At 36.6% G+C, this 72,089-nt stretch overlaps 2 protein-coding genes and 1 pseudogene across 2 annotated transcripts in view; 1 reads left to right on the top strand and 2 right to left on the bottom strand.

Annotated features, from left to right (window-relative positions):
* Positions 1-31,876: 31,876 nt before the first annotated feature.
* On the bottom strand, positions 31,877-32,884 carry LOC113347920 (fasciclin-like arabinogalactan protein 13). Its single transcript, XM_026591612.1, has one exon. It carries the CDS (start codon positions 32,790-32,792, stop codon positions 32,055-32,057), a length of 738 nt encoding a protein of 245 aa, XP_026447397.1. The 5' UTR covers positions 32,793-32,884; the 3' UTR covers positions 31,877-32,054.
* A 32,204-nt stretch (positions 32,885-65,088) lies between these two features.
* Positions 65,089-66,464, top strand: LOC113351270 (annotated as a pseudogene).
* A 5,503-nt stretch (positions 66,465-71,967) lies between these two features.
* LOC113353451 (probable protein phosphatase 2C 12) overlaps positions 71,968-72,089 on the bottom strand; it is a 1,619-nt gene continuing 1,497 nt past the window's right edge. Inside the window, exon 4 of the mRNA XM_026597049.1 lies at positions 71,968-72,089. This exon is cut by the window's right edge and continues 325 nt beyond it. The gene's annotated coding sequence lies outside the window, so the exon portion shown is untranslated.

Raw genomic sequence — 72,089 nt, forward strand, 5'->3', positions numbered from 1 at the left:
TATTTTATTAGTAATTTTTCTTCTGATAGTTTTCGATTTACATAGCCCGTGCTTAATTTCTTTTATCTTATTGCTATGTATGTTTATGAGATGTTTGATTTCGGTTTTACTACCTTAATATTTGATCTCATGTATTATGAACCCTTATGGTTTGGGTGACTTTTTGATTTAGCGGTATTAAGTTCTAGCCCTAGTAGGCAGGCTTTATCAAAGGATCATGAGGGGTTCTGATAGAAACAATATGTGAAAAAATCACAATATGTTGAATCGGTTTTGGTTTAGCATAAAAGCATATGTGTTTCAACGGTTTTCAACTTTTGCTTGCAATTGTTAAAATCGGTTTTCAGCCTTTCTTTGGTAATGGTTGAGGTGTGTTTTTTTTCTTTTGTTTATGCATAAGGATGACAACGTGGTGATATTTCGATATCAATTCTCCCTGGACGAAGATGTTATCATATTGGAGAAGTGGATGCGAAATTTGAGGTAACAATCTTGTGAGTTAATTTTTTTCCTGTTTAAGAAAAGCCTGAGTTTGTAGTATATATATTTGTTTCTTTTGCTTAAAAAAATTTCGGTTCAATTGATATTTATTCCATGATGTGTGTGTGGAGGTGTGTTTCAATTGGTTCCTGTTAAGAAAAACTATTGTTATCTTGCTTTATTGTGTGGTATCAATTGTTTAGGCTTACAAATTTTGGATACAATTGATGTGTGTGTGATTCAATTGGTTTCGATTAAGAAAAACTATTGTTATCTTGGTTTTCTATGGTATCAATTGTTTAGGCTTACAAAATTACGCTGCAATTATGGTGCTTTTAATGTCTATTTTGTTTCAATTGCTTCCGGTTAAGGTGAATTATTATGCAAGTTGATTTATTTTCGTTTGTATGAATTATTTATGGCTTAACGAAATAATTTGTGTACGGGATGAGTTGTTTAATCCAATTCGATTCCGGATAAGAAACTAAGTTAATTCTGATCTTAGTTTGTCTTATCAAAGTGAGGTTTCGGTTATTCAAGTCTAATTGAATGCCTAAACAAGGAATGCTAATTAACTAACCTAGTACTTTTCTTGTTTAAAATTGAAAGGTATAAGTTTATGGATAATTAGAGTCTGATGAGAAAAATGGAGTTTATCTTTATTTCGGTCTTATCAAATTAAGCGGTTGTTTTTGAACAATCGGTTTAGCAAAGAGACTAATGTGCTTAGTTGTTTTTGGTTTTCTAAAATAAATTGGAAAAATTGTTTCGGGCGATTGTTTCCTTGGTAACATTTCAAAATAAGACTACTTGTAGTTTCGGTTTTGATATTGGTTATCAGAACGTGATGTGTGGAACCCCCGTGCCTAACTCTACAGTTTGGAAGTCTATTCTGAGATTTGTAAGATTCTTTTCGTGTTGTCCTTTATTTTTTCGTTTCTTTGTCATTTTTGTGACAAAAAGGGGGAGAAATATACGGAGTAAACAGGTGATGCTGGCATTGATTTTATATTGATTGGCATCGCTAGGGAAAAGAACATTGGTACTTGAAGGTTTTATCTAACGAAAGAGTAAAAGCACGTACTAAGAGGGAGTAACATGTCATATAAATTGGTATAAAAAAGACGTGAGGATTGAATATATACCTATCTTCCTTAGGGGGAGTATTATCTTTGTATTATTATAATGTCAACAACGGCATTTTCAAGGATCGAATGTAAGCAGTTCTATTGTGTTGTTGAATCGGGAATCAAGCGGATTGTAATGAATTCTTGTAATTTGTTTATCCATATGATGTAAGATTTTTGTCACTAAAATTGGCAAAGAGGGAGATTGTTAGAGCATTGCTCGGTTGAACTCACCAAGTGTTGGCATGTCAAGTTTGGTTGTCATATTTTAGTGAATCAAAACTCATGTTAACAGTCGCTTGATTATGTACTAGAGTCAACTTCGTATAGGTTAGCTTGAAAGTATTAGGATATGAGACATTACAAGTATTAAGAAGTCTTGAAGATGTGAAGAAGCAAGGAGTTACAAAGACAAAAATCATCCTTCCACTTGAGGTTAGTGATATTTGACTTGAACTGTTTCATTCCCTAGCTAACATATCTTTCAAGTCGTGCATATTGAAAACATAACTGCGAAGCATTTTTGAACTCTAGATAGACATAGTATTAAGGAATACAATACGAGGTTTATTTCTTAACTATTAAACTTTGTAGATAAGACATAGCGATAATCATTTGAATTTTATTGTGATTATGTATGGGTATGAGTTGAGGATTTCATCATAGGGAAAAATGTTTACATGTGTTCTAAGGACGTAAGTTCATAAACTTGTTTGTGGACCGAAAAGGAAATTTCCAGGTGTTATTGGTTTTGTTATTCATTGCATATCTTATGAACAACCAATATGTGTGATAGAGTATAACCACTCAAAACTTGTTGTGTTCTTGGTAGAACTATTCACAAAGGCCTGACTTATGTATTGGTATAACTTTTATTAGTAAAACCGATCTTAAATAATCAACTGTGGTATGATCGGATTTTGTATGTCTGACCAATTAAAAGGAAAGGGGAACCGATCCTTGTAAGGGGTGCAGTACATCAAAGGTAACTGATCCTTGTATGCGGTGCAGCAAGGTTTATAGCAGAAAGGGGAACCGATCCTATGAACATGTGCAACACGTTTTTAGGCGAAGGGTAACTGATCCTATGGACATGTGCAACACATATAAGTTAGATACCATATATATGTGGGGAACCGATCCTAGTACCTAGTCAACCGAATGTTTGGAAATCTAGTGTGACTATGCACAGTACTCACATGGAGGTAGCACCGAAACTTGTTTTGGTAGAACCGTAAACCCATGATTGTGATTGAGTGTTGGTTTGATCAATCACATAGTTCTTGAAAATCAGATGAACCAATTCTAAACTTGTTGGGAAGTGTGGCAAATCGGCTTTAAGGTTGTAAGTGTGAAAGAGAACTTACAAAGTTAAGATGTCGACAAACTTTGAACACGTGTTGTGAATGTTTATTTATTTAATTGTTCAAAGGTATTCCTTAACGGTGAAGGGAAGAGAATCCCAGGATCGAAACATAAGTAAGTTAAGAATCTTTTAATTAAGGTTATTAATTTCATTTTGTAGGGAAATTACATAATTAATAATGTGGATTTACTAATTAGATTTTCCGAGAGATTTGGATCGTTATTTTTGGACAGAGCATTTCCAGGAATTATGAAAACCGAATCTGTGCTTTAATGAGTATCTTGAGAATATTTTCGGTTTTGGAAATTCTTTGGTGTCCAAACTTCCTTGTCTATAAATACTCGAAGTTTGCCTTTCTAGCAAACTAATCCTTCGTAACAACATATTTACTCTTTTGTTGTTTTTACTGGTGTAGCCGCCTATTCGGAGAGGAGAATAACCTAATTAGGTGAAATCTCTTATTGCCGCTCAGTTTAAAGTCTTCTTTGGAATTAAGAATCTCTAGCGCGACCCGTTGGTGAGAAACTATATACTTGCGGTTTATCTTTTGTTTTCGATTGATTTGATTGATTAACGGTGGTTGAAATCTAATTGCACCTAGTTTGTTTATTCTTGAGAATCTTCTTTTATGATATAATATTCACTCAAACTAGTTCAGAGTTTCGACAGGGATCTTTAGACTGTTGTTAGTTCTAAAGACGATCTTGTGATAATCCATTGTTAACAGACTCCGTTCTGTGCGTGATTGATCACAAGATATTCAAGTGATTGTGTTGCAGGTTTTTATTGAAGATTTAAGAAGATTTGAAGACAAAGAAGATATTGAAGATCTGACTTGGGTTTTATAATCTTTGGTGTGCACAATACTTGTTTCGGTAAAAGAGGATCCAATTAATAATCGGTTTGTCCCTGTGGTAGATTGGATTGATTTATTGAGTAGATCGGCATCAACATGATTCTTCGGATTAAAGTTGTTGTTGGCTTGATATTAATCGATTACCTTTGGGTGATTGACCATAAGATAGATCTAAGTACCCGACGAAGGAGTTTATGTCCGACTCATGTCACTTGGTTGAATAGAGTTGATACCAAACAGATCTGTTGTTTCTTGAATGTTTGGAATACGAACCAAAGGAATTGTTCCAAGTACGTGACTTATTTATAAGTTGGATGCGTGGGAATACAAAAGGAACTAGGTGAACTATAGGGTTAGTTACTTGGTCTCAACTATACGAAGTTAGTGTAATTTTGTGTAGCGGCTTAATCCTGAGAGTATTCAATTATGGACTAGGTCCCGGGGTTTTTCTGCATTTTCGGTTTCCTCGTTAACAAAATATTGGTGTGTCATTTACTTTTATATTCCGCATTATAATTGTTTTATTATAATTAAAGTAAATTATACAAACGTTAAATTCATATTTACTTGATAAGTAATCCTATTGTGTTTGGTTAAGTCTGAACCTTTGTATCAAATAAACATACTTCGTTGTTGGATTGTCTCGATCTCGTATCTATAGACGATCACACGAAGTGTGAACCGATTAGTTGTATTGTCTCGATTCAGTCCATAGACAATTTGAGGATGTAAATATAATGACTGATTAGTTGTATTGTCTCGATTCAGTCCATTCTCTAAGACTTCAAGGAAAAGGTTCGAACGAACGTTTCTTCTCTAAATACAATTTATAGAGCACAAGCAACCATTAGAAAGAAGGAATGGGAAGGTATGACCGTTATGAAAGAATTTGAGAAGATAGCTTGGGATCACAACTACACCCATATCATTAAAAGAGGGCCGGAAAACAAACCCCTTCAAATATTCATTTTGCATCGTTTGCTATCCCAATTGGCTCATACATGTTTTGGTGTACTTATGATGGATTGCACCTATAAGAAAAACAAATACAATATAACGTTGTTCAACATAGTGGGGAAAACATCGGACAAGTTATCATTCACAATGGCTTGGTGTACAATGGAGAACGAAAGGGATCACAATTATAATTGGGCATTACGACAATTGAAATTACTCTTCCGGGAAAACCATCTTCCAAGGGTCATCATTACCGATAATGATAACGCATTAATGAATGAAATATCCGACGTCTTCCAGGATGCTCAAAATTTCCTATGTACGTATCATATAGGTCAAAATGTGATAAAATATTGTCATGCTTTGTTTGAACCCTCTAAGGTGGATATTAAGAAGAGAATGATTGCTCAGGAAGATGTTCTCAAGAAGAAACTATCACCCGAAGAAGAAGAAGATTAAAGAGGAAAGATTAAAGAGCGAGTGGACATAGAACACGATGAAAATCATAAAAAATGGTTGAAATTTCAAAATGATTGGGAGAAGGTTTATTGGTCTCTTACCGAGGATATGTATGAAAAGAGATTGAACATATTTATTTCCAAATGGAACGAAGTGTATCCAAGTTCCATCTCGTATTGTCGGAGGAAATGGTTGGACAAGTTCAAGGAAAAATTTGTGCGTGCATGGAAAAACCGGTATAGACACTTCGGGAATGAAGCAACTAGCATAGCGGAGTCTTCTCATGGGAGATTTAAAAATCTCATTGAGTCTAACCAAGGAAACGTGGTTACGATCACCGAGGAGCAATACTTCAAGAGTGATATCGATAGGATCAAGAAGGATTTTTAGAAAATCTCAATGGAAAGGAAGACTCCATATCTTCAATATGGTAAGTTTCTCCGAGGAATAGAATACAACGTCTCTCATTGGGCAATAAAACATATGTTGAAATAAATGGAAAGGGAGATAAACTACGGCAAACCAGGTGATGTGTGTATTTGTCCCTACATGTCTTCATTGGGGATTCCGTGTCGTCATATGCATATGAAGTATGAAGAAGTGATACCTATTGAGGTTATCGATCCGTTTTGAAAGCAACTATCTTTCGACCCTCCCCCTACGGAAGCTCCCAGACAATCCCCATGGGATACGGCCGAAGCAAAGGAATTCTACGAAGCTTACTCACGTGGAAACTCGGCTAGCCGACAAGTCTTGTTGAGCCAACAAAAGATAATTACTCACCCATGGACATCACACAGTGAACAGCCAGCAAAGGGAAATCCTAACAGAAGGCCACAAACCAAAACAACAAGGAGAAAACAAAGAAAATAATTAAAAGGAATGAGTCAACGTGAATGTGAACTCCAAGCAAGTAAGAAACGAGATCCAACTGGAAATGAGATTTCTAAAGCGAGGTTCGCAAAAGCGCCGGTTCCAAAGAAAAAGGGTAGGCCGAGGAAGGAACCGCCATCCAGTCAACAACAAACGGCTGATAGCCACATTTTTGTGTCTAATTTGTCCTCAATGTCCGTATTGTTGGAACTCTATTTTTGTACTAATATTGTGTTTTTATGTATTTTTAGGAAATAAACATTTTTGGAAAATTCTGCTCGAAAAGTTGATTTTGGCACCCGGAGGACAAGTGTTATTCGGACTCTCGCTTTTGGATAAGGGGTAACCTAATTACTAAGGGGCACCCCCAAGTCACCCCCAAGGTAGCTTCTATTCGCACCCCTACTCTGGATAGGGGGATACCAGTTTCTTCCCCATTTGAAACGATTTTGGCGGGAAATTTCTAAACAGTTCTTGCAGAATTTCGATCGTCAAAATGAAGGGGTTATGGGTCGATTCAATGGCTGAAATTTGGTATAGAGATGTGATATAGGTTAAGGAACATAGTATGGGTGACATGATCGATCAAATTTGGCTGGAATTTCGGTATGATTCACACACCCAAAACAGAGCACGTGGACTGTAACACGAGCAAAATTGAAGTTCTTGTGTGCATGGGGGAGTTCTGCTGGCGTTGAAAGAGTGTTGAGGCGTGAATAAGTCGAATTGGAGCGTGCTGGACAAGAGAAAACGCGTGAAAAGCTAAAACAGGAAAGAAAATATCCGAAAATATTTTCTTTCACTACCGAGGATTTGTGGAGTTATGGAGGAGATTCGATGCATGCTTCGGGTTTAAATAGAGTCCTTGGAGGTCATAGAAAGTTGGTCGAGAGTCAAGGGGGATGAGGAGAGCCAGAGAATAAGAAATTCGGGTTTTCCCAAACTCGGTTTCTGCTGCTGCTATTGATGAATATGAAGAACACGAAGAACGGACCTGCATCAGCAGTCGTTTTTCAACAGTGAAATAGACTCACAGACGTGGGTCGTAGGTGTGGGTCTTAGAGATATAGTAACAATAGCACTTCTTCTGTGTCGTTCATTTTGGACGCTTTCTGTGGGTCGCACATTCACTGTTTTATTATTTCATCTCCATTTTCATCCTTGTAAACACCCTTTGAGCAATAAATAAATACTTTGAGCGTGTTTTTATCATGATGAGCTAAACCCAACACTGGGACGACGGAGGAGGTCGAATTTCATCCATGTGGTAATTTCATTAATTCTTTTATTTACTTTTCGCACTAATTTTAATTGAATTAAGATGTTAAATTAATTAATTGTGATTTCATTTGATGGAGTATGCTTAGTCCTAGGGATTTTTGATATGCCATGCTTAAGAAATACAAGTAATATTTTATAAAATCTATCTTGGAAATAAACTAGAGTTAATATTTGTTTTGTTTTTGAAATATAATTGCTAGAATTAATTTATGAACCATTTGAAGAAAAAAAAACGGCCGAATCTTTAGTCCCAGTACTCTTTCCCATATTGTTAATATTTTTTGTATATATTTATTAAATCTAAAAATTTCATTTCCTTCATAAGTCTGAAACGAATCCTAATTACTACATCCCACGAAAAATCATTAATCAACGGCAGATTTCGTATCCACACCACAATTCGATGAAGTGCTGGTTCCAAAGAAAAGGGGTAGGCCGAAGAAGTTACCGCTATCAAGTCAAAAACAAATGACGGATTCCGTATCCACACCACAAGCTGATGAAGTGCTGGTTCCAAAGAAAAGGGGTAGGCCGACGAAGGTATCCGCATCGATTGAACAAGAACAACAAGCCGAGGAAGCGGATGCCACACCTAGAGTCGATGTAGCGAAGGTTACAAAGAAAAGAGGTAGGCCTAGGAAGGTACCAACAATGATTGAACAAGGTGAGAATTCCGAAGTCACACCCATAGTTGATGGGCCGGCTTTGCATATCAAAAATGAAAGTCCTAGTAAGGAACCTACATCAAGTCAAGTACATCAAGCTGAAAATTCCGAAGTCACGCCAAAGATAAGTGATAGCAAAGGTAAGCGACCAATGCCTAGTCATCAACAACACGATGGTGATGTAGTCTCTTTTAAAAACCAAAGGGGTAGGCCAAGGAAGTACGGACTCCCAACACATACCGAAGACATTGGAAGTGTAGAGATTGTAGGGGATGGATTGGATATAATAAAGCTAAAAATTGGTAATATGAAGATGTATAAGGATTCCCGGACAGGTAAGACTTATAGACATTACGATACCAAAATATAGTGTTATGTAGATCAACTTTTCGAGTTTATTCGCGAGTATATTGTATATACGGATGATGTCGACGGAGATGGAAATTGTGGCTATCATGCTGTGACCGAACAATTAGGAATCTTTGAGACGGCGGTTAGTAAAGGGATGACACAATGCCAATACGCTAGAAAGAGGATGGCCAAACAAATTATGAAAAAGAATAGCTTTATGAACAACTGGTAGATAATGAAGAAGATTTTAATGGTTTGTATGCTCGGGTGTTAGGTCCAGAGCACGAGATGAAGTTCCTTCCTACCGAATATTGGATGAGAATGCCGGTTTGTGGGCATCTAGTGGTGGATACATTTAACTGTGTTGTTCATTATTTTGGCACCACCGAACAAGTAACTTATACACCAAAGTGGCAAAAGTGCGAAGGATCTCTTAAAAAGAGAAGAGTCGTTTTGGCGTTTATGGATTCGGGTATGTTAATCGACGAAGAAATTTTTGAATTAACGATAATCGTCGATGAAGAAGATGAATAAATTTTTTTTTAAAACCTAACCCCTAACCTACGAGTATGCCGGCAAACAAATGGGGGATAACTGATTTTGTGTTTGGTTTTGATTTTAAGTTTTTTATTTTTTGGGGAGGGTATAACAGTCTTTTAATAATATTTTTTAATTAATCAAAGGGTGTTTTAGTATTTTCTCCCCAAAAAACACCCCTTAGCAGACACCTTTGGTTGGGGGAAGTAATTCATGTCCCCCAATTAGTTTTTATATCCCCCAATTACGCGTTCTAATTATTTACCATCAACGGTGTCGCATGCCCATACAGCTACGTATAATATCCTCTAATCAAGATAATTACACATCAACCGTTGCTTATATATACGGTTAAAAAAAAAAAAAACTGGTTACATACGGTTTTTGTTTTGGCATCTAACAATGATCCAACAAAACTTTAGATAAAATTGTGTCAAGCCTGAATATGACCAATTTTTTAAATGGTATTGGAGTTTTTTTTACATGAATATTCATTTTGCAAAAAAAATATGCAATCAAGGAGACTGGATTCACTAATGATCAACAATGTGCACTATAACTTTATAATGTCAATAAATTGTTGGAATTTTGAGTGAAAATTTATTATGTGAGTGAAAATTGTTTTCAAGATTTGAACTCCAAAGATGTGTTTGGGTTATGGATTTTCACCGTAAGACACCTAGTCATGAATATGTGCAATGGAGAGTCACCGTTGGCTATGTTGAGTCACTTATTAGTGAAAAGACACCTTGTAGAGTCAGCATTGACTCCATATAGACTCATCTCTTAGTTTTGTTTTTCATGAGTTTTTACAAGTTTTTGAGAAGTCAAAAAACAAATTTTGAAGTCAAGAGTCAGAGTCTTTTAAGAACACAGTAATTGTCAACATTCGCCGGCCGAGTGGTATTGCAGTGCTAGTTATTACAAGACGTGATCTTTGTATCTTGGGAGACGACATCCATAGAAATGAGCACCGTATGCAGGGATGAATTGTCTTTAAGGAAAGAGGAGTACCTCTCCTCAATCAACCAATATAATAAATCTTTGTAACTCTTTGCTTTCTTAGTATTTTATTTGTCGTATGAACATGATTTTCGAGAAACCGAAACCGCATAATTTTTCAAACATAAACTATTTTTTCTCACACTTATTTATCTTTTGAGGATACATTCACATGGTTATTATCTCCCGATTTTGGCGTCAGTTTTTCTAAAAACTTTAACGACGGTGACTTGAAGATAATTTTTTGATGACATATTTTATTTACGAAAGTCTATTACTATACTCCCTCCGTTCCATTTTAGATGATGTTTTAGGGTTATTTTTTTGTTCCACAATACTTGAAGGTTTTCATATTTTTTCATAAAACTTCCAATAACACCCTAACATTGTGTCTTGGCACTATAAATTTATTTTTAAATGCACTAATAGTAATTAATTTTTGATCTTTTCTCAAGAGTATAGACGGAAAATATTCATATCTCTCCATTTCTTAATCTGCGTGAAAACTCCAAAAACATCATCTAAAGTGGAACGGAGGGAGTACTAAAAATTAGTGTATTGTGAGATACCGAACCTAACCGTATACCAATTTGCATTTCGATCGTTAAATTTAAATGATTGATTTCAAAGTGGTAGATGATGGCCTTATGCGTTTAGGGTTGAGATCATTTCTTGTATGAATGTTTAGCTCTGTAAGGAAAAACATGCCATCAAAAATTAGAAAAAAAATTGGTTGTCGTTTGAGGTCCAAAAAAATTGACACCAAGTATTTAACAATGTTTGTGATAAGATAGATCGAAGGTTTCGAGAATTTAAATCAGTGTGCCCACTTTTGGTCATAGACTTCCTATAGTTTAGTTTGTTGATTGCTTACTGAAATCAACATTCATTATGGTGTCCAAAAGGTTTATATGCAGTATAAATGCTCGATACTACCTTTTAAGAAGGATTAAGGTTTTTAGAAGTTAATTTTACAGTCCAGTTGAATTTTCATGTTTGGAAATTTTACCAGACACAGAATCACACGTTATAATTATTGGGTCTCTCTACTGGGTGATAAAATTCATCCTAAGTATTACAATGAGGTATATGTGGTACTTCACATTATTATATCCGAAGTTTTAAACAGTTGAGATCTTACGGTCTTATACAACAAGGTCTTAACACTATTTTCTGTTACGTATTATTTGCATTAAAAAAATTATGGATATGGACGAGAAGACTGTCTTTGAACTTTGAATCTCTTGGAAACAAAAATAATCAGTGGTATGCAATTATCTGAAAGATTCCATTTTTTGAGATACTGAAAACAATAGATTTGTTTTCATTTGGCTCATATATCTATGGGTGACAAATGAAAAGATTCAAAGATGTAAGGCTTTTTATTAGTTTTACAGTGAATGTTTTTTTTATCTGAATGCTGATTAATCCATATACAATTGAATCTTATCTTATATTAGCTCCCATGGAAGACACAATGTCCCGTACAAGGTATATTCTTTTTCTTTCATTCTTCGACTTACTTGTTATGTTAAAGGTCACAATAAGTTAATCTAAGTTTGTTGTTTGAATTATAAATGGCTTTTGTTCAAAGAAAGGATCACATTTACATGTTCAATGTTTTTTTTAACACAATTGAGTTTTTAGTTCACAAAAACATTATCATACTTATGTTTATTAAAGCAATAGTAAATGCATTTGAATAGTATGTATTTCTTGTCAAGTTAGTATTATTTATTGTTAACCAAAAAATCAAGGAAGAACTCGCTAAATACTAATCCTACGAAAATTATTTATAACATGTTTGGATATCATAAGAAAAAATCAGAACCAAAGAAAAATATTTTTGCTTCAGAGCCTGTATGGATGCACTTGTAAAAGTAACTTTTCAACTTGTAAAAGTTGAAAAGATATAAGTTAGGATGGGAGGAAAATTTTGAAACCACTTCTAGAGGTAGAAAAGCTTCTTCTTTTCAACTTCTCAGACTTCTCCTCATCGATCCGGCCATTTGCCTTTTTTCATTTATTTACTCCTTTAATCTGAACATGTTTTTTTTCAAGAGAAATATGAAAGAATAATAATAAGTTGTGAAGCAAAAACAAGCGTAGACTACTTGTTTTTCTAATTTATTACTAGATGGTAGAAATGATTAGTGAAATTTTTAATGCTCGGCTTTTATCATTATTCGATCATTCTTTTTTATTATCTATATAATACATCTCATCTTATATAATCTTATTACACTAATTGGTTGATGTAGATCTGATGATTTACATCTTTTGTGTTTAATTATTTTATTCTTTTTGCTTTAACTTATCTGTATTGGTACATATAGATCTATAAATGTTAAAGATGTTTTGTTTCATTTACAAGTGTTTCTATGTTTCAAATCAGGTGGAAACTAAAATTGGGGTTTAAAATCTATAACCCTTCAGCAAATTTTTTTTTTTGTCTATTTCTTGTTTCTGATTTTGATGAGCATGTTTTTATACCTATTCTTTTCAAACTTCATATTCAGTGCCGCATGAAACTTATTTGCGGTTATATAATCATCTGGTATGTATAGTACACCGTCCGCACCGTGGTTTGAATAATATACAAAAATAGTATCACCTGGACCACTGTCAATAGCTTTTCCGGTGGGTTGACCAGATAGAGCTATCTTATTCCCGAGAAGTACGTTTAATGAATTTTCTGTGCTTACTGCATTTCCCGTGTAATCATGAAATCCAAATAAAATATACATGTACACTCTCGGGCACCCTTAACATGCCTTTTAACTTAGACAAAAAGAAAAGAATTATTTGTGTATAATTATACAACAAATTAAGTTATGAGTTCTTGAAACCATGTTTGATACTGTTTTCTTTGCAATTTAAAGTTCGGCGAAAATGATGTTTTTTTAAAAAAAGTGCTTCTTTAATAAGTCAGGCGGGTTGTATAAGGGAATGAATTGTTATATGTCTCTTACTTATTTTACATGTTTTATGTTAGTAGGTATTTACAATGTTGTTCTTTACTATTTGTTAGATTTACTATGGCTTCAAGTTCACACCAAGCTAAAATGCCTTTGTTTGAAGAAGTTAATCAGGTTCCTACCACCTGGTCTATAATACAAAATTTCACTGAGTCATGATGTTAAGGTTCAATTATGTGGTGAGATCATAGGCAAAACGGAACACTGCTGAAACATAATTAGACTGATATTAAGATTCAATTTTGTGTTTTAATATCTTTATTAGAAATGCCCTGATTCTCTCTTTGGTTGGTTTTTTAAAACACAAAAATAAATAATGATTGATATCCAATGAGCCATAGAAACCCCGTTGGGAGAGACGACATGATACTAAAACAAACCAAAGTATATTGCGACATATGATGCAACCTAAACACCGCACGAATTTGGAATTGGAACTGATATTTATTCTATAATTATGCATGTATTATCTATGGATCTGGAGAAGCAATGTAGTACGGGACCATAAAGAACGTTATTTGGGGTTATGTACCCTGCTTTGTGATTTTGGCTAATCAGGTTGATAAATGCATATGTACCGAAAATGGGAAAGGAAGATTCCTAATTGAACTGGGTTAGTGTTTGTATCTCTAATCTCTACCGCTTTTAAGCATTTGTGATTAGAAATGTAATTACTAATACAACTTCGACTATAGAAACTGACACACACAAGCATCTATTTCTTTGTGGACTTCGTCCATTATCGATCTACAATACACTTATTATGCCTTATCATTATGTGCGCACGATGATTATTCTCATTGCGCACCCAACCTAAATCGTGGATGTATATTTTTTCATAGTTTCAAAGCTATTACATGATATTCTGTTTCTCATCTCATATATTATCTAGTTCTCACTATCCATGTTTAGTTTTATATCTGGGTTACTAACTCTTAATTTGAAAATTTAATCCTTCATCCTACCACTGACTACTACTCAAAAAATTAATACCAATGGTTTCATAGATTTCTTTCATCATGGTACTGTTGGTAGTCCATTTCAATAGATCCCCGAGTATTGGCTGGGGATAAAACCAGGAAGATCATGTCTGGAGCGATGATATCATCATTTACGTTCGTGTTTACTGTTATATGTCAAATGTTTGAATTCTAACTTACTTGTTCTTGAAGGTACCCTAAAATACAACACCAACTTCATCACCTCCTGTATCAAATAAAGTACTGCAACTTCAAACTAAGCGTTGCAGCTTCCTTCAAAAACATTAACTTAATTGACAAGAAGCTATCTTCTGGAGCAAGTTTAAGGATAAGTGTTACACCTAAGATGAAAGAGTTAGGAAGCCATGTTTCCCCTCATTTCTTGAACTTATTTTTGTGAATTAGAAAAATATGATGTCTATCTGAAAATTATGTTTGTTTAGCTGCATAAAATTGCTTTGTGAAAAATAGCCAAAAGTGATGATGTTATATTTTCTTAACAATTAAATTTATAATTCCAAATATATTTTGATTTCTACCTTGGGTTGTCAAACTAATTACTTATTAACTTTTCAACTTATAAGTCAAGCAGATACCAAACTAACTTATCCATTTTTTAAAGTCTGAGAAGTCCACAAGCATTTCCTGCTTCTGCTTATATATCCAAACAGACTCTCACAAAAGTCAAAAAGAAACTTATATAATGGTATCGAAACAGGCTATTACATTACTAATCAACAAAATAAAACCCATGATGTCAATATAAATGAGAATTTTTGTTTTTTTTGAAGTTAGAAAGAGAACTTTGCAATCAATTTGGAACACAACATTAAACTTAAATATAAAATTGTTAACAATATTATTGTGTGGAAATATCAAATGGTATTTCTTCTAAGTCTTGGTACGGTTTGGAAAGTCAATGTGTTTTATCAGTTCTGTCAAGATAATGTTTTTCTTATAGTTTTTTTTTTTTAGTATTGTTAGATTGTAATTGATATTTGATAGATTGGTGTCACAATGAATGTTGTTTAGAATATCTATAGTGGAAAACTAAAGAAACAAAGTGGAGACCAATAAAAATTAGTTTCTTTTATAAAATATAATTCTTTTTAGTTAAGTGCATCTTGAAATCCGATGAATAGATGATTGTAGTTGCACAACAAATCAATTACCTTACCTATCTTATTAAATTTTTAGTTTAACTAAGATTTTAGAATGATTAAAATAAATTAAAATTTTATTAATACGCTTCAATTCTTAGTAGTTTTAGAGATAATTATGCATATATAATTTAACTTCAGTATCATGACTGTCACATAGTTATACTAGTTTAAAGGATACGTAGAATAAACAAGTTATATAGAAGCAAAATTACTAAAAAAAATAACTTCAAACTTTCAAGAAAATAACTATACTTTCTAACCCTTTTTTTTCTAAATCATATATTTTATTACCAAATTATAACCAAAATACAATTATTAGTCAAGACATACCAATACTAATTTTCAATTTCAAATCAAAACCAATTGAAAAAAAACTATGTACACACTAAAAAAATCTGTAATATGAAGTTTTTTCCTCCTCCATTGCCAATGAACTGTGGCTTGTCTTCATAACATGCCACCTCTCCGCTGCCAAGAGTAGTGCCCTTTTTGGCTAACTTATCAGCTGAAAAGCAAAAAAAAGTAAACTATGTACACGCTAAAAAAATCTGTAATATAAAGTGTCTTCCTCCTCCATTTCCAATAAACTGTGGTTTGTCTTCATAATATACCACCTCTCCACTGCCAAGAGTAGTTCCATTTTTGTCTAACTTATCAGCTGAAAAGTTAGCCTCTCTGTAAGTGTGCTTGAAACTAGAATTTCTAACCAAGTCAAAAAATTTCCTTGAAATCAAAAGTAACTTAGAAATCATCGATCTTCCTTTCTCTGCACTATCTCCAAAATAAATCAGCAGTCACCATCGTTCTTTAGCTCCACCATTATCATTTTTCTTCGTCTGCTCACCACCAACGACATCATAAAATGGTTTCTCCACCGTCTGCTCACCATTAACGACATCAAGAGGAACATCATAATTGATATTGATTTCTCTACTGTATGTAAACACCAACACCAATATCAACAGTAACATCATAATTGAAATTGATTTCTCCAATCTGCAAACATCAACACCGACAACAACATTAAAATATTTAGGGTTTCAATCGATCAATTCCACGAAATTTCGACTTCTAGAACTTGTAAGTTTCCAAATTTGTTATTTTTATTTAATTGGATGTAACTGGATTTTATTTGGTTTTTGTAATGAACTTAATAGTTATATGTATTGAATGAAACTGGTTTGCATCTGGTTATATGTATTGTATGGGATTAGAAATCACAAGCAAAAGATAATTCTCCATTATCGAAGTTATGCTCAACAGGTGTTCGTAAAAATGCCAAAAAAGTAGAAGATGAAACTAATTTCATCGTCTCAAAAATTATTTTCGTAAGAGTGTGAAGGTTGGATATGTTTTCTTGTCATAACATGAAGAATGAAATCAGTTTCACCATGGACAAAAATCTGTTTCTTTTTTCTTCATAATACGAAGGATGAAACTAGTTTCATCCTGTCAAAAATTATTTTCGTAAGAGTGTGAATGTTGGATATGTTTTGTTGTCATAATATGAAGAATGAAATCAGTTTCACCTTGGACAAAAATCTGTTTTTTTTTCATAATACGAAGGATGAATACTGTCAAAAATTATTTTCGTAAGAGTGTGAAGGTTGGATATGTTTTCTTGTCATAATATGAAGAATGAAATCAGTCTCACCTTGGACAAAAATATGTTTTTTTTCATAATATGAAGGATGAAACCAGTTTCATCCTGGCCAATAATCTGTTGAAGCTGCTCGTGTTTGGAAGAATGACCGAGTGTTTATGGCATATGATATTGTTGATAGTGGGTTTTATCTTAGGGTTAAAATCGTAAAACCTTAGTCAGACAGTGACGTCACACTTGAGTAATAATGACGCCACTAGCACATTTATTGAACCATTCAACATTACTGCGTAAAATGATCGGGGTACCTTTTTTTTATATATATGCCATGCTCCACGGCAGAGCCCTCGATACTGACTGGCATCATCTCTACACATGCCATCCACGCATGCTAGACAAACGTGCCAATGGCATGCCATGCCAGCCACATCTTCGCGCCAAAGGCATGCCAACCATGCCAGCCGCACCACCGTGCCAATGGCATGCCATACCAGCCACATCTCCGCGCCAAAGGCGTGCCAACCATGCCAGCCACACCATCGTGCCAATGGCATGCCATGCCATCCATATCTCCGTGCCAAAGGCATGCTAACCATGCCAGCCGCACTACCGTGCCAATGACATACCATGCCAGCCACATATTCGTGCCAATGGAATGCCAACCATGCGAGCCGCACCACCGTGCCAATGGCATGCCATGCCAGCCACATGTCCGCGCCAAAGGCATGCCGACCATGCCAGCCGCACAATCGTGCCAATGGCATGCCATGCCAGCCACATATCCACGCCAAAGGAATGACGACCATGCCAGCCGTACCACAGTGCCAATGGCATACCATGCCAGCCACATCTTCGCGCCAAAGGCATGTCGACCATGCCAGCCACACCATCGTGCCAATGGCATGCCATGCCATCCATATCTCCGTGCCAAAGGCATGCTAACCATGCCAGCCGCACTACCGTGCTAATGGCATACCATGCCAGCCACATATTCGTGCCAATGGAATGCCAACCATGCGAGCCGCACCACCGTGCCAATGGCATGCCATGCCAGCCACATGTCCGCGCCAAAGGCATGCCGACCATGCCAGCAGCGCTAATGGCATGCCATGCCAGCCACATCTCCGCGCCAAAGTCATGCTAACCATGCCAGCCGCACCGCCGTGCCAATGGCATGCCATGCCAACCATATCTCCGCGCCAAAGGCATGCCGACCATGCCAGCCGCACAATCGTGCCAATGGCATGCCATGCCAGCCACATATCCACGCCAAAGGAATGACGACCATGCCAGCCGTACCACAGTGCCAATGGCATACCATGCCAGCCACATCTTCGCGCCAAAGGCATGTCGACCATGCCAGCCGCACCACAGTGCCAATGACATACCATGCGAGCCACATCTTCGCGCCAAGGCATGCCAGCCGCACCACAGTGCCAATGGCATACCATGCCAGCCACATCTCCGCGCCAAAACCATGTCGGCCCTACCACATGCCACTGGCTGCCAAACGAAAGGTTGCAACAATCAATGGCTACCCTTCATCTGGGATGCATATCTCAGCCGTCCAAGTTCACCACCTAACGCATGTCAACTTCCGGCCCAAGGCCAAACATCACGGTTTAGCCAAAACCCTAATTTTGGCCGCGCCTAAAATATGCCAAAGCCATGCCGGCTCTACCACATGCCGCTGGCTGCCAAACGAAGGGTTGCAAAAATTAACGGCTACCCTTCCATCTGAGATGCATATCTCAGCCGTCCAAGTTCGCCACCTAACGCATGGCATCTTCCGGCCCAAGTCCAAACATCATAGTTTTTCCAAAACCCTAATTTTGGCCGCGCCTAAAATATGCCAAAACCATGTCGGCCCTACCACATGCCACTGGCTGCCAAACGAAAGGTTGCAACAATCAATGGCTACCCTTCATCTGGGATGCATATCTCAGCCGTCCAAGTTCGCCACCTAACGCATGGCAACTTACGGCCCAAGGCCAAACATCACGGTTTTTCCAAAATCCTAATTTTGGCCGCGCCTAAAAGATGACAAAGCCATGCCGGCCCTACCACATTCCGCTGGCTGCCAAACAAAGGGTTGCAATAATCAACGGCTACCCTTCCATCTGAGATGCAGATCTCAGCCGTCCAAGTTCGCCACCTAACGCATGGCAACTTCCGACCCAATGCCAAACATCACGTTTTTTCCAAAACCCTAATTTTGGCCGCGCCTAAAATATGCTAAAGCCATGCCGACCCTACCACATGCCGTTGGCTACCAAAAGAAGGGTTGCAACAATCTCAGCCATACAAGCTTGCCGTTGAATGCATGACATCTTTTGGCCCAATGCCAAGCCCTAATTTTGGACGCACCTAAACTACGCCAAAATCCTGGCTCGACCGCTCCTAAACCATGCCACTAGCTGCAAACGAAAGGTTGCAAAAATCAACGACCATCTTTCCTCCTGAGATACGAATCTCAGCCATACAAACTTGCCACCAAACGATTTGTGGCAATCTCTTGGCCACGACAACAATTCTTGGCCAAGATGCCAAAAACCTAATTTGGTCGTGCCAAGAGCATGCAAGTACCGCAACCATGCCGCTGGTTTCCAAACGAAGGGTTGGAACAATCTACGACTACCCTTCCTCCTGAGATGCAGATCTCATCCGTACAAACCTGCCACCAAACGAGTCGTGGCAATGTTTTGGATGCTATGCTAACTCTTGGTCACGGCACCAACCTGGCTACGATGCCTATTATTTGGTCACCACACCAACTTGGCTACAAACGCCAACTCTTTTGGCCACTCCACACGTAGAAACATGCTACACGTTTTCCACGAAAACACTCGAGACATCAAAACATGTCACAAACTGGGGGATGCTCATCAGGGTATTGGTCTGGAGGTTTACAGCGTGCGGCGTATACTACACCCGTTACAAAAAAAGTGTCATAAGGGTGAGGCGGTTAGTAAATACAAGAAGTAATGGTGAAACATTTCCTTCATTATGGAAACATCAATTCCAGGCGTTACCCGTTACTATTTTCTTCCATTTGCTCAACTGTTTCCACTTCTTACGAGACCAGGGTACGTTTCGTTGCGACTTGTATAAATAGGTCTCACCTATTTCCACCAAAGACAAGTTTTTGGTCAGGAGGATACAACACTCATAAATCACTTGTTAGCTTTCCCATCTGTTAGCTTTCCACTATATGATACAAGTCGTCAAACAACTACTCTTCCTGAATCAACTATTCTGGTCTCAACACTCTCTTTGCTTCCCTCCCTAGACCAAACCTTCTCCTTCACTTTGTTACCGAAGCAAATCTGGAATGGCCATTTCTTGGTTTATACCGGGTTTGTACAGATTTATCTCTCGAATCAAAGTACTCTCTTGCAATATATTGTTTAGGGTTTAGACTCGTTTCTCACCCACACACTCGAAATTACCAAAATCAGCAGAAACTGTTTTCACCCTCAAACAATTTACGACCACAGTGGGAGGTCAATCTCTCGGTTGCAATATCAATCTCCAATTTCCAGTTTCATCTTTCAATTCCGATCTCAAGATGGTAGAAGCAAACAATCCGCTCGGGAATTAATGTCTCAGTTATCAGTTATCACAAGATAAGGAGTGACTGGGGACTTATCGCGGTCAGGACGGCGTCACCCATAAAACTACAACGGACATGCCTATGGCTAGGGTTTGCACCAAGATAGAAGAAAAAGCTAAAGGAGGAAAGCTGGAATACATACCTGGAATATGCTCGTTGCTACTGCTTTGCCGCTAGCTCCAAGACGAGGGAATAAAACTGATGATACGGGATAAAGAAGATGGGTAGCTCCTTTTATAGGCACGATGTTTTTGGAGCTCGAATGGAGGAAGGTTTCCTATTTTTGGTTACACATGGGAAGAGGCAATCGGGCCCGCTAGCAACGCTCCATGGCGCCAACATGCCGTGGCCGAGCTAGCGCCAAGAGACCGTCAGCGCCATATCCATGCCCCATCCAGAACCATCTCCGCATCCTAGACTGTGCCATCTCCGCGTCCCCTCCACTTCTAGCCAGCGCCAACAGCTTGCATCTTTCCAGCGCCAGTAGATTGCATCCTTTCAGCGCCAACATCTTGCATCCTTCCAGCGCTAACAGCTTGCATCTTTCCAGCGCCAGCAACTTGCATCCTTCCAGCGCTAAAAACTTGCTTCTTTCTAGCACCGGCAGCTTGCATCATTTCCATCACTAACAGCTTGCGTCCTTCCAGCGCTGACAGCTTGCATCTTTTCTAGTGCTAACAGCTTGCGTCCTTCCAGCGACGAAAGCTTGCATCATTTCCAGCGCAAACAGCTTGCGTCCTTCCAGCGCCGGCAGCTTACATCATTTCCAGCGCTAACAGCTTGGGTCATTCCAGCTCCGGCAGCTTGCATCTCTTCCAGCGCTAACATCTTGCATCCTTCCAGCGCCGACAGCTTGCATCTTTTCCAGCGGTAACAACTTACATCTTTCCAGCGCCAGCAGCTTGCACCCTTCCAGCGCAATTTCTTCGCCCATAGTCAATTGCACCAACATCTCCGCGTCCCAATCCGAGCCAACGACTTTGACGGATCACCAAGCCAAGATGGCGCATGCCGAGCCAATGCTTGCGGCTCCACTTCAAAACCAACACCGGAGGCTCCATGTCAAGCCGACGCCAACAGCTCGCGTCCTAGCCAGCGGCGACATGGGCCATTCCTTAGCCGGCCGGGGAAACGCCATCTTCCTTTCCATAGCCATCCAGAGCACCGTCTCACGGAACAAGTTGCAGTGCCACCGGTACCGATCAGTAGCCAAAGTTGCAGCGCTGACGCTAACACTCAATGGCCAAACCAAATTTATGCAAATCCACGAATGCAAGGATCACAGATTCTTCATGCCTCCTAACAAAGTGTTATTAATACGCCACCTGTCAACACCAGCGATGCAGAAAATGTCCCTTCAGGCGTTACACCTCCGATGACCAGAGCTAGAGCCGCTTCCGCCACCCCCAACGTTTCTTTAAGTGTTACATCTCCAACCGTCACCAGAGCCGCTGCTACTCCATCATCAGGACGAGATACTGGAGGAGCCAGAAGAAGCCGACCTCCTTTTACCGATGTTGATTTGATGGAAAGATGAAAGGATCTCGTAAGGGTCAGACAGACATGGCTACAACTCAGAAAGAGATACCTATTTTCCTCAATACACTAACGGAGCGTCCACCACAAGAGTCACGTCAACTCCATATGGAGATGGAAAGGAATACTGTTAACATCCGGTGCATGCACTTCAGCAGGACGTGCGTTTATAGATGAAGCGGCTCGCGTTTCTCTTGAACGCCAAGTATAAGGGAATCAACAATCCAATTTCATCACACGTGAAGATCAGGAACGACTTCTCCAAAATCGAGGAAAAGAAAATCAGCAACCCTCTTGAGTTCACAAAGACTCTCTTCCTGTCAGGAGCTGCATGATTTCCGGGGACTTCGCCCACAAAATCGTGTTGTCTATGATGAAAAACTTATATGAGATTCTATATTTCACCAAGGTACAGCGTCAAGACATATTTACATCCCTCAACCGCACTGCATCAGAAAACAGCTGTTTCCAGACAGAGAAGTCGTTCCCAAACCCCAACCTCTCCTGGAAAGCATGATTGATAGATGGAAATGGGGACTCCTAAACACTGATCGATTGAAGGGTGTCCAGTTTGAAAACACGCTGATTGACGCAGCCTCTCCGCTTCAACATCCTCCAGAAGCGTCTCCGCTTTAACGTTCTCTCCAGCAGCCGCTCCGCTTCAGCGTTCTCTCCATAAGATGCTCCAGGATCCAAAGCCGAAGCTTCAACATTTGGCTCCTTAAGTTTCAATGTCCTCTTTAAGAGCTGAAGCTACTTCAACGCCGCTCCCTCCTGCCAAGGATCGTACCGTGGCCGCCACTCCTTCCTGTAAAGGGTCGTGCCACCACACTCCACATGTCAAGGATCATGATCGCAGCTAGCCAGTCTTCGTAGTCATGGCCACCTTTTGATCCATTCCGCCAAAACTTGTGATCATGGACAGTTTTCTCGCTTACACATCCAGCCAATCATTTTACTTCCATGGATGCCCATACAATTCCATCCAACCTACTTTGTTCCCACGACAATGTAGTCTCTTCTGATTACATCTTCTACCAAGAACTGTTGCCGCTCATTTATTGATACCAGCTAGAGCTTCACCGCAGCAACAATCACTACAAAGGTAACCCTTATTCCTCCATATTTTAGTTTCATGTGGAAGAAGTAAAAAAATCACCAGTACGAACGCACGATGGTGATGTATTTATCATGGCCAACCCACTGACCATACAAGATGGAAACATGTAAACCATACTTGGGGACTGAGGATCTACACGGAATCCCTTCACTGTCAAAGCTCAGAAGACACAGTCAACCAAAGGCCATAGCCACAACAAGGTCATCTACTCTTCAAGGGTGTAGCTCAAGAATATCATCACCTCTCTGTCTAGAAGACGCCTTCAACACTTTACGAGACCGCGGTGGATCCCAAGACTGCTCAGAGGAAAAAAACTTCAGAAACTAAATAAAAATACGACTGGGGACTGCTCATCGCAGTCCATCCCGACGACCATCAAAGACTCATGAGATAACTCCAGAGACGCGGCTGAAACATTTTCTTGAAGAAACACAGGGAGCCACGATAAACAACATAACTCTCTCATTCCTACCTCTTCGCTATCCAGAATATTTCGACCATGTGATATCCTGAGCATCCCAGCGTCACATCCAGAAGAGTACAATAAGCTTGTATCAAATCTCATGGACATGGATTCAAGGAGATGCAATGAAAGTAGGCTACATCTGTGGAATACCAGCATGGGACCCTTTCACTCCCCTCAACCTGGTTATTTCTGATTTCAACATCACCACTGCCGAAGTTTTACGAGCCGCAGGAATTTCTCAACATGAAGCCGTACATGTGCATCGAAGACTCCAAAAGTACGCCACAAAGATACATTCACATATTCGTCCATGCCATCGGATCTAACAGAAATATAACTGGGGACTTCTCACCGCATCCTATTCCATGCGATAGTCCAAGATTCAAAAGCTGCTTCGAAGGATGTCTCTTGGAACAAAGTCCTTGAAGACTTGATAGCATCACATCGGCAACATAATGTCTCCCAACTCATCTATTTCATCCTATGGCTTTGGAAGATTTCTACCATACAATCATCCACGACATATCATCATCGCGATCAGAAGGTCCAGACACTGAACAACCTAAAGTCAAGGATGGACCGACAATGTAACCATAATCCCCAAGATTAGCCATAACATGATCGTTGTCGAGCATATATTTCATCCATCCATCCCAATAATGCAATGGAGTTCGGAAAATTTTGGAATCCACTGGAGAGACACTGCAGAAGAAAGCACGGATCCAGACGAGCAACAAAAAACAGAAGAGGGACGATACCTCTTTTCATACGGACGGAGTTTCTAGAGTTTGAACAGAATAAGATTCCTTCTTTCTCCATGAACGGGAATAGATGACTGGGCGCGACTATGCTATCTCGGGCCCGCAACATCCCTCATGAATTCTTCCTGAGTTTTTCTGTCGGACTGCTTTCACCAGCTAAACGAGTTCAAAACCTAAATATTCCCTCTTAGGGAGATAGGAAATTCTTTTCCGTTCATAATGGAGGGGCGGACCGTCAAAATACGAGTTCGTACGAGAAATCTACAACGATTTTAGTAAGGAACGCTAATAAGGGTTTCGGCATGCCAAACCCTAATTTAGACAAAGTTGCCAGGCGCCATCACCACCGTTTGGTAGCCGAAGTTCCGAAATCAGTTCCCATCCTTCCACGGACCTGAAGCCAGTCGTCATCCTTTCACGGAACTGAAGCCAGTCGTCATCCTTCCACAGAACTGAAGCCAGTCGTCATCCTTCCATGGGACTGAAGCCAGTTTCCACCATCCCGCGGACTGAAGCCAGTTTCCACCTAGACTGAAGACAGTTTCCACCTCTACCACTCCGCGGCCTAGCTAGCATCACCACGAGCAGAATCTACGCAAAGCCACCAACACAAGAATTATGAATTCTCCTTACCTCCCGAAAAAGGCTAGACAGATTTTCCTGACCATCTCTTCATGACTTGTCGTTTCGATTTTGTCCTTGATAGTCACCATCTTATGCTTACCTCGCAACAAAGCCCCTGTTCTGAGCTAAGCAGGGGACTTAATATTGATGGTGGTTTTCAGCTTAGGGTTAAAATCGTAAAACCTTAGTCAAACGGTGATGTCACACTTGGTAATAATGTCGCCACTAGCACATTTATTGAACCATTCAACATGACTGCGTAAAATGACCAGGGTACCTTTTTTTATGTATATGCCATGCTCCACGACGGATCCCTCGGTACTGAATGGCATCACCTCAACACATGCCAGCCACGCATGCTAGCCTAACGTTCCAATGGAATGCCATGCCAGTCATATCTCCGCGCTAAAGGCATGCCAACCATACCATCCGCACCACCATGTCAATGGCATGCCATGCCAGCCACATCTCTGCGCCAAAGGCATGCCAACCATGCTAGCCGCACCACCGTGCCAATGAAATGCCATGCCAGCCACACCTCCGCGCCAAAGGAATGCCAACCATGACATCCTCACCACCGTGCCAATGAAATGCCATGTCATCCACATCTCCGCGCCAAGGCATGCCAACCATGCCATCCGCACCACCGTGCCAATGGCATGCCATGCTAGCCACATCTCCGCGCCAAAGTCATGCCGACCATGCCAGCCGCACCACCGTGCCAATGGCATGCCATGCCAACCACATCTCCGCGCCAAAGGCATGCCGAGCATGCCAGCCGTACTACAGTGCCAATGGCATACCATGCCAGCCACATCTTCGCGCCAAAGGCATGCCGACCATGCCATACGCACCACAGTGCTAATGGCACACAATGCCAGCCACATCTTCGCGCCAAGGCATGCCAACCATGCCAGATGCACCACAGTGCCAATGGCATACCATGCCGGCCACATCTCCACGCCAAAGCCATGCTGACCCTACCACATGCCGCTGGCTGCCAAACGAAGGGTTGCAACAATCAACGGCTACCCTTTCATCTGAGATGCATATCTCAGCCGTCCAAGTTCGCCACCTAACGCTTGTAAACTTCCGGCCCAAGGCCAAACATCACAGTTTTTCCAAAACCCTAATTTTGGTCGCGCCTAAAATATGACAAACCCATGCCGTCCCTACCACATGCCGCTGGATGCCAGACGAAGGGTTGCAACAATCAACGGATACCCTTCCATCTGAGATGCAGATCTCAGCCATCCAAGTTCACCACCTAACGCATGTCAACTTCCGGCCCAAGGCCAAACATCACGGTTTAGCCAAAACCCTAATTTTGGTCGCGCCTAAAATATGCCAAAGCCATGCCGGCTCTACCACATGCCGCTGGCTGCCAAACGAAGGGTTGCAAAAATTAACGGCTACCCTTCCATCTGAGATGCATATCTCAGCCGTCCAAGTTCGCCACCTAACGCATGGCATCTTCCGACCCAAGTCCAAACATCACGGTTTTTCCAAAACCCTAATTTTGGTCGCGCCTAAAATATGCCAAAGCCATGCATGTCGGCCCTACCACATGCCTCCGGCTGCCAAACGAAAGGTTGCAACAATCAACGGCTATCCTTCCATCTGAGATGCATATGTCAGCCGTCCAAGTTCGCCACCTAACGCATGTCAACTTCCGGCCCAAGGCCAAACATCACAGTTTTGCCAAAACCCTAATTTTGGCCGCGCCTAAAATATGCCAAAGCCATGACCGCCCTACCACATGCCGCTGGCTGCCAAAAGAAGGGTTACAACAATCAACGACCACCCTTCCTCCTGAGATGAAAATCTCAGCCGTACAAGCTTGCCACCGAACGCATGGCAACTTTTGGCCCTATGCCAATCCCTAATTTTGTCCGCACCTAAACTATGCCAAAACCCTAGTTTTGGCCGCGCCTAAACTACGCCAAAATCCTAGCTCGGCCGCGCCTAAACCATTCCACTAGCTGCAAATGAAAGATTGCAACAATCAACTGCCACCTTTCCTCTTGAGATACGAATCTCAGCCATACAAACTTGCCACCAAATGATTTGTGGCAATGTCTTGGCCACGGCGCCAATTCTCGGCCACAACGCCAAAACCCTAATTTGGCCGTGCCAAGAGCATGCAAGCGCTACAACCATGCCGCTGGTTGCCAAACGAAGGGTTGCAACAATCTACGGCTACCCTTCCTCCTGAGATGCAGATCTCATTCGTACAAACCTTCCACAAAACGACTCATGGCAATGTCTTGGCTGCGATGCTAACTCTTGGTCACGGCACCAACCTGGCTACGATTCCTATTCTTTGGTCACGACACCAACTTGGCTACAAACGCCAAATCCTTTGGCCACGCCACACGTAACAACATGCTACATGTTTTCCATGGAAACACTTGAGACATCAAAACATGTCATAAACTGGGGGATGCTCATCAGGGTATTGGTCTGACGGTTTACAGCGTGCGGCGTACACTACGCCCGTTATATGAAAGTGTCATAAGGGTGAGGCGGTTATTAAATACAAGAAGTAATGGTGAAACGTTTCCTTCATTATGGAAACATCAATTCCAGGCGTTACCCGTTACCATTTTCTTCCATTTACTCAATCGTTTCCACTTCTTACGAGACCAGGGTAAGTTTCGTTGTGACTTGTATAAATAGGTCTCACCTATTTCCACCAAAGAAAATTTTTTGGTCAGGAGGATATAACGCTCAGAAATCACTTGTTAGCTTTCCCATCTGTTATCTTTCCACTTTCTGATACAAGTCGTCAAACAACTACTCTTCCCGAATCAACTATTCTGGTCTCAACACTCTCTTCGCTTCCCTCCCTAGACCAACCCTTCTCCTTTAATTTTTTGACCGAAGCAAGTCTGGAACGGACATTTCTTGGTTTAGGCCGGATTTGTACAGATTGATCTCTCGAATCAAAGTACTCCCTTACAATATATTTTTTAGGGTTTAGACTCGTTTCTCACCCACGCACTTGAAATTACCAACATCAGCAGAAACTGTTTTCACCCTCAAACAAATATATATAGCATCTTACAACTAAATGTGATCCATATAGCATTACCTCGTTAGCTAAATGTGATCCATATAACATCTCTGCAGTTAGGTTATGCACATATCACTAAGCCTAGCAAGTACCAACTTTGCTTGGACTTAGAATGAGACTGAGTTATTATGGTCTTGGAATGTGAAGAAATCTTATAGTGTATAAACCCATCAATAAGATGGCCCGATTGATGCTGGCGCATAAACCCATCTTATGTGCTTGTTTGCTTCTGCATTATGTAGTGGTACAATGTGATTCTTATAGTGTCTCCAAAGCTGACATGAAGAAACTGGTTTTCATGTAGCTTTAATATAGAATGTAACTGGTTTTTACATAGATTTAAAAAAGGATGTATCTGATTTGTATATAAATTATCGCAGGAAACAATAACAACAAGACTGCTGAAGTAAGAGCCAACAATGGGCATGATGTGAATGTGGGTGGTGAATCAAAACAAGTTTAATATGTGATATAAATTTATTTTTGATATGATGTAACTGGTTTCGTTCAGGTTTAATATATTGTGTAGGGGGTTTCATCCAGGTTTACGCGAAGATGAAACCTGTTTCATCTAGGTTTAATTTTGATGTACAGGATTTAATCCAGGTTTAATATGTGATAAACGATCATTTTAAATGAACCTACTATCTAAAATTGTTGCAGGTTTAATTCCGAAACAAAGGAAGTTGCGGTAAGGAAAATGACAACTAGGACTATCTCATTTCATTAGGTTGTCGTAGTTTCTCTAAGTTTCTTGTTTGTAAAACTTTATGTTTGCATAAAATCTAAATTGTAAAATTTGACTCATCTATGTATATATATCTTAATTGCAAGTCAATTGATATGAAAACTTGATTTAAAATTAGTCATAATATTATTAACAGATAAATTCATATGATCTTTATCAAATTACGCAAGACGAAAACATGTTTTTTCCATCAGAATGTATAGATGAAACTGGATTATGAAAATATGTTTTCTTGTTAGAATATATGCAGGATGAAACTGGTTTCATCTAAACGAAAATATTTCTTTTGTCAGAATATGTGCAGGATGAAACTGGTTTCATCTAAAGGAAAACTTAATATAAATCCATACATTTAAAACTTAGCATTTCATCCAAGCTACTCAGAAAAACAACACCAACACCACCTATGAGATCTTGGTGGATTATTTACATACACAAAAACCATCTTCCAAATTGGCGAAAAGATCAACCAAAACCAATGTTTTAGTGAAATGAAAGATGATACGACTTGAAGAAGAGCAGTATCATAATTGTATTCAATCTTTAGATAATCCCAACATTGCATTATGTATACAATAAACCATCACCAACAATGCAACTGAACACAATACTACCACTGGCTCCACAAACACTTGTAGGAAGCATGTCACTAATACAAGAAAACACACTCACAAAGATTTCTCTCCACATACAAGTCTCCACAACAACCAGTCTTCGAATGTTGTGTGACACATTAGACGTTATAAGAACAGTCACATCTAGTAACAGTTAGGAAAAAACTCACAAACAAATTAGAGCACCACCAATTGAAAATTAGAGCAAAACGTAGCTACCCATATAGAGTTATCTCTGCAAAGCACCAACATCTATAGCGCAAAATTGGACGAACACCATACAATTCAACAATAATAAACAGCTGGTCATGCATCTAGTGAGAGCGAACATCTTCACCATCCATTAAATAACATGAAAAGGTAAGAAAACAACCAGTCATATGTATCAGAAGTAGTCAAATAGTATAAACGATGATCAGTTTCCACTTTCCAGTGTATATACATTTCAGACCTCCGACCAAACAATTTATGTGCAAGTAAAAGCTCATTGACTAATCAGTTGTCTTCCATGTATATAACACCCCATGCACAATCAAATTAAGCAACACAGATAGCCTAGCATCAAAATTCATCCCCAAGTTTTAACAATGCATTCTCTTCTAAACAATTTTGAAATCAAAACACTTGCAAACCCATCAGATCTAAACAAAAACGATATAGTTGATTTCTCAACATTCCCGGTTTAATCATTTCCAAATATTATCCATCAAGTTCTTTCACAAAAAACTAAAGTCATAATTTTAATCCAACATGTTTCTACAAGTCAAACACTGATTTTGTTAAGTTGGTAGTGGTGGTGGGAGAAGGTTATTCTTCCGGTGATGATTTAGAATCGGTGGATATATAATGGTGGTAGCTAGTAGTGGTGATGATTACAACTAATCTTTTTTTATCATTAGCTGATTTAGATTGAATTGGAGAAGGATAAAGAAAATCCTTTGATAATGAAGAAACAACAGATAAACTGGCTTCAACGAAGGTCTCTATATCTTTCGGATCTTAATAAAATAAATAAAGAAGATGAGGGTATATTGGTCTTTCCCATTACTCAATCAATTCAGTGCACTAAGGCTTCTAATCTATCATTCCACTACTTAACAGTTGACACTAAAAGTGAACTAACATTAAACACAAAACTAAACATTAAACACAAAACTAACAGTAAACTATCAGTGAACTATTGAGAAAACAGCAATGAAGGGAGACAGTAAACAAGAGTGATGAAAAAACACTAGGATGTTGAATCCACCATTAACCTAAGGAATATTCTACTCACAGCTAAGATAAAAATTCTGGCTCTGTTAGCTTGAAAGACTGTCTGTTTGCTACATGACGTATTCAACTGCTGTTCATATAGCGAGAGATCATAGGTTGGCAATGGGGCAAAATTGTGACAATGGAGAAGGCCTATAAGTGAATACATGAGCATAGGTTTATCGCGTAACCGATGAGTAGCATAGGCTATAAATCTATTTTATCATCTTAACCCGTTACTTAAGCTTCAAAATCATGTGGAATTTGTAGATCTGATTCTTAACTAATCAGTTAATGTTTTCTAAATGAAATTTTGTAATGAGATTTAATCTCAATTGACAGTTTTCCCACCAGAGACACGTAATATTGAGTGTACATGTTCATATGTCGCGAGGGACTGGCTCCACCACCATGGACCCTGAAAACGAATAGATCCTGCAATAAGTTAATAGTTATCCCTCACACCAATAACTTACCCAAAACAGCCTGCAAACAACGATCTGACTTTGAGGTAACACCATGCACCCGTTTCTTGATTAGTTCATTAATTGTCTATACCCCTTTGATGACTGTTTAATTGTCTTCATCATCTTGATTCTAATTTTTTGTTTTTCCTTCTACACAATCACATTGTCATGGATAGGGTATAAAGTTATTAGCTTTTTTGGGAATCAAATGCATAACCTAACACCGTGGTTGTTGGATCTGACTCGTGGTCTGAGTCTGACTCGGTTTGAGTCAGATGTCAGATCTTTTATTTGCTTTTCTAGCGTTGGAATCGACTTATACGTCTGCCTTGGGACTATTTGAGTTAGATATCATTTGGTACCCGACGAAACACATATCGACTAGATTCAAAAACTTTCTGTAGCTCTACTAGTTAATAACTTTTGAGTCTGCCACAGTGAGTCAGATCAAGATGAATCAAATCCAGATGAGTCAGATTTGGTCAGAAAAACAACCTGTAAATTACCTAATAGGACATGCCTTAAGCAACCAAGAAAAAGGACAAGTGACTAGAGTGTCATTCTTTGTTTCGCCGGAACTTTTACATTAAAATTGTAAGTTTCATGGAAAAATTTAGCAATTTCTCACGGTCAAGAACATTTTATTGATCAAACTTATTGAAATGCGTTTGCTTTTGAATCCTTGGTTTCAAATTCAGAGTCTAACTAGCTAATGTATTAGTTATTTATCAGAAGCGTCCATCTGGACAGTACATTTTTTTATTGTGATGCTGCAGTATTATTAGATCTGAATTCTGATTCATGTTATATATTTATTCCGCTTCCATGTGATATGATCCCACTTTCAAGCTTGATAAAACCTCAGTTTAATCTCCATTTCATTTTTACTTAGAACTGATGTCAGAATAAGATGATTATATAGAAAAACCATTCATGAAATTATAATCATCATCCACATACAGAGATCAAAAGAATGAAATTATTTAAACGATGCGAAAATAATTTTAATTCTCAGAAAAACAACATTATGACTTTAATACAGTGAAATGTAGTATTGCCAAATGCTATTGCATCATCACACATTAATCATTTTGTAATCAAAAAAAGCCCATGAACATTGCCGCAACTCCAGCAACCAAACCCATGCCCATATTCCTCACAGCTGAAGATGGTTTGTCGTCTCCATCGGCAGAAGCTGCAGGTCCACTGGTAGATGATTTTGGTTTCTTGGCATCAGTTGGAGAAGGTGGTGGTGGTGGGGATGCTGGTGGTTTAGCTCCAAATAAATCCAATGGTAACAAAACCTTATCAACTTGATAAACCGACAAGGGGAATTCTTGTCGTAGAGCATTGTTAAGGATAACATCGACCATACCAGATGAAACATTAACTTGGTTTGCGGAGGTAGTGAAATTTAATCCAAACGCACCACCACCTTGACCAGTTGCTTGAGTTCTAACAGGGTTGCTAGCAGTTTCAAACATCACCAAGCTGTAATATTTAGGCAAGACGTGGGATAAAACAAGCTCAACTTGCTCTTGTGTTGATAAACCGTTTAGAGTACCGGGTTTCAAGTTATTAAAAGCGTTATCAGTTGGAGCAAACACGGTCATTCCCTGATCCGATGAATTGAGTTGATTAGTGATTTGGCTACTTACCTGTGTCGATGTCAACAGACGGATAAACGTTGTGTATTGACCAGCTTTGTCAAGGATTCCAGTGAGATTGATCGGACCGGCTCCTTTGGGTGCTGGGGCAGCGTCTTTTTGAGCATGAACAGAAATTAAAAGACATGATGAAACTAAAGCAAGAACTAGAAGATAATGAGAAGCCATGGAAAAATGGTGGTGGAGAGAAACTAACTAGAAGTGGTGGTAGAAGTGTGGTATGTAGTGAGTGTTTATATTTTGTGGAGAGGGATGAAGTGGGGTTTTATTGAATGCTGAGAGTGGTGGGTGTAGGAATATAACATGTTGGAAATTAGCTGGCTATAGAAATTCAATCAACACCCTACATCTATTAAAATCAACAATAATGCTATACAAAATTATTTTTCTTTGGTTTTATATAAGTAGCAAACTTGTACTGGTAACTTTTGAATCAAGAAAGGAAAACGATACTTGATCAAGATTTCACTATTATTGGGCCTCTCTGTTTCTTTTTAAGATATCTTGTTGTGAATATTTGTTTAATAAGACGTTTGGATGCACAATGAGAAGTTATTTTTCAACTTAATTACATCCAAAAATCATAAACTAGTTTGGATATATACAGAATGATTTTTAGGATCAAAACATTTAACTTTTTATAAAGCAAGAAGTTTAACTTTTGAAATTGACTAAAAACAAAAGTTGTTCTGTATTTGATATCCAAACATGCTATAAGGTTCATGGAAGAATTGCAGTTAGCTTTTTTCTTTTCAGGGGACGAGAAATCAAATCCGCCGCAAAAAAAAATTAGTTGATTTGTTTGGTAAAATAGATAGATCAAGAAACTTAAAAGACTGTCCATTAAGGCAAATGTTATTGCTTATTAAAATTTATATGTTTACATCTTATTATGTGATATTAAAAGGATAACGTCCAAAAAATGAGATAATGTGAAAATAAAAGTGTGAGCGGATCTGTTAATGAACAGGCAGTAAAAAACTATATCCGCTAGTCGCTTGTGAATTTACAAACCCTACATAATTTTAACAACATCTATAGACTGGTGGTTTGTACGAACAAACAAGCAGGCAGCAGGCTTTACCTGCTAGTCGCTCGTGAACTGCAAACCCTACACAATTCAAAGCAACATCTATTCACAGTCGGGGATAACTTTGGTTCAACAAATATTGGCCGATTGTAACTTTATAAACAACTTTTTTTCTTTCTAAAATTAATCATCTAATTACAATAACTAAATGATTTTATATATTTTAATTTATCAAACACTTTCGTAACAGATTATGAGCTTAAGAAAAAGATTTATGGATCTCATAATCTATTTTAATTTAATTGCCAACCAGTGATGGTCTGGATGCCCAAAAAATAGTCCGATAAGGGCTATCAGCTAACCAAACTTTGCTTAAAATTAAAAAATTTAATTGTACCCAACAATTAGTGCTATTTTTATACTTTATCCTAAATGCTAAAATCAATTTACTGATTGTAATGTTGGAAGTTTGTTAGTTTTATAAATCATTTTTGCAGTTAATTGTACTCTTGTGATAAATTGATACTCTAATTTAATTGACTTGTCTGACTAAACCCTTTTTAATCAAGGGATCTAGTCACCTAGTTTTGTCCATGGTACTAAAGCCAAAAGCACTTCTCATCAAGTAACGCAGTACAACTCCAGTATACATCAGCTTACCTGCAGTGACGGAACTAAGCGGTGGCTATAGGTGACTATAAAACTTAAAATCAACTCAGTTATTGTTTTCTCGAAGTAAGTTTTGAGGAAAAAAAAAGAAAAGCAAACTAAAAATTTATGCTTAGTCCATCACGCAGTTTTAGCCCACCTAGTCTTTCAATCCTGTTTCTATCGCTGAATATTACATGTTCTAACTTTTTTACAAAATTACTGAGAGTTCCGTCAAAAAAATACTACTATTTTGCGTTTGGATTATTAAGCTGTACGGGTTTCAAACGCAACCTCTTAATGTTGGTAAGTTACCAAAATCCGTTGTTCTTAACAAATTGTGAAAACAAAGTTTTGTTTTGTTTTCCTTTTGTCGATCCAGACACAAAATATTTGGACAAAGAAAAATAATATTCCTAGTTGATTATGACATTATAATCAAACGGATCCAGTATTATTATAACATTATACAGGGATTGGGTCGGTATTATTATCCATATCTGTGGGTATACAACTGGCACAGCGTGGCAAGTGGATTAGTACCCCACATGGCATAAACCATATACAAACGACCAATAAAACAGCTTGGAAAATACATGGAATGATGGTTTCTTATTGATCCCACCACCACCATGTTCTGTCTTAGTGTCTTTCGATAATTAATCATGCGCCACCATTGACTACCAATATACCATGGTTTCACCCAAGATCCGAAACTGCGTAAGCATAACCATACGACGGATCCGTATGCATTTGTTGGTGTCTTTGTTGGGCAATGAAACAATTAAGCTGAGATGTATGCAATTCTCTGGGCATTGGAATGGACAGTGCACCTGAACTGTAAAAAGGTAACTGTGCCATCTGATTCCTTATCTGTAATCAACTTATTTAAACAAGGAAATGTACCTTGGTTCATTAGAGCAAGATGGATGAAGGTATTACAAGAATTTGAAGATGTTCAACTTTATTAAGTTTTCAGAGAAGCCAATTTCTCGGCTGACACCTTAGCTAAAAAGGGTGCAATGTTGAATGCTGAGAAAGAATTGTACACATGGGAAGACCTTCTTTTCTTAAGAGAATTGAAATGTCTAGGGTAGTTTACTACTGATTTCATTGAGTCTGTTAAAAATGTCTTGTTATCTCTAGTTTCTTTCATCTCTGTTTTGTTGTATTTTAAGTTTTCTTAAGTCAGACCTGTAATTTTGTTGGCTTTTGCCTTTATTAATAAAATGTGTGATTCAGCCAAAAAAAAACAAATAAAATGAAACAATTAAGCCCAACATATGGAAGTTTGGATTTTGGATATTCAACAATCTTAGATATTATGCCTAGGGGTGAGCATGGGCCGATATGGACCGATTTTTACCTCATCCACATCCAATCCAATTAATTACGGATTTCAAATTGGAAAAATTAGGTTAAGGCCCGACTTATGGGTTAACCATAATTTCAAGCCCTTAATTAAAAGAAGTTTAAATCTAGGCCGCGAAATATTCAGAGACGTTAATACCTTTATGCATATTGTCAAGCCCATAATTAAATAAATTTTAAATTTACGCCCAAAATTATTAAAATATAGTGTGATGATGTTCCAACTACCTCCGACCACCACCGCCAGCAACCTCCGACCACCACCGCCATCCACCTCCGACCACCACCGTCAAACCACCTCTGACCACCACCGCCGCCCACCGCTACTGACAACCACCGTCGCTAGCCACCACCGTCAACCACCTCCCGCCACCACCACTGACCACCACCAACATATGGATGTGTACACGGAAGTTACACATGCATATGGCATGTGTATCCAGAAGTTACACATTCATATGATATGTGTAATGCAAAGTTACACTTGTATATAAATGTGTACTAAGTAGTTACACATGTGTACGTAGAAGTTACACATGTCTATGACATGTGTATCTACAAGTCACACATACATATGGATGTGTACTCATTAGTTATATGCATGTGTAATGATAAGTTACACACGCATATGCCATGTGTAGTCCACAGTTACGCATTCCATAACAAGTGCACATCAAAAGAAACATACAAAAGTTATATGTATCAACCTTAATATTTATTTATAATAATTCCTCCTTCTATCAATTATAGTAATCAGTTTTTATTGATAACAATACACCAGTTAAAACAATTGATATGCAAAACAAAATCCTAAAAATGAGCTACTACATCCTATAATAGAATTGTTCTCATCCATTCTTCCCTTCCTCGATACCAAAAACAATGCTCGGTCGAAGACGTAAGCGTTGTTATCTCAAGCTTGTTTGTCAAGTTTAGTTGATCAAAACTATAGTCTTGATTTCTAGTCTACTTATAGCTATGTCTCGGATTAGGATAAAAGTGTAGTTGAGCTTTAGACTTCACGACGTTCACTAATTGAAGACGAAGATCTACTAAGGGGAGCTTGGAGGATCTTCATCAACAAAAGTTATGTGGAGATTAAATCCTATATATCAATTAGAAGTCTATTCTATTCTATCTTCTAATGAGAATAAGTCGTATAGCTATATAGACTTTTATATTATACACATTTGATATTTCGAGCTGAGTTTATCTCGCTTACCTATTTCTCGACATATGTATTGGAAGCTTTTTTAGAGACATTCTTGACGAGTTTAGTTGGAAACAATTTATTTGTTGGAAACTAAATATTAAGTCAAAATATGATCATGTGGAAATTTCCTTGAAACATCTTACATGATTTGTGTGAGACAATCATTTGATGTCGACTTGGAATGTTTCGTATTGATCATTCGATCACTTGAAAATTACTTGAAGCTAAAAGTTTGTGTGAGACAGCTATTGTCGTCTTCTAAGGGTGTTTCAATGATTGAAATTGGAGTTTAGAACAAATACCGATGTCTGGATACAACAAAGTATGTGTACCTAGTATGTAAACTTTTTTGGTATGATTCAGGTCCGGGAACCCTTTTTGCATACCTAGTATGCGAATGATTTTAACTTTAAAGTCCGGGAACCTTTTTTGCGTACCTAGTACGTGAAAGTATCTACCTGAGTTGGGTCCGGGACGGCGGTTTGCGTACCTGGTACGCGAACGGCTGGACATAACAAAGTCCTGAAGCTGTTGTTTGCGTACCTGTTTACAAACACAGTGGTTAAATTCTAAAATCGGTCATGTATGATTCTTATACTCATGAACCAAAACATTTATGAATTAAGGAATGCAATATTTGCAAACCGTGGCTTAATGTTCATATCTTGATTCTTGTATAAGTACTTTTTATTATTACGAATCAAACCGATTTTGTTTTAATTGGTTCATATACATTTATTTATATTCAGTGATGAACAATTGAACAACTCTATTTGAAATACAATTAGATTCATTTGATTATGTATCATGATTGATTGATCATCATATTTGATCTAGAAGTGTCAAATGAATGTGGTTAAGAAAAAATTATTCATATGGATAACTTCGGTTAACTGTTATTGAACCAACTCAATATACACGTTTAGGTACAGTTACCCATATCTAAATTAAGTTATATTTCATTTGTGTGTAACAAGCTAAGACCATCTAACGGTGGAGAGATATTGCTTTGGTTTTAAGCAAACTTAGCTTGAATATTAAATCAGTTTTTCATCTAACAATGAATAATAATTGATTTGTTACTAAGCTAAACCTAGCTTTGATTGTAAGCAAACCTCGTTTTGAAAAAATATATAAGGAAGAACTCTAGAAACTGGAGAATCCATTCCCACTTTCCTGTGTCCTAGTTGCGACTAGAGTCGATTCTCCTTTAACCTAGGTTTTTCCAAAATCATATTAGGTTAATGACTTGAAGACTTCATTTTGTATTAGTGAAACCAGATCCAACTATTTTCTCTGTAGTTACGTATTCTGATTTTATTTGTTCTATCGTATTGAGTACTATCTTCTCTAAGATTTGCTCGAGATTTATCTCTGATAGGTAAGATATAAAAAGTGATCAAAAAGTTCTTCATTTCATACTTTGTGGTTCCGTAATAACTTCTTCTACTACCATATAGTTAAGTCACTGTGAGGTGATATATTTCTAGGCTATTCTTCGGGAATATAATACCGGATTATCAATTGGTTCATGTTCACCTTGATTTATCAAAAGACGGAACAGAACTTCATAGGTACTTCTGTGGGAGGCATATATATCTATCAGAATAGACTTATCTGTGTGACACAAATTTTTTTATAAGTATTAGACTTTGGGTCGTTGAAACTCTTAGACGTGGGTGAGATCATCAAAGGGAATCGAGTGTCCGAAATCCGGTGTGGTTCAAGAGGCGTAAGGATCGTGACTGTACCTTAATCGGTATGAGACTTGGTTATATATCAACTACATTCTAGTCCGAAGATAACTTGTAGTAGGCTAGTGTCTGTAGCGGCTTAATACAACGTATCGTTCAAAGATGGACAAGGTCCCGAGGGTTTTTATGCATTTGTAGTTTCCTCGTTAACAAGATTTCTGGTGTCTGTGTTATTTCTTTTCCACATTATATTTTTATATAATTCAAATATCATAGGTTATGCGTTTTTCAATCAATTGGCAAATCCGACATTTGTTCATTGGATATAAATTGATTGACACTTGGACATTGGTCTTTGGTATAGTCCAAGTATTTCTCATATCAATCAGGCTCATAGATTTCCATCTGCTTGACTTGATGATTGATTTGACAAAAAGAGATATAACTCTTCTATATATATCTTGATAGAGCTTTCTTTATAAGATGGTTCTATCGGAATAATATTGGAGTTAGTCCATACAGATTGCCGAACGAATTATTGGGTGTGGTTGTTATACCCATGCCTTTTCAAAATGAATCAAAAGAGCTTGAACACACCTAATAGTTGCCGCAAACGAATTCTATATATCTTTTGAACTTCACTTGTACGATTGGAAAATAATGTCTGAATATGTTGTTCATGCTTCAAAACAGACTCGCATAAAATTACAGCATCATTGTGGACACTTTTATTATTTCCAGTATTAACCTTTCGCCTACTTTTTCCCCTCCACTTATGAAATCGCTAATAAATGCATCACCATCTTCCTGTTCTTCATGCTCTGGTTGATATGCTATGCTCTAACCATGTAGGATTTTCATCAAACCAATCATAATCGAATCTGATTGGCCAACCGCTAAACATAGTTGTAGGAAAGATATGTTTCTAGTATAGCACAGATAAGGAGATAGCAAATTAGTTGCTAGGGTTGTGAAGATAGTTTAAGTTCTGTCAGGAACTTAGTTAAAATCTGATTCTATGATCAAATGTAGAAAGATTGATGATCAAATTTGATAATATATAATATTAATAATAAGATGTATCCTCTGAAAAAAGAGACCTAGCCTTTATATAAGCTTAGAAGAATCGACTAAAAGAAAATAAAAAGGAATTCTACCTAAACTAGGAAAGAAAAGACTTGCAAAGCAAGTAAGATAAAACAGACGCAAGGGATCAACAACCATTGTTGATACAAACGCAAGGATCAATGAAGTTGTACTTCTCGTACTTCTTGTTGCCGGGAATAGCACAAAAGCATTATTCTTGTAAGCACAAAACTCAAACACGAATATATTTTCTGCCATAAACAATTTCTCTATATTTGACAAAACTCAACCACGAATTCTTCCAGCATAATTTTCAATAGTGGTATCATATTCACAATGATGAACAGATTTATGAAACGACACAGAAGAATTACCAGATGATGAATCAACGAGATCTTCCTTGTTATGGTTATATCGGAAACTATAGGCTTATTCGATTGATCGAAATTAGCACATACAACAGCATCACGAACATGAAATCCAATGTCATGTGTATTTCGTTGAACATCACACAGTGATGCGGTCACTTTGGTAAAAGGAACTTTAGAAAAACTCCATCCTATACCTTTTGGTGTAGACCATTCTAAAAACATCTCTTCAATGCAAATCTTATCACCGGATTGTACAATGCACATGAGGATTTTCAAATCCGATAATAAACTTTCAGCTAAAACTTGTCTACTAATAAAATATTCTATAAAAATATATTTCAGAGATAGTTGTTCACTTACATGGATAGACATATCATATAACACAAAAGAATTTTGTTGGGTTAATTCCATCAGTTGAACCTTGTTAGGGTTTGCATGCATATGAACATCAGAAGTTATCAAACTAAGATCCGAAGACTTACCAATAAGTTCTTGAGAAACATGCGGTACTTCGTCCTTCTTATTAGTAGACCTAATACAATCTTGACCAACAGAAGTAACGGAAACAATTCCATTGTCCTCAGATGACGTCGAATCCTTGTGAGTTGACGATGAATCATTAAACTCGTGTGAATCATGCGAAACCTTGAGATGATTTTCTTGTAAGAAAAGGATCCTCTTGGACTTCTTTGCTCTTTTCAGAAGTAACCTTTATAATAATAACTGGTTCAAACGGAACCTCATTGAACTGTCTAAAACATTCCACAAAATCTTCAAACTGAGCTTTTGTAATTGATTTACCATTAATCTCTTGAGAAACAAGCGAAGCTTTGTCCACCTGACTTTCTTCTTCTTTAGAAATAATGTTATCTTCAACCAGTTGAGTAGTAGTTTTTATCTCCTCCTCTAGAGAAGTAAATTTCATCTTTTCTTCATTAATTGATGTAGACGAAGCAGCTACAGTATCATTAGAAAACAATGATTTCTCTTCAGTAATAACGAAACTTGTTTATCCTGATTTTCTTCATCAGTTTGCGAAGTTTCTTTTGTATTCTCCTTGCCAACATATATATCTTTATATTCAAAATCCAAATCCGTGAATACTTCTTTGAATACTTTCTTGAATATATCAACAAGGTCTTTCTCTGTAAGTATTTCTTTCTTTGTAATTATTTCTTCCATGAACAGAAACGAGAATACAAGATTTTTTTTATTTATTTAGGGTTTGAGTTGCGGAAGCGAAGGATCTGTGTTTAGATAAAAATCTAAAAACTCTCTATCTGATACCAACTAATGTAGCACAGATAAGGAGATAGCAAAATAGTTGTTAGGGTTGTGAAGATAGTTTAAGTTCAATCAGGAACTTAGTTAAAATATGGTTCTAGGATCAAGATTCTAAGGTAGAAAGATTGATAATCAAATTTGATAATAATATTGATAATAAGATATATCCTCTAAATAAAGATACCTAGGCTTGATATAGGCTTAGAAGAACCGACTAAAAGAAAATAAAAAGGAATTCTACCTAAACTATGAAAGAAAAGACTTGCAAAGCAAGTAAACTAAAACAAACGCAAGGGATCAACAATCATTATTGATATGGACACAAGGGATCAACAATCATTGTTGGTACAGACGCAGATGTCCTATATCAGTTTCCTAGACTAGCATGGACCTTGCAAAAGATATGCTCCGCGAACTCCATCCCTTATATTCATTGTTGCTAAAAGTCAGTCATTGTTAATCTATAGAACTTGAATGGTTTGGTATTGTATATTGTATCTTCTCTGATAGTCGATATAGACTGAACAATCAAATGAACTTTTACTTTAAATTCACTTATGTTGGACAATATTATAGCTTCTTTCAAAAAGAATTTGTTTATGATATTGAGAAAAGACTTTGAGATTTCTTTCCTTTTAGGTATATTTCTTTATTAATATGCAATGTTATAAAAAATTTGTATTTACACATATATGAAATTAGTAATTAGAGTTTTATACACAAAAATACTCAAATTATGTGTTTACACATGGTATTATTAGTTTATTACTAAATGTATGTGCCATTTTTCCAACCTAACAACACTTCCACTCTACTTTCATATATAATAGTATGTTATTTATTTTTAAAGATTTCCGTTCAATTGATTATTTAATTTATTATGTTTTAAGTATAAAAATCTAATAGTTTTATTTTCTAATTTTTTTTTGATACGCTAGACTAAATTGGAATGGATTTTGGCAATTACGGGGTTCTAACCACTAACTCCGTAGTGGGAGAGAGCATGCCAACCACCAGACCACTTGGTGATTGGCATTTATTTTTTCAATTGGTTATTATGTTTTCAATAAGCATATCTGATAGTTTTTTTTTCCAATTGGTTATCATGTTTTTAACGTATTGAATTTCTTAACATAATAAACATATTGTTATGATTAAACTCGTATTATATGTAATTTTAATTAATAATAAATAAAGAGCAGTACAATTAAATATTAGGAAGACATTATTAGATTTCGCTATGATTATTCTTAAATATATTTTTATTTTGTAATACTTAGATACATATTACTGCTATCATAGACCACGGAAGGGGTCGACACAAAACTACTATTACTCTTATCTAAAGATGCACTATAATAACTTAATCCTCTCTTATTAAGATGCGGATTTATGTGACGAGGTGGTGAATGAATAAGAAAATGAGGAGATCGAGGAGAATCCTCCCGTGTAAAATTATTTGGATCAAAAGTATCATCTCCATAATCGCTCATTGTCGCTTATCTCTGGATTATAAGAGAAAGGAAAATGGTTCGGTAATGAAATCCTGGATTTGTTTTCTGACCGAGAAAAGAAAAAGAAGAAATTGATTACGAAACCCTAAGTCTAATTAACGATATTTATTACTCATAGGTTCTAAGGTATTCTTATGGACCATTTCTTTCGGGGTTCGACTAGTTTTTGAGGTGATTTGGTGGTAAGGGTTTCCAAAATGCTAGTAATGATTAACCTAATCTATTATAAAATTAAAATAATAACCCACCTTTATAAACAAAATCCATAATCTAATCCATAAAATCAAAATCAAAAACACATACCTCATGATTAACCTAATATAATCCGAATTTAGTATATAACCCACCTTTATAACTTAACCTCATAACACGCAAAAATATAAAAAAAGAATACATTCCTCATAATTTATATGGTTGATGCCAAAACTAGTATGGGGTACCATTTAATTGACTGGACGGTTAGAATCACTTAGGATTTGTTTCTCATATATAAAATAGTATCATCCCAGTTAATATTGTATAATTGATTTCTCAACATAGTTTTTCTATCTACAAATTGATTTGATTTTTTTCCAAGTGCGAGACACACGTGCTTGGATTTAGATAATCCTAGTATTGCAGGAAAAATAGACGGGTAAAAGGTAGCAATCAAAGCAGCTCATAACAAATGATCCTGAAATCTCGAGGGTACCATGTACACCACAATCTTTTCGTTATAATAGCCTATTCAACATCCACCTTGTTTTATATTTTTAAGCAACAGTCACTAAAAGATTATTTATACAGGGTGTTCACTTGTAACATGATTAGTCCGGACCGAGCTAACAAGTGGGATTATGCCAAGAGACCATTAACGTACAATGTGTATTTACTTTAATTGTAAAGACAAGATAAATAATTGGAAAGTAAATTGAATAACATAACACAAGGTTTTGTTAATGAGGAATTCGTAAAAGCAGAAAAATACCAGGACCTAGTATAGTTTAGGAAATTCTCATAATAAAGCCGATACACAAAGACTACTACCAAACTTCTTATAGTTGAGACCAAGTAAACTAATTCCAACTTATATAGTTCCTTTAGTATCCATGCTCCTACAACAAATCTGGACAACACACTGAATCCTAAGATAGATTCAACTAATCTTAAGTCGCTTCGTCTACTGTGAAGACTTCACGCACTCAACTCCATTGTCTTCTGAATCAGTAAGTGACGAATATGTATTAACGACTCGATCAATCTCAAGAAGTAAATCAGAGATATTGTGTTAAGTTAAACAAAGGATCTTCCATTTAAGTAATATAACTCCTTCATTCGGTTTAGATCTACCAAGATTTAGATTATCCACTTCAAAAATAAAATTTAAAATAGATTATCAAGATAATCAGATCTAGGTTCACAACCTATCAGATTCGGATCCTGAAGTGAACCATCAAATGATAGATCATCGATTTATACGACAAGCTATAAGTTGTCTATCAAAGATAAACAAAGTTATGTTGAATCCCAGGCGATGAAGTGTGTGCATGAAGTAAATCACCAATATCAAAAACCTATAAGAAATATTTTTTTATTCAAATAATCAGTCTTCAATGCAGGTGCAAAAACAAATTTGATTCCATTGTGACCGATCACGCACAAGATGGAGTCTGTTAACAATGGATGATCACAAGCTTATCGTTAGACCTATGTTGATCCTTGATCTAGTTTGAGTGACCTTATTTATTAGAAGAGAAGGATCTCAGAATAAACAAACTAGGTGCAATCAAGGTTCAACCTCCGTTAGTCAATCAAATCAATAACCAAAAACTAAAATAATAATACGCTTCTAGTTTCCCACCAACGATACTATCTAAACGCTTCTTGATCCCACATAAAACTTTAAACCAGCAGACATAAGAGATTTCACCTAATTAGATTACTCTCCTCTCCAAGATAGTATTACAAGTAATATTGTTAGTCGGCTTTCACAGTGACTACAAAATGAAATGTCTGTTTCAGGATAAGTTTGTAAGAAGAACAAACTTCACTATTTATACACCAAGGTAGATTGGACATCAAAGAATTTTCATAATCGAAAATATCAAAAGATATGCAATAAATACTGATTTTCGGTTTTGTTTAATTCCAGCTAATATCCAACTGATAAACCGAAATCCCCCATGAATAAAAACTCGATATTCGATAACATACAAGTATATTTTACTAATAAAGATATGTTTTACTTAATAGGAAAATAAAATATATAAATTGATAGACGCATTTATGTGTCTATTTTGATCTCTTTTATGTATTTTATTAGTACCCATTTGTTCTCATTATGGTGTTTTTATGTTTGTTTAGGTGTTTTTGGATAAAATACCCTTGTATGGAAAGAGTTGCTCAAAAAGTGATGATTTACACCCCGGAGAAAAGTACTAAAGGCACCCCAGAAATGTCCTGGAGGCGCCCCAGAAATGTACCGGAAACGTCCCAGAAATGTCCCGGAGGAAACCAGGAAAATTACTATTTCAACCCAAGAATTACTATTTCAGCCCAAATTACTAAAGGGACACCAGAACTGGATTAGGGGGAGATCAGTTTTCTTCCCAAAAATTTGAATGAAAAATTTGGCGGGAAAATATTTTTTCTTCATGGCAGATTTTCCAATCGATTTTTGAAGGAGTTTCAGGCCGATTCAATGGATGAAACTCATTGGGTATCTTCTTATGGGCTAGAAAGGATGGTTATGGGTCTTTAGATCGCTCAAATTTGGCTAAATAACTCACAAGAAGAAATCAGGGCAGCACGAGCATAATAAGAACAGTTCACGGGATTACGTGATTTGGAGAAGATTTTTAGCGTGTTAAGTGCATGATTGATGTCCCGAGCAGTAGGAAGGAGTGTATAGTTGTTAAACAAGGAAAGAAATACAGCTTATAACGCGTGGAGAATCATTTCAGAGAAGAAAATATTCGGAAGATATTTTCTTTAAACACCGAGTAATGAAGATTATATGGAGTAATTGAGGGAGATTCAACGAGCTGTAGGTGTATAAATATGTTCCCTAGGAGTACTAGAGAGGGTGTCGAGAGTTGGGAGGAGAGAAGGAACGCTGCAGAATCGAGAACCATGATTTCTCTCTCTCTGCTGCTTCTGCTGCTGCTGCCATTGATGAAGATGAAGAACACGAAGAACGGACCCGCAGCAGCAGTCGTTTACCAACAGTGAAAGAGACTCACAGGCGTGGGTCGTATGTGTGGGTCTTAGGGATTCAGTAACAATAGCACCTGTTCTGTGTCGTTTAATTTGGACGCCTTCTGTGGGTCGCAGAATCCTGTTTAATACTATTTACTTATCTTTCTCTTCATTGTAAAACACTTTTGAGCATCAATGAAATTCTTAGAGAGCATTTTTACTATGATGAGTTAAACCCCAACACCGGGGCGACGGAGGAGGCCGAGCTTCATACATGGGTAATTTTATTAATTCTTTTTAAGACTTTTGCATTAAAAATTAATTGAAATATGATTTGATTAAATTGGGTGTTATTTGATTAGATGGGTCATGCTTAGCTTAGGTGATTTGATGTTCCATGCTTAACATTTACAACCAATGTTTTGAGAATCGACTTTGGCAAAATAAGAGTCCATATATGTTTTGAGCGATTATTGTTGAGAATAAATCATTAAGCCTTATGTTATGAAGATTGGCCGAATCATTAGTCCCAGTACCTCTCTACCAATTTGTAAATATTTTTGTATATTTTTTATTTTTAAATCTTTACAAGTCCGAGCAACGAACTTTTACTACCACTTTCAAAACTAGAACATAAATTCAAAAACCCTACCAAAAAGATTCTCAAATATTTCGGTTTGGGATCTCACATTGAGGATCAAGGAATATGCTTTAAAAAATAAGACTTAGTGTGTGTTAAAATTACCATTATGTCGACATTTTTAACTTTCCTAAATAGCAACTCATATTCAGAATATTCACACAAACCCTAAAGTGTATATGAAAAACATAAATACATTTGCTATCGGGAACGTTCCTGCAAGAGATCCCAAGGTAGGGAACGGTCCTGTTGAAGACCCCCAATAGGAATCATACCACCAATCTCATTGATTCCTTTCAACTACGATTTTTTTTTTTTGCAATTTCACTTCCTTAAACTCATGTAGTGCGTAAAACATATTTTTCTAAGCATGGAATTAATCCTAAGTTCATGACACAATCTAGTAGCAAGTTACAAAGATAACGTCTATGTCGTAGTTACGAAGTTAAAAAGATAGACGTGTACTTCTTAATTCAATATACTAAAGTTATGATAAAACTTGTATATTATTCCTTGACACTTTGATCATAATAGAATGACCAAGTCTCTAATAGTAGAGTTTTAGTATATAACTTCACATGTTATGTTTTTAATACAAACGACTTGAAAGTAACATAGATAAAATGGAAACAAGTCAAGTCTTGTATTAGTAACCTCGAACAGATGATGTGTTCGTTGATGTTGATACGTCTTTTGGTTCTTCAGAGCAATATGCGACATTTCTAGACTTCCTAGTCTAGGTTATTTAACTTACTACTGTGATATTTTTATTATAAATATAACAATATAATTAGGAAAACAAATAACAGACACCGGAATTTTTGTTAACGAGGAAAACTGCAAAGCAGAAAACCCGGGAACCTAGTTCAGAACTTGAGCACCACATTGTATTAAGCTGCTACAGTCATTATCTTACTATCAAATTTCGGACTAGAATGTAGTTGAGACTGAAGTGACGCTATGATCAATTCAGTTTCAGTTGCGTTCCTTTACGTCTCTTGGATTTCGCAAGACCCTACGCAACACGATTTCCATAGATGACATTGTTTACATGCCTTGAAGTCGCTTCTACCCAAGTGAATAATTTTACGACTATCCTACCTCTAACAAAAATCCTATTTGATTTCCTTTAGAAAGATATTTAATCAATATATGAAAATATATATGCTATGAGGGATCTTCAATCAAATTTAAAGATTATGTTGAACTTACTCTTTTCAAAAGTTATACAGACACCTAATCAATTCTATCAAGAATAATTTATACAAATCAGATTAGAAGTGATTTAGATCTATATCTTGTGGAGTAACAAAGTTTAAGACGAAGGGAACTTTGTGATTTCAATATATCGAGTTCTTGATCTAAAGTTTCGTTAACTTAGAGGATCAATATGAACAAGATCCTGATATATAACAAGAACTATCAAGTAAAACATAGTATGACGGGATTCACGAATCCTTTAGTAAAGTCTTTCTAAGTCATAATCTAATTATGTTTCTTAGATGAAACCTAGGTTTTTAGAGGATGACCTAGTCTGCAACTAGGACACATAAGTTCCAAGATTGAGTTTTTAGTCTGCAGGGAGTCCTCTATTTATATTGATGAACAACCTTAGTAGCTTACAAATAAAGCTAAGTTCTTGAACTATTTCCTTGTATAGGATTTCCTAGTAAGCGAAAATTATATATACAGTTTGTGGATAAAATCATGTGATAAGTTAATTTGCTTTGAATTACAAAAAAAAATGTATGCAATCGGAGTGCACCAAATGATTTTTCAGATAGAAACGATTAAGTAGTTCTAAAACCGACAAGCTTAATTTGTCACAAGACTAAATGAGTTCGTGAACTTTCAAAACAGTCTGTGAACTATAAAGTCGTCTCGTAACTTTGGAATTTTTTATATTCACAAGTTCTCGATCTGTGTATCTCACAATTGGTTTAATGGAATATGTCTCTTAATGATATGGGTAAAGTGTTAAATAAGACTCAAAGTGAAGCACTGTCTTTTGTTAGATTAGATGGGCTAGGTCCATATGCTTCAAGTACTTTCAGTGCCTCTACGGGCAAGAAATCTATGCTCAACAGAAAACAGTTTTTGTACTTGAAAAATAAAAATTTTACATGAAACATCAAGAATCAAATAGTTCAGGAACTGAGAAATCAGTTCGTGCATGCTGAAATAAACAGTGTCTAGTACTATAACAAAATTGACTAGTTCGCGAACTGGAAAGTTCAGTTCGTGTACGTGAGTTAATTAAGAAATTAAAAATCAAGTCTTCATATTTACAAGTTCAAGTTCGTGAGCCGGTGAATCGGTTTGTGAACCTTAAGAACTAACTTGACTACTCCTTATAGCTTGAAATCTTCCTTGCAATGCTCATTAACAAGTATCAGTAGATAGAATGGTAGATAATATGAGTAAATAGAACAGTCATTCGTCACATACCTTTGTTGATGAAGATTCTGTTGACGCAGTTCAGTCTGCAATTCTTCAAGGTCGATTGGTGATTTCTGATACTAAACTACCATGCTTTATTCCTATTTCGATAGGTTAAGTATATGCCAGATTAAGGAAATATTAGAGTTAAATATAGGAATTAGATTATCTTAATGTTAGTTGAGGTATCATGTTGACTAAGCATGATGCACCTAATGAGGTATCATCCAACTAATGATGGACATGTTAGATCACACATAGCTATCAAGTGATGACTAATCTCTCTTCTAACCTCTTGTATATATCCAGAATTTTGTGGTTTTCTATTAATCAAGCAAGAGGAAATAAAAGTATAAGCTAAGTCATTGAACCCTTAATTACTTGATGATTTATATTTTCTTCTTCTTATACTTATAGAATTATGTATCATGCTTCTATTCTGCTCTTAATGTGTTAATCAATTCATAAACAACCAAGTGTTGGGTGTGCTATTATTAGTGATCATGTTTAGCTAATGACAAGAAATATTAATTGATTTCACACCTATTTCAGTTGTTGTAGAGCATGTAGATACCATGGTTAATTCTTTATTTCAGCATATAAGTTCTATATAATCATGTTTAAGAATAAAATATATAGATTATAAAGCTGAAATTCACTTTAGTAGACTATAAATCAAGAATTAGTTTTGACCAACTAAAATTGACAAAAATATTGAGACACCAAAACTTTTGAGGTTGATCGAGTGATGCTCTAACAATCTCAGTCTTTGTTAGTTTAGTGACAAAAATGTTAATTATAAATGAATAAAAAAATTCAACACCATCTCCATAATGCATCTTGATTTATTGAATCCTTATCAATCTTCATTTTTTTTCGTTCTTCAAGTTCTTCTATGACTTTGCATGTGTTTGTTAAACACCTTGTTGTTCAAGATTCGTATCTTATAACAACTTATGAGAATACTCAAAATAAAGCATTTGGAATGAATAATCAATAAACTCAATGGTTGTTATACCAGTGCATAGTATGGTTACCTTCTTCATCGTTGTACCAAGAAGTTGAAGCAATAATATGGTGATATGTTTTCCCTCTTAGTCTTTACTTATCTCTTTTTGCTAGATTTTAAGTGTACCTTCGTCCATGTAATTCACTCCCCCTTATAAGAATTTCAGGACCAAAGAGCCATATTAGCTTTTTTCTATCATACACTAAGTTTCGGAACTTAGTATTTTATCTAGGAGAGGTTGTTTAAAGGTAATGGCCTCACCTATATATTCCAAACATGTACTCTCCACAAAGATATGTCATATAAACACAAGTTCAAATTGAACTATGCCCCATAAATATCATTCATAAAGTGGACGACAAGAGCAACCTTACCCTATACAACATAAGGATTTTCCTCAAACATTAGCAAATATAAAGTTGTATAAAGAAGCTTCAAAAATAATGATCTTGAGATTTTAGAGAAGTTCAAAAACATCATTTCATTAGGAGAAAAGTCATCACTAAAAATTTGCTCATCTGAGTTTAGGAAACAAAGAGTAAAGAGTGTAGTTTTTTGTGATATGATTTCATCATTGTACCAAGAAGTTGAATCAATAATATGGTGATATGTTTTCCCTCTTAGTCTCTACTTATCTCTTTTTGCTATATTCGAAGTTTACCTCCGTCCATGTAATTCACTCCTCCTTAAACATTGTTTAGTGGAGCCATATGTCTTAGTATATTTTTACTAAGTTATTCTCCCCATTTTTTTCATATATTGACAAAGGTTTCGAATAGGGAACGTAATAAACGACGCCTTAAAAGAATTGCAGGACCAAAAATCCATATTAGCCTTTTTCTATGATACCACTAAGTTTCGCAACTTAGTATTTTATCTAGGAGAGGTTGTTTAAAAGTAATGTCCTAACCTATAGATTCCAAACCTGTACTCCCCACAAAGATATGTCATTTAAACACAAGTTCAAATTGAACTTTCCCCCATAAATATCATTCATAAAGAGAACGACAAGAGAAACCTTACTCTATACAAGATAAGTACTTTCCTCAGACATTAGCAAATATAAAGTTGTATAAAGAAGCTTCAAAAATAATGATCTTGAGATTTTAGAGAAGTCCAAAAACATTATTTCATTAGGTGAAAAGTCATCACTAAAATTTTTCTCATCTGAGTTTAGAAAACAAAGAGTAAAGAGTGTAGTTTTTTTGTGATATGATTTCATAAGACATTTTGATCTAATCAGTGACAAACATAAAAATTAAAAAAACATCCCTCTTTTTTGTCAGATATGACAAGATAAATAAACATTTTATGAGATTAATATTATGAAATCCCTATAATTTTAGTATAACCATGAAGATTAATCATTGCAATTAGTTTCTCAATAGTTTATTCCTCTTTTAGCCAATTGCGAACACAATGATTAAAGAGCCTAACTAATGAAAGAAATATTCATGACAGTACATTATAAAACAAAGAACCATATAATGAAAATATGAAATACACATAGAACAATCAATAAAAATGAAGTATTATAAATATCATCATTAGAATAAAATTTAATTAAATAAACTTCAATAATTGATAGATGATAAGAAGTAGTAATATGTAAGGAAAATAATAGTAAAATACTTCAAAATACTAGTTTATCCTCCTTAAACAATAATAATAAGTTCCCACAAGGAGTTAACTAGAAACTCTCCCTTTAAATGTTGCTAGAAGGCTTTTCATTGGTCTTGAGTTCCTTGAGCTTTTCTTTAACATCATTAATTAGTAGAATCCGCGAGAAAGAAATCTTCATTCAGAAGAACATTGACATGAGATTTCATGGGAGCAAGGTAACAGAAACCTTTTTCAACTTATACTTAAACAAAAAACTTATAGTAAATCCAATAATGAATTTATAGTAACACACACGTATAAGCAACTAGATAGAAGGCAAAATTTGATTATTATTAGATGGGTCATGTTAACTTATATACCAGGATATAGGTTAAGGAATACTAAAAAGATTATTATTTTACTTATCTAAATCTTTTTAGAAATCCGATTTTATTATTTCTAGAATGGATATTTTTATTGCTACTTACACTTACAAAACTAACTTTATTTTAATTTAAGAATACAAGTAACTTTCCTCCACCAATTTTACCTTGGTAAAAGCTTATTTTCTTTAGAATGGAGGTGGGAATAATTCTTCTAGAAACCATTGGTCTATATTTCTCTAAGAAACCATTCATCACCATAACGTGGATATTCTCTAAAAAGAAAAAATATCGATATTATCGAATTTTTTTTTTCTATAGATCCTAAAAGGATAAAGTATCGTTGTTGTGATGTTATTGCAAACATCAATTAAAAGATGCATTGCCGTATTCTTGAGGGATATTGTGCAAAATTATTTTTTCTTCTTTCCTTGTGGTAAATCTTCAAAAATTCGAACTGTTCCACTTGTTGTTCGAATATGGATGGACATAAAAGATCAAAAGGTGGGCAGCCAGCTTGTTAGCCTATATCATTAGTCTTAGTAGTGACTAAATTGATCTTGGATTTAATTTATTTTGGAAAAAAAGTATCCAAAATTTCGTTCTGAATTACTATCTTGTTGGCCTTATAGGTTACAAATTTTATTTTTTTGGAGTTTTATTCGCATATTTTATATGTTTTTGGTTTAACCAATAAAATTTATGGTTGAGGTTAAATTGGTATGTCAGTTAGACTACAATTTTATTTTTTAGGACAATTTTTATGGCTTGTGAGCATATGTCTCGAATTAAATGGATAATACTTTACAAAGTTTTCTTTCGTATATGTGATGAAAATATTTCCGCCATAATCAGGAAGAGACTATACACCATTAGAAATCGGTGTTCATTAACTTTAAAATTTATATTTTGCTCCCATCATAATTGAAAAAGGCTGCCATCTCAAATAGGCGCGAAAATATTTCATTTTGCTTTTATTAAGCTTTTCCTCGTGAAGAGAATAATCCAGTCACATCTAGCAAGTTTGTAGCTTTTTAGTACGTGTTACTGATAATGCTTCAATAGAGTATATCAATACACGATCCACATTCTTGAAGTCAATATCTATTTATTTGCACGTTAAGGGCACTAATACGAGTAACACATCCCATCTCCTGCACGTCTTCTGAGGAGGCGGATCCACTGGGGCCCACAAAAAAAAGGAAACCCTAAGAGGCGGTTTTGGCCCGGTTTTCTACTCTCGGTCTTTAGAGAAGCACCGTATATATCGTATCTTTGGTTAGAGTACTTATTCAGTCAAATATAAATCTATACCGTCCATAACATACAGGTAAAATCTGGACCATCCATGTGTAATATAAATCAGAAACGAAGAATTTTTATTTTTTATATTATATTTTACCATTATTCCTCTGAGCCTCCATCCAACTCCTTACCTTCTTCCTCTCCAAGACCACAAATTTTTTCACTTACAGTTTGGTTTTTCCATTCAGATGTTGAATTCATCAAGAATTACCTATAAATTAACAAACTTTGAATCAAATTCACTCGTAAGTTGAAGTTTCCCTTTTCCTTCTCCCTTCCTGTTCATCTCAAACCCTAAAAAAGGCAGCTTTTTTTCTTCCTCTTTTCGGATAAAAAATTACCTGTAAATAAATACACAAACCCAGATAGCAATTCATGGTTTTTAGGTTTTATTCCACTCTCAATTTCAAATCCACAGATTTCTCCAGCCTTCTTCTCCTCTTAAACTCTGAAAAAGGCAGCTCCTTTTTTTTGTGCTTTAGGATATCTTCTACAATTCCTCATACAGCTACAAACTGTGGATGAAATTTATAGTCTGCAACACTTCATTTATTAATCTGTAACTTCTTTTTTTTTTTTTGTGATTATGGGGGAAGAAGCTGCCAATGTAGTATCATCATCAATTGTGAAAAGAGTTGCACACAAGTCTCCTCCATTACCAAAGGCAGCACCATGGCTTGTCTTTCCATACCAAATAAAGGTAGCAAACAAAATCAATCTTTTTTCAATATCTGTGAACCCAATATCAGAAGTTATAGAAAACACATACCTGAATTGAGTGGAAAAATTTATTATCAAAAGCATTCTCATCAAGGCTGGTTAGTTGTTATTTGCCATGATAGAAACTATATCTATGCACCGAACTGGGATTATGGTGATTGTTTTCAGTGGAATCCTGCATCATTAGAGACCATTAAGTTGCCTAGTTTTCTACCTTGGTGTCATGAACCGTATGAGTATGAACTGTTAGACTGTGTTTTGTCATCCCCTCCTAGAACTAGTACTAGTACAATTGGGTATCCTGATAATGAGCCGGTGGTTTTATTGCTTTTTCTTTTTTGGGGTAGTGATGATATCTACGATTATGAAATGTTTTTGGTATTTTGTCACCCTGGGGATAAAGAATGGAGAACAAAATGGGTTGATGGTGATTCTCTCTGTTGTTTTAAAGATAAGTTATATCTTATGGGTGGGTTTGGCAATTACCTAGAGATTGATAAGGGGAAGCTTTGGGATAACGATGAGTATTCCCTCAGTTTATGTCCATACGAGATGGATGACGACAATGATGATCCTTCGAGAAGGAAAGGGGACCATACTGAATGCAGAGACTTCTGTTGAACTCTTCAAGGTTCATATAAACTTGAATACAAGACAAAACATGAAGGTATTCAACACAGTAGTTGTGTTGAGGTTGGATTTCTCTACAAAGGAGTGGAAGGAGGTGACTTGTTTGGGAGATCATGTTCTCTTTATTAGCAAAAACACCAGAGCTTGTTGCTCGGCGTCCAAATTGGGACTCACAAGTGGTTGTCTGTATTACACACTTCCGAAAGATCAGGGTTTATACAAATTTGAAGTACAAAGTAGTGGTAACTCTGTTATTTTGCCCTGTTTAATGCTGCCAAAGACATGGTTCCCATCAGATTGGATCATGATTATTGATGGGCGGCAACAAGGGGAAGAAGAAGAAGATTGCACGGGAAAGGCAGTGGAAAGTGATTCAAGTATAGTTGCCTATGAAAAGAATGAGAAAGAGAAGGAGGGAAGATTGAAGAAACAAGTCCTTTGGATTTTCTTAAAGAAGTTACTTTGCGATGTTTGCCGTGTATGCTGTCAGATTGGATCATGATTCTTGATGGACAGCAACAAGAGGACGAAGAAGAAGACTGCATGGGAAAGGCAGTGGAAAGCCAATCAAGTATAATTGCCTTTGAAAAGGATGAGAAGGACGGAGGATCTGAAGATACTAGTCCTTGGGATATTCTTGATGCTGATTCTAAACAGATGGTAGCAAGTTATCTTCATCCACTGGATTACGTGCATTTTCGTTCAGTCTGTAAAACAATTCGGTCAATGATGCCTGTATCGAAGCTGACTTTCGCAACAACTAAAATCGTGAAGACCTCAAATTTATTTCCATTGCTGGTGTTTTGTAGAGATAATAACGCAAACGTCTACAATTTCTTAATCCCTGTGCATAGTAACGAGTACTATCTCATTAAGTTTTCAGAGTTGCTACTTGGTGCTACTATCTGTTTTCAAAAGGATGGCTGGCTACTGATGTCAAGAGAGGAAATAATGTTCTTCTACAATCCATTCACAAGGGAAACCATCGCTCTTCCTCACTTGCCGGGGGATTATTTCTCTTCTAACATTTGTTTCTGTTCGTTGCCAACTTCTGCGGACTGTGCAGTTTTCGCCATTGATCAAAGTGAAGAAGGAACAATCACTGTCTACTCCATTACTAGAGGGAAACAGGTTTGGGATATTTTCAACTTTGACAATACTATCCAGTATAAGCCATTGTGTATTCCTCCAATTTTGCATCAGGGTGCTTTTTATTGCGTAGATTATAATGGACTCATAGGAACATTTAACTTAGAGGATAATACCTGGAAAGTTCACGGGACACCCCGTCGCAGATATGATGATACGTATCCGTATCCAAGTTTCTTGGTGAAGAGTGGAGAAGATCTTTTATTAGTGAAATTATTAGGATGTCAAAAAAAGTTGGTTAGAATCTTTAAACTGAATTTCCCCGTTATGGACTGGGTTGAAGTTGAAAGTTTGGGAAAGCATATGTTGTTCATAAGCCACACCTCTTGTTTGTCAGCCATTGCTCCGAACAATCAAATGGAGAACAAAATATATTTCCCTAGACTATGTTTGAATGGAGATGGGATTCTGTTCTATTCACTTGAAATCGATAGGTATGACTCTTTTGGGGGTCGGCATTCTCCTAAGAATTTATATGAGACAGAAAGGTGGCGTACAAACTGCACTTGGATTGAACCTAATTGGTCCAAGTTCACTCCTCGGGAGCTCAACTGGCTCGAGCCTCCTTTTTAGTAGTCTAGTAAGTAGTTTATCTTCGTCTTCTACAGGTTAAAAGTACTTTTTATTTTGATTTTCCTTGCACTCTTTTCTTCAGTCGTAATACTTATTTATATTATATTAAGTAAAGATGAAATAGAAAAGATATTCATGAAATTATCTGTTTGCTGACTCGGCCACTGCACAATCCTTTTCAACACTGAAACTGCTCGTGTTACTAGGTTGAAATGTCTTTACATTCTCCTCTACTTCTCTCGGTTATGTTGTTGGTGTCTCTTTTTTTTTTTTTGCAGTTTTTGAGTCTCAACTATTGAAATATTTGGAGTTTATTTGATGTTGGTGCAGTTTAATAAAAACTCCTAATTTATTTTTTCAATCCGGATTGTTTTTGTTTCATTTTCTTACCAGCTTGTGTTACATTTAGCGCACTTCTCTTTATGAGATGTTTTACCGTGTTACCAAAGTGTTTCTTGATTATATTCAGGGAATGTCTCAAATCCCACTACCTATTAATTGTCTGGTGTAGATTGTCAGATGATGTGCAAAGTAACCAAAACTTTTAGAGATACTAACTTGAGGAAGTTGTGATTTTCAAATTCAGTTTTGTTTGATGTGCTTAAAGAAGAGGCAGAGGGCAACCTAAAAGAATTTTTGAGTTGCACCAAAGAAAGTTTGTACCACTCAACCTATTTCCTTAGTATTAAATCTGCAAATGTATCTGTATCAAAATATTTTCCTTTATATATCAGTAATAACTAATAACATGTTAACTTTCCCACTACCTTTTGTATGTTTCCCACTATCTTAAATAGAAACCGACTATGGGCGTTTCAGAAGAAGCTATTTACGGTATTTGTACAAGATACTAATGTGACTATTATGAAACTCTAATAAGCTTTGAGGCTCCTGTAATATCTCATGGTTACCTTCCTCAGCTTCCTGTTATTTTGTCCGCTGTGAAATTCCAGTTTCGAATTATTCTCCGATCTCAATGGATAAATTCTGAGTGTGACAAATAGTTTTATTTCCATCTAACCACTTATTTAACTTCATGCATCGTAGATCAGAAGAAATTGGATCATCCAAATCTTTGTGTGCAGAAGCCTCCCAGTAACAGGTAATGCTCATATATCTGTAATCTGTTCAACTTTTGTTTCCCGAGTTTTAATACCACATAAATTCAGTCAGTTCTTGGTTTGAATTTTTCGTTCAAAGTTTGGGTATTGCTATTTACCCCATGTATGTATACTTCTCATTGTCACCGCTTTCTAAACTTCCTTCATTGCAATAAACCATCATGAGGGCATGGCAAACTCTTAGAGAAGCTTTCTAGACTTACCAAAATTCATTAGTTGTTGACAGTATTGGTGTGGTTTGAAATATCAAAATTTGTATAGGTGTGTAAATTATCAGTGTAATTTTAATGTGAAAGTACGATTTCAATTCCCATGTGTCTTTTATTTATTTTTACTGGTTCCCATATATATTTTCCATTGGGTGGGTTTTCACTTTTCAGGGTTTTCGAGTTAAGTGGGAGGAAAAACTACTCTCTATGATCTGCTTGAGTAGGCATGGAAACTTGGAAGACTAGATGCGTATTTGTTGCTGTTTTGGCTGATTGTAGGGTACAACAATTTTGTAATGAGCATCGGCAAATAAAGACATTGTGCAAACTGTTGCTGTTATAGGCCAAAGACTTTCATCTTTCCAAACTGTTATCAGATAATCCACATTGAGTTTGAATTCCACTGGGATACGCAACTCTACACCTGAGGACCCTCAGCGGAGATGACACTTCCAACCAAAATGGTTTAGTCTTTATGCACTTGACCTGCTTACTGTATCAGTAGTACTTTTGATTAGCTGCACCAAGACTAAGCCACTTTTGGTTAGAAAATCTACGCAATCTCCGGAACACCAACTTGCTACTCTCCAGCTTGCACTGTAATGTGGTAAGCATATATCCTTCATTCCACCATGTTGTTTGTAACTGTTGTGGTCGGATGTACACTGTTACAACAGATTCTGGATGCATATTCCAAGGAAAATTCTTGCCGACGTACAGTACATTATGGACCAACTCAGTATCAGATTGGTAATCCTGAAGAGAAAGAGAGCGGAGGAACACATATGTAAGCGTGACTGGAGGAGACTGTGGAGAGAAGCTGCGGCAGCATTTACAATTCACACATCATTAAGACGTTGGAATAAAAGGTGTAACACTTATATGGAAAACTCTCGGTTGAAATCTTCAAAAGCATTTTCAACAGGCCTATGTAAATGACCTAGAACCTAGTCCTAGATTTGGTGAAAGTGATCCTGCCACCATTCTCACAAATAGACCACGCCGCGCTGCTTAAATTAAAGAATGTGACATCTGAAAACCGATTTCGTCAAAGGGTGTGAAATCAACTCACACTTGTAACCTTGATTTCCTCTTAGGAGTGTGACATCTAAAATTGAACTTGGCCATTGAGTACACGGAAGAGAGATTCTACGAGCATTTCCTTAAGTTTTGGGTTACGATAGTTTGGTCTTGTCGTAAGGGACATGTGTTTTCTTTTATCGAAAAAAGGTCTGGTGAAAAAATACAGGCTTTGACAACCCTCCTGGTTAATTCTTTGCCATGTCCTCTAATTTGCAATCTTAACGACTATCACATTTGATTTGTCGTTACCGAGTTAATAAGCAGTAGTTGATCAGTGGAGATTTATATTATCTATAAAGAGTCTCCTTCTCTGAAAGAGCAAAATGATAGGAGTGATTGATAGAGTAATCCTTGATCATAATTTCCAGTACGCTTGCTACGTCCAACATAAAACTTGTGAGTGGTAATAAAACATCGATTATTCTGTTGAGACCCAAATCTATCTTCGTAGATTTCTCGAGATACCTTCTTACAAAGTTTTGTTATAGCATCGATAATTGTCTCCGGTTTAGGTGGGCAACCCGACAAATAAACATCCACAGGAATTAGCTTATCAACTCCTCGAACAGTACTATAAGAATCAGTACTGAACATCCCTCCTGTAATAGTGCAGGCTCCCATAGCAATTACATATTTTGGTTCAGGCATTTGCTCATATAATCTTACTAAAGAGGGAGCCATTTTCATTGTTATTGTGCCGGCTGTTAAAATTAAGTCCGTTTGCTTAGGAATCGATCTTGGTACCAAGCCATAACGATCAAAGTCGAAGCACGAGCCTATTAATGAAGCAAATTCAATAAAGCAACAACTGGTACCATACATAAGCGGCCATGAACTGGAGAGTCTTGACCAATTTGAAAGATCATTTGATGTAGTTGAAATAACTGAATTTTGGGTTGTTTGATCAAGTACCGGAAACTCAATGGAATTCATAACTGTCTCAATGTCATTTTTTTTTTCTTTTTATTGTCTGAATATTCAGGAGCTAAGACCATTCCAACGCTCCTTTTCGCCATGCATAAACTAAACCAACAATTAGGATAAGCACGAAAATCAAAGCTTCTATCAAAACGGATACACCCAATACATCGAAACTCATCGCCCATGGGTAAAGAAAAACCGTTTCAACATCAAAAACAACAAAAACCAGAGCAAACGTATAATAACGAATTCAGAATTGTAACCAAGCATCGCCCATTGGTTCTATGCCTGATTCATAACTAGAAAGTTTCTCCGGTCCTTCGTGAGTCGGGGCTAAAACCCCGGAAATGAAAAAAGCCAAAATAGGAATAAGACTTGATATTATTAGAAATGCCCATAAAATGTCATATTCGTAAAGCAGAAACATATATACACTCCTATGAATGTGGAAAAAATATATACCGTATTCCTCGATTCGATCTGGAATTTGAATTAAGCTATAACTGTTTAGTCGAAATACCAATGAATTTTGATTGAACTCCCCAGTTTTTTTGTTGTGGGTCATTCTTGTTTCAAGGTTCATCTAGTAAAGTCCTATTTTCACTTATTTCAATTCCATTTTGATATGCTAGAGACATATTATGCTCTTATTATAAACTTATCGTTTTTATCTTGTCTCAGATTTTCTCTAAAAAAAAAGAGAAAAAAGAATTACATATTTTTTTAGTTATAATTTATAGAAAGTTTTTATTAAGATTAAATTAAGATACTATTAAGAATATAAGAATTCTACAGGGATGTTATATATTTTATGAATATTCATATAATAAAACTGAAGGGTATTGGTTTATATTTTCCATTAAGATCCAATCCAGTTAGAGGATTATTGTTTCTATTGATTAGATACGTAAACTGAATGCATCGCCCTATTCTATTTTTTATCCTTGTTCTAGACTTAGTGGATTTTATTCAATGCCTTGAATTGAGAGAAACCCTTACATATAACAATCCTAGGGTTCTATCCCCAATTTACCATTTTTTAGTTTGTACTACCTCGACCTGCAACCCGCCTCCCCAAAAAAGAATCGGGTTATGAAAATAAAGCTCGAAGTCTTATAAGAAGAATCTAGAATATCGGTCTTTAGTACTTGACTTGAAATGGGTCCGAAAAGGCGGGAATACTTATTAATGTAATAAAAATTAGTTTTAAAGTAAGACCAACCATTGGGTTAGCCTTCATGCAAAAAAATATTTATTTTGAACGAACCCTACACAACGAAGTATATCACAATGGGAAAATAAGTCGAATCCTAAATAATTTACAGAATAAACTTCTTCTAATCGAATCACGCTTTATCAAATCTAATGATTCGACAGACAAAATCCCCCAAACAACTCATGGAAATAGACAAGGATGCAAACACTAATAGAGTTAGGAAACATTCATTATCTCTAAAACAACGAATTGAGTTCTGATCCCGAACAAACGATGAGTTGGGGGCTTCTTAACTCGTCCAAGTGCAAAAAGGAGACCTCAACCTTCTTGCATAAAGTCAACATCGGTAGAATTGGAATGGTGAGCAATTGGGTTGGGGTATATTGAGATCTATAAAAAGATATTTTGTACAAAAAGAAAAGGAATATCACAAACCTTTTGATCCTGGATAGGAAACAGGAAAAATTTGTGTGTAATTCATCCACAAAGAAGAAAGAAAGGACGGGTTTTTTTTATCCTAGATCAAAAAAATACCGATTGGGCCCATTGAAATGAATTTTTTCCGCTTCATGCTCACCCACGGGGGTTGCTCGGAGCATGTGATAATTATTCTATTTCGATGGGCCAAACGACCGTCCGACTACAACCAACAAACAAGATTGAGGAAATGAAATCTATACAAATTTTTAGGGCTATACGGACTCGAACCGTAGACCTTCTCGGTAAAACAGATCAAACTTTTTATTATCGAAATAATTCGAACTATTCCAAAGACTCAACATGCATTTTTTTTGCATTGGGCTCTTTCATCAACTGATATAAATATCAGATAGTCCTCCATATTTTTTCTTAACAGAAAGATAACGAGATGACTCCACGTGCTCTGATTCATTATTTAGATTATGATCCAGGAGCAATACCAAAGTTTTTCAAAGAAGATTTACCTTGACGTAGGTCTGCCTCTGTCCTAGATTAACCTAAGTTAAATGGAGTCTCTATCGCTCTGCTCAAAGAGTCAAATATGAAACTTCATACACCTTAAAGTTCATAGTACGAAAAGATATTTTTTTGAGGTCCTTATACTCATTATGTCTAGAATTGAATGGGTTGTGTATTCACCTTATCAATTATCGAATCAATGATGGGTTCTTTTTGGAGTCTAAATTGGCACCCAAAGCGGACCGAACCAAATATTTGTTAGGCTATTGTTCCCTCAAATATATAGAGTAAGACACCGGTTTATCAATAAGATCAATTTTGTTGATTGCATGATGGACTCCCCTGAAAAACATTGGCGCGCGTGTAAACGAGTTGCTCTACCAACTGAGCTATAGCCCTTGTGATAGATAGTTTATTATGGAAATAATTTCTTGTCAAGATGAATCTTCTATGATCCAACATGATAGCTTCTGATCTGTTTCCTTCCAAGAATTGGTATTGCTTAGAAATAAGATTGCATCTATATTTCATCGATATGACAAGCCCCTTTCTTTCTCTTTGTGATGATAAATGACCTACTTAACCCAGTGCTTAGAGTATTGCTTTCATACGACGGGAGTCATTGGTTCAAATCCAATAGTAGCTATAACTTATTAGATACCGGAGTAATTAGTATCTAATAAGTTTTTCTACCCACCCTCCCTTTTATTTTAGTTGCATAAGAAATGCCATTACAGTTGATTCGACTCAATCCGCAGAACCAAAATATGGTGTATAAACAGAATTTCCTTTTTTATTGGGGCTCACCTATTTTTTATGAAATTTCATTCATAGACTTTACTCGCGTCCTAGCTCGTCTGACGGCTAAATTCGCTTCAATTGTTTGTCTCTTACCCTCAGCCCGACATAAGTTAGCTTCAGCTATTTCAAGAGATTTTTGAGCTTCTTGTGGATCAATGTCACTACCGTTCTCCGCATCATTTACTAAGATGGTAATCTCATTATTGCCTACTCTAGCAAAACCACCCATCAGAGCGATTTTTAACCATTGGTCATTAAGGCGTAGTCTCAAAATACCTATATCTACAGCTGTGGCAATAGGGGCGTGATTTGGTAATACACCGATTTGGCCACTATTAGTAGATAAAAAATTTCTTTCACTTCTGAATCCCAAACAATTTGATTCGGGGTTAGTACACAAAGATTTAAGGTCATTTCTTCAATTTGCTCCACTTCTATGTTCACAGCCTTCGCGGTAGCTTCGTCGATGTTACCTACCAAATAAAAGGCCTGCTCAGGAAGACCATCTAATTCTCCGGAAAGGATCAATTGAAACCCCCTAATGGTTTCTGCTAGACCAACATATTTCCCTGGAGAGCCCGTAAATACTTCTGCTACGAAGAAGGGTTGTGATAAGAAACGCTCAATTTTTCGTGCTCTTGCTACGGTTAAACGATCCTCTTCAGATAATTCGTCCAACCCAAGGATAGCTATAATATCCTGAAGTTCTTTGTAACGTTGTGAAGTTTTGCTTAACTCTTTGCGCAATTTCATAATGTTCTTCACCAACGATGCGAGGTTGGAGCATAGTTGACGTACTATCAAGAGGATCTACTACTGGATAGACCTTTTGAAGCTAGTCCTCTTGATAATACGGTAGTAGCATCTAAATGTGCAAATGTTGTGGCAGGGGCAGGGTCGGTCAAATCGTCCGCAGGTACATAAACTGCTTGAATAGAAGTTATAGACCCCTCTTTGGTAGAAGTAATTCTTTCTTGCAAAGTACCCATTTCTGTACTAAGGGTAGGTTGATAACCCACAGAAGGCATTCTGCCTAATAAAGCAGATACTTCGGATCCTGCTTGGACAAATCGGAAAATATTGTCGATAAATAGAAGGACATCTTGTTCATTAACATCTCGGAAATATTCTGCCATGGTTAGGGCAGTCAAACCAACTCTCATACGAGCTCCCGGCGGTTCATTCATCTGACCATAGACTAGAGCTACTTTTGATTCTGCAAGATTTTGTTCATTAATTACTCCAGACTCTTTCATTTCCATGTAAAGATCATTCCCCTCACGAGTACGCTCACCCACTCCGCCAAATACAGATACGCCTCCATGAGCTTTGGCGATGTTGTTGATCAATTCCATGATAAGGACTGTTTTACCCACTCCAGCTCCCCCGAATAGTCCTATTTTCCCCCCACGTCGATAAGGAGCTAAAAGATCAACTACTTTGATCCCTGTTTCAAAAATAGATAATTTTGTATCTAATTGTATAAAGGCAGGCGCGGATCTATGAATAGGAGATGTTGTGCGAGTATCTACAGGACCTAAATTATCAACAGGCTCTCCAAGAACGTTGAAAATTCGTCCGAGAGTAGCCCCACCAACCGGAACACTTAGAGCAGCTCCCGTGTCAATAACCTCCATTCCTCTCTTCAGACCATCTGTAGCAATAGCTACAGCTCTCACTCGATTATTTCCTAATAATTGCTGTACCTCACAAGTGACATTAATTAGCTCGCCGTCAGTATTTCGGCCCTTAACTACCAAAGCGTTGTAAATATTAGGCATCTTACCCGGGGGAAAGGATACATCTAGCACCGGACCAATGATTTGAGCGACACGCCCCAGGTTTTTTTCTTCAAGTGCGGAAACCCCGAGACCCGAAGGGGTAGGATTTGTTTTCATAATAATGATAAAGTGAAATATGTAGAAATTCTTTGCATTTTGTAAACCGAAGAAAAAATGTCCGATAGCAAGCAGGTTGATCGGTTAATTCAATACAATAATAAATAGGAGTTAGTACTTGATTTCGTTGGTACCATTCAAGCGACTCCAATTCGATTGTTTACTCGTTCAATGAGAATTTTCAAGTTTCACAACCTAAAAAATGAGGTAGATGGATAAAAACCATGAGGGAGCGTTTCAGTTCTCTAGCATTATAGACAATCCCACCCATATTTTCTATGGAATTCGAACCTGAACTCTATTTATGATTCATTTTTTTCACATTGGCCATTATTTCTTATTTCAGCATATATTTTTCCGCCTCTTCTCTACCTTTTTAGGGACGAATTCCGGATAGTTTTACATCTAGGATTTACATATACAACATATCACTGTCAAGAGTGAATTTCCTTTTTTTGATAAATTTAGATTAAAAAAAGTACGGGATTCGAAACTTGAAAAACAGGGATTGGGTTGCGCCATACATATGAAAGAGTATACAATAATGATGTTGATGTATTTGGCGAATCAAATACCGTGGTCTAACAACCAACCATTCTGATTAGTTGATAATATTTGTTGAGAGTTTTGTGAAAGATTCCTGTTAAAGGTTTCATTAACGGCTAATTCATGTCGAGTAGACCTTGTCGTTGTGAGAATTCTTAATTCATGCGTTGTAGGGAGGGACTTATGTCACCACAAACAGAGACTAAAGCAGGTGTTGGATTCAAAGCTGGTGTTAAAGATTACAAATTGACTTATTATACTCCTGACTATGAAACCAAGGATACTGATATCTTGGCAGCATTCCGAGTTACTCCTCAACCTGGAGTTCCACCTGAGGAAGCAGGGGCCGCGGTAGCTGCCGAATCTTCTACTGGTACATGGACAACTGTGTGGACCGATGGACTTACCAGCCTTGATCGTTACAAAGGAAGATGCTACGACATCGAGCCCGTTGCTGGAGAAGACAATCAATATATTTGTTATGTAGCTTATCCTTTAGACCTTTTTGAAGAAGGTTCTGTTACTAACATGTTTACTTCCATCGTGGGTAATGTATTTGGGTTCAAAGCGCTTCGCTCTACGTGGAGGATCTGCGAATTCCTGTTGCTTATGTTAAAACTTTCCAAGGACCACCTCACGGTATCCAAGTTGAAAGAGATAAATTGAATAAGTATGGTCGTCCCCTATTGGGATGTACTATTAAACCAAAATTGGAGTTATCTGCTAAGAACTATGGTAGGGAGGTTTATGAATGTCTACATGGTGGACTTGATTTTACCAAGGATGATGAAAACGTGAACTCACAACCCTTTATGCGTTGGAGAGACCGTTTCTTATTTTGTGTCGAAGCAATTTATAAATCACAGGCCGAAACAGGTGAAATCAAATGACATTACTTGAAAGCTACTGCAGGTACATGCGAAAAAATGATGAAAAGGGTTGTATTTGCCAGAGAATTGGGAGTTCCTATTGTAACGCATGACTATTTAACGGGTGGATTCACTGCAAATACTAGTTTGACTCATTATTTCCGAGATAATGGCTTACTTCTTCACATCCACCGCGCAATGCATGCAATTATCGATAGACAGAAGAATCATGGTATCCACTTCCGTGTACTAGCGAAAGCATTACATATGTCTGGTGGAGATCATATTCACTCTGATACCGCAGTAGGTAAACTGGAAGGAGAAAGGGAAATAATCTTGGGCTTTGTTGATTTTTTAAACCAAATTGAAAAGGTAAAAGTATCACTTTTCCTAGTATAACTTCTTCGGGCAAGTAGACAGTTTTAGAGTTGACATTTTCCATCTCCGCATCACCATGGCCCTACTACGGCAGATTCTTCATCTTCATATGGTCCACTTATCATTTGAATATCCATTTTAATTAGTATTTATTTCTTATATGTTTGAAAGAGAATCCCCTGTACCATATTGTTGAAATCAAAGTTTCAAATCCTAATATTATAAGCATGGAAACTCTATGAATATGTGAAAGAGCAAAATCCAGATGACAAAAATCGAAAACGAAAATTGCATAAGCAATTTCATTTTAACTTAATGACTAGTAAAATGTTAAAATATATAAATTCATTTTAACTTATCGTATTACTCCCTTCCGAGTTTAATAGGCTTACTAGCCTAATCATAGATATTAAGAATTATATGAGCTGAATTTAACTATCATTAGCTTTTAATCCTCCCTTAAAGCGAGGACCATGGAATGAGAATATTTTTTTTATGTGAAAGAGTCGTGTTGGAAAGTTAACACTAAAACTGGGAGAGAATAAAAGAATGTTGTCTTTGGATTCAAGACTTTAATAATAGATTCTTTTGGACAATTATTCGACTCTTCCCAATGAAATTGGCGAGTACAAATAGGTCAATGAATATTGCCGTCAAGATACTTGAAGGCCCACAACAATGTTGGACTCAAAGCTTGTACAACCTTGATCCAACCAAGAACATACAGGTTTAGATTTTGATGATGCTCGTTAGAGAGAAAACAGAGAGAGTTTTTGATGTGTTTTGAATAGAAAACAAGGATGCTATTTATAGAGAGTTTAACATCCGTTGAAGATGACTCTTCATCTCCAACATGCATCTTTTCAGGTCGATCACCGAAACTCTGCTATAACGCCTGCAAATTAAAAGTTTGTTAAAAATATCATACAAATTGATTAAATTAGGTGCTGATATGGATAGTGGATAGATTCACTTTCACTCAAACCCATTCATACACACTCTTGTATGAAAAAGTGTCGCAGTGGAGATTGAGAAACTAAGCTCAAAGGGAAACGACTAAGCATGTGATGCTCGAGAAGAATAACAACACAAAAACATGATCAAGAGGCTTATCATTACTCTTGGTTCATTTTTTTAATCCCAAGCGTCACATGATCAACCGCTTAGATAAAATTTAGAAAATAATTTTTGTTAAAGCGGCTGAACATCAACATCTTAACGTGAAAAACTTTAAAACTATTTGGTAAATTGTTTATTGAAAAGAATAAGTAGGCCTATAACTTAAACCATGAGAACAAGTCTAAAAGGTGCACTAAATAAGATATGAAGGACAATTTTTCGTCAGTGTTGCAGATGGCATTGTAATACAGTGGTAGAGTCGCTGGGCGATGATATCGACGACCAGAATTCGAAACTTGTCATCATCATGGAGAAGATATTTCTCATCTTTTTCTTTTCGTAGCAACCCAGGCTTGTAGAAAAATAGGCTTCTTCTTGTGGAAGAGTTTTAAACTTTAATATAGGCGATTCTAAATATACCGGGTAGGGCTATTGGGAGGGTTAGTGTCCATTCCTTCTCTATCACTTGGTATAAACCGTGGGATCTAATCGATGATATACCTGTTATTTCCGCTTTAATATAATCTTTGGGTTTTAACCTAAATTTATGTATTGCTCGTTAATGTTATAAAACCATTTATGCTTCACAAAAAAAGTGGCATTTTTTTTTTGGATACCTAAATGAAATTTTGTATTGATAAGCTAATGATATAGCTAAGCTAATGACACGCAAATACTTATTTAAAATCCATTTCTCAACTCAACTCGAAAACTGGTTTGAAAGATTAGAATTATCTAAGGATTATTAACTACAAATTCAGTTATAGTGGTCATGGTCAATTAAATGACTCGTCATCGTCTGTCTAACACACCTCCAAAATAGGATTGCAAGGTTAAAGTTATCAGGCTTAATAGCCATAAGATCTAAGTTATTCATCAAATATGCAACTAATTTTAACAATTCTCCTCCCGTGGTATTATATTTTTACGTGTATCTTTTATACGGTAAGCATGTAAGTAAATTTCGAAGTTTCCCGAAGTTTCATGCGCTCCAGGAGGTCCCAGGTTCGAGCTCCCAGTGACATAATATTGCAGGAACTAACATGGAAAGTAGAGTTAGTTTGCCCCCTTGTGTCACAACCTCAGCCCCTATCCGCTTCGGCACCCCCTTGGTTAGGTTACCCACGAGACTCGTTGGTAGGCTAGCACAACAACCTGTTCAATTAATGTAGTAGTATGTTATTGGAACTTAGCTTGTTAGGCTTCCAACTAGTTAATGTTATATTCCTTATCTATTAGAAATAATTGATAAAATATAAAATAAAAAAATATTTGAATATTAATTTCGAAATAAAAAGTCATTTTTCTTTTTCAAGCCTTATAATTTATTTGGTGTACAATTTATTCTATTTATCTATTTTGTGTATGTCATAGTCCACTTATATACTTCTTGACATCATGTTTTTGCCAGTACAAGGAAAAGTACGGCCACCCCAAAGCCATTGACTAATTTATTCATTAATAATTGCTCCTAATTAACATTTTATTTTATCCAGAAAAAAGTTCTTTATTCAGTTTAACAAGTAAGACTTTCCAAAACCGTAGCACCTTATGGAATTTTGGTTCGGTAATTGAGTTCCATAACTATTTGAAATTCGGCTCCAAATATTTATAAACTGGGGCTTTCATCTATTGACACTTAGATTCTTCGTTATCATGTGACACGGCACATGATCATATTCCAGGCCTGCTGATTCTTTTGGATAGAGCACCGGAAAGGTTATCATGTTCTTACAATTGTCAGCTCATTTTAGAAACCTAGATATATTTAAATTTAGTAGGAATCTAACCAATCCAACTAACCAATAATTCATTTCATGTGGTTGGTTTGTCGGAAAATATGTAAACTAGTTTCATGTAAGCTATGTGTAGGCACAAGACTGTTTCCTACTTGTGAAAAAGATTAAGAAGTAAAGATGCATATGTAAGACATTGTACAGCTCTTGCGACCGAACTCAATAAACTTCATATTTAATTTCAATTATTATTTAAAACTCTGGATATTACAGTTATCAACACGTATTTTCCTTGTTAACATGAGTTGGCGTGTGCTCAAATATGTTGGATATTTTCAGCGAACCCTTCTATTTTAGGGTTTCTAGTGACAGTTAGAAAACCGATCAGAAACTTCGTTTTCCCAACATACACCATTGTTGGAAAAGGTGTCTGTTCGCTCTGAAAAGATGCCTGTTGGAAATGAAGAGTCATCTTCAGCGGATGTGAAACTCTCTATAAATAGCGTCCTTGTTTTCATTCAAAACACATCTATTCTCTTTGTTTTCACTCTAACAAGCATCATCAGAATCAAAACCTGTGTATTTTTGGTTGGGTCAAGGTTGTACAAGTTTTGAATCCACCATTGTTGTAGGGCTTCAAGTATCCTGACGGCAATATTCATTGACCTATTTGTACTCGTAAATTCAATTGGGAAGGGTCGAATAATTGTCGAAAAGAATCTAATTTAGAGCCTTGAATCCAGAAGACAACATTCTTTTCTTCACCCCGATTTAGTGTCAATTTTCCAAAAAAATATGGATAATTCAGGTGGGGTTCACTGTTTCCCAAATGCGGAGTTTAGACGTCAGGGAGTTGAATAGGAAGGTGGGGAAAATGGAGGTGAATAGCATCACCCTATATAGACCGACATAGTATCAGGTTGGTAATCCTGAAGAGAGGGAGAGCGGAGGAACACATATGCGTGACTGGAGGAGACTGTGGAGAGAAGCTGCCGCAGCGTTTACATTTCACACATCATTAACACGGTTTCATTGTTTCTGTCAAGAAGATTTGTTGGATTATCAGCTAGAATAGAAAAGAAACCCTGGATTAAACAAATTGTGTACCCTCTTGATCTAGTCACTTTAAGACCCAAACGAAAAGCTTGGTCCCTCTTAATCTTATGGAACTCGAAAAGAAACCCAGGACTGAACAGTGGCTGGCTTTGTGTTTTAAACTGCCAGGTGTGAGTGGTCTCTTCTGTTTCCTCTAGAGTCTAGGGCGTCTAAGCAATTGATTACATTGGGGATTTAGCTCCACCAATTTGTGGGAGCGAAGTCAGATTGTAGGCAAAAGGAGAAAAAAATGTCTGGGAATTGAATAGAAGGTTTAGTGCATGTTTATTTAAAAGCATATATTGATAACTCCAAACACTTGCTTGGCAAGTGAAGGCAGTTGTAACGTTGTACCCGTTTGTCTAACAGTCCTGTTACAGGGGCGTTAGATTTTATTAGAGATGCGGCAGGTAATAGGATAAAAAGGGTCATTACATGGTAATTTGAAGTGCCCCTAATCCAAAAAAAATTGAAAATGACTAATTAACCCTTACATAGTTTAGTGTTGATAATCTAGTTTAGTGTTAATGATTAAGTTTCACTTCAATTAACCCTAAATCAAAATAATATCAGATTTTAGAGTTTAAAAAAATTTACATTTTCAGAGCTATTTACGGTTGGAATTTTGCTCGTAACCAACTGTAAATCTTAGTTACGGTTCGTAAAAGATAAACTACCAACCGTAGCTGGTTAAATTTGGGGAAAATCCAATCGTAAAACCAGTTACGGTTGGTAACCAAATGTTCGAGACGAACCGTAACTTAGTTACGGTTCATAAACTAAAATGGTTACCAACCGTAACAGTATTTACGGTTCATCTCGAATTTTAGTTATGAACAGTAATTGGTGACCTTTCTGAACTCTGGGTTCCAGGGTTATTTACGATTCATAATTCTGGTATCGACATCAACCGTAAGTTCACTTACGGTTGAAAAAAAACTTACCTGAAGAAAATTCTCAGATATAAGAACATATGGTTGGTAATAGTTCAATTACCAACCGTAACAACATCAAAATCTCCAGTTACGGTTTGTAATTGAGTTAAAATCAACCGTAACTCACATAAACCCAGAAATTTGAATTTCAATTTTCATCTAAAACCCTAATTTTTGATAGAAGTGAAACTTAAATCGAACAAAATAAATTAAATCGTAACTGTTTCAAAACATACCTCATATAAGTCATTACACTATACTTGATTAATTTTCGAATCGTCGATTACTCAAAGACGATGAAATTTTGAGTTTTAATGGAGGTTACGGTTGATGGGAGGAGGAGAAGAGAAGAAAAAAGAAAACAAATTTTCAATTTAGCTTTGATTTAGGTTAAAAAATGGAGAGGATAATCTAGACAATTTACAGCCCTTATGAGACATCTCCTAACCAAATAGAGGAACATTATTATCACATTACCGCCCTTCTAATAAAACCCGCCTCCCCTATAACAGGATTGTTGTCTAAGCTGCCTCCGCCTCCGAGGCATTAACATGATAAAAATTCTTTTTTTTTTTTTTTTTGCATTATTTTTATTTGATGAAAATTTATTGTTTTCTATCAACTTCATTGCAATCCAAATGAGAAAACTAGTAGGAATATGATTATATAATTTTAGAACCTAACAAGATTACCATTACATTACATGGTTTTGCAGTTTAATGACTCGGACTTTTCGATCCCTTGCATCTCTAAGATCTCTA

The sequence above is a fragment of the Papaver somniferum genome, chromosome 2, assembly GCF_003573695.1.
Source record: "Papaver somniferum cultivar HN1 chromosome 2, ASM357369v1, whole genome shotgun sequence".
NCBI lineage: Eukaryota > Viridiplantae > Streptophyta > Magnoliopsida > Ranunculales > Papaveraceae > Papaver > Papaver somniferum.

Bases quoted from the DNA above. Each gene is read 5' to 3' on its own strand.
- LOC113347920 (XM_026591612.1), bottom strand. From the start codon at position 32,792: ATGGCTTCTCATTATCTTCTAGTTCTTGCTTTAGTTTCATCATGTCTT.